This window comes from Zingiber officinale, chromosome 1B (genome assembly GCF_018446385.1).
Source record: "Zingiber officinale cultivar Zhangliang chromosome 1B, Zo_v1.1, whole genome shotgun sequence".
NCBI classification, from domain to species: Eukaryota; Viridiplantae; Streptophyta; class Magnoliopsida; order Zingiberales; family Zingiberaceae; genus Zingiber; species Zingiber officinale.
In genome coordinates, this window is record NC_055986.1 from 139566829 (window position 1) to 139638917 (window position 72089).

Here is a 72089-nt window from a genome sequence, read left to right on the forward strand (position 1 = left end):
GTAACCAATCGAGATTCGCTAAGGTATGCGCTTAACGCTTTTCCTAGAACACTTGAATGGTCATCTTTAGTAGATGCAAATTACATATCTCTAGAGACTTAGAGGTAAGTAATTTAGAAGAATTATTTTCAACTTTTAAAATTCATGAGTCTAGATGTGTAGATCTAAAGAAGGAACCAAAGCAAAACATTGCCTTAAAGGTAAAAATAGACAAACTAGATTTCGAAACATCCCTCGACGATGATGAAATGACATTTATGGTAAAGAAGTTTTAAAAAAATTAAAGTTAATAAATTCAATCAAGTGCAGACCAAAAGAGTGAGATGCTATCATTACAATGAAGAATGACATCTCAAAGACAACTGTCCAAAAATAAAGAACAATAATAAGGATAAAAGACCGACCCAGACAAAGCACACAAACTTAAAGGCGATGTTGGATGAAACATATTATTAGAGTCGGAGATTGATGACCACGCTGGACTTACGCTGATAGCAAGCCACAAAGAAGATGATCGATGAAGTAAGCTCATCCGAAATGAGTATCGAGAGTATCGATGAAGGGGGAGCAATGTTAGAAAGAAGCAGCACTATAGGGGGAGCTTCAGATAACGGGATCGATGAAGTAAGTCAAGTACGATCTCTACCACCTAACCAGTTATATAAATTTATTAAAATATTATCAAAAAATTACTATCAAATAAAAATTATTAAAAGAAAACAAGAGCTAAAAGGAACTTTAGCAAAATCTTATCAACTAGAAGATTTCGATAAAATAAAAAAAAAATGAAAAACTGAAAGGACAAATAGAAAATTTCAAGAATTTTGTATGTTCGAATTTTACTATTTTTAGACATTATCAAGCACTTAATTAGTATTTTAGATATAATAAGAGTCAAATTAAAAAATTATCACCAAAATATGTTTTGAACAAATTTCTAATTAATACAGTAGGCAGAACCTATATTGGGTTCCAAAATCATGCTTAGATTAAAAATCGTTATGCATACTTTATTTTTTTTATTTAATATTTTTCTTGCTTAAAATTGCCTAATGTTTTTAAATAAATTGTTTTCATATAATTTATGTTTAAAATTAATTAGATATTAATTTTCTCGTGAAAGATGATTTCATTTCTTATCATTAGAAAAAAAAATTCAAATTTTTTGGACGTGTGTATTATTTTATATGATTTTTTTTTTAAAAAAATATATTTTGTAATTTAAAATTATTTCACAAAGTTATTTTTGAAAATTTTATTTTTGTGTGATAAAATGTCTTGTTATCTATCAAATAAAATATTTTTAATTTTTTTTTACCATTATTCATTTTTCTATGACTTTTTTATAAAATTAATAATTTTAATATTAAATATTCTCGAAAGTTAAATTTTTAAAATTTATTTTTTTTCTACAAATATACTTGCTCTATTATATTCTTAGAAATCTTTTAAAGATTTTTTGTGCTTAGGAACTATTTTTAAGCCTTCTTTTTTAAAAAAAAATTACATCTTGCTAAAGAAAAGAAATTATTACTGCTTAAATTAATTTCATTTTTTTATGAAAATTTTATTACAACTTTGGATATATCTTTTTAACTGTTATAAAAAATTTTAGAATTTTTGAACAATTAAAATTAATTTTAAAATTATTTTATCCAAAATTACTTTATAAATCGTAAATGTTCAAATTTTTAAAATTTAAAATTCATAATTTTTATGATTGTTAGTAAATTTTCCCTTAGAAACTATTTCAGATTAATTTCAAAGTTATTTCAAAAAATTTGCTTATTTTAATGTGATCAAGGAGGAGAATTAGAGATTAAATCTAGGGGAGGGTACATATTATTTTTGCATTACATGTTATTAATTACAAATTACATACCTATTATTTTACTGTTATTTCATTTTGTATTATCCTAACTTAACTTGGGTTGCTCACATAAAAAAGAGGGAGATTGTAAGTACCTCGTGCTAGTTTTGATGTGATCAATCAAGTCAAGTTAGATACTATTGTGTGTTTGATCCTTATATATATATGTGTAGGAACTTAGGAGCACATGAAGTTGAGCAAAAGAAACAACTAGCGAGAAAGACGACACGGGAGAGAGTCGACGGGCTTGATGCGTCCGAGGGACGAGGTGCTGCGGAAGAGTACTCTGGCGGACGAGAAGGAGGTACGCGGCGTTTTCGAGGGATGAGAAGTCAAAGCGGAAACTTGCTCGAGGAGAAGATAGAAAATGGGTTCGGGTGAGCGCTATTCCGGATGACCGAAATCATCCAAGCGAACGGAAGAGAAATCAAATAGTCGACAAGGAGTTGATTGTCAGGGCACTCGGATCACCCGGAGCAACCTAGGGCGCCTCCTCAACACGCCCTTGTCGAAGACAGTCCGAGCGCTCGGAGCTATTCCAGGTGCCCAAACTAGATACGTTTTATCGACACGAGTCGTTGCAATATGGATAAAGTTTTATCATCACCCAGGCACCTAGAGCCCTTCTAGCCTCCCAAACCATGCCACGTTAGCAAATGGTCAATTTCGACCAGTAGGCTATAAATAGAGCATTGGTTTTCTCCTTTTCATACAACACACTTTGTACTTTGAGTTTCTTTTTGTATTTCATTTCTGAGCGTCATTTTCATGTACGAGGCTTATCCGCTTTCGACATTTTATTCGAAAATGAGATCTTCTTACTGAGCCGACTTTCCTTGGAGTAGCAATCATTTAATTGCCAACCAAGTAAAACTTTACGTGTCTCGTACTTTTTAAATTCTATTATATTTTGATTAAGTATGTAATTATGTTAAGCTCGATTGTTTTAGAAAGGTGTTTGTTGTTTTATTTTGTGCAAGTCAATTCACCTCCTTTTGCCGACCACAAGGGACCTACAGTATTAAAATTATAGTGTTAAAATTATTTGATTTTTTATTTTTGATTTTATATTTGCGTGGTGCTAATAATTATGTGGTTAACATCATATCATAATTGTCGTGCATGGTGTGCATTGCAAATATTCTTAATTGCAGCGGGGATTGCATGCTACAAGTGTTCTTAACGGTGGCGCACTGTGCGCACTACGAATGTTGTTAATAGGAATGTGCAGTGCGCGTTGCGAATGATCTTAACTGTAGCACGTAGTGTGCACTACGAATGATCTTAACCGCAGCGCACACTGCAAATACTTTTAACTGCAGCGTGCGGCACCCGCTGTCAATGTCTTATGACTTTCAACTACTTGTAGTTGTGCAACGTACGATGTGTGCTGCAGATAGCATAATTGTGTGTTGCAAAAAGTTATATTTGTTGTAGTGCAGGATCCGACCGAACCAAGAGTCCAATTAGATGACCGCTCGTAAAGGAGACCGACCGTGTTAGCCCGAGTGTTGATCCCTCCTTGACTTTGACTACCATGTCAGACCTCCTCTTGGACTTTGACCTAACTTCGAGGGTCCCACATCATCTACCATATCAATGAGGAAGGAGATGGAGGTTAAATTGTCTTTGAGGGAGTTAATCTAAATCATTATAAGGGTGATTATATATATGCCCCAGTCACTAGAAAGGATTTTGGTAGGTTTATGTCTTGACTTTTGTCTAGACTAATCAACTACTTTCTCATATAAAATAGCTTCACAACAATATATGAAATCAAATTGACAGGTTAACATGGGAGATGTGTTCATTGGTAGTGAATCTGGTATTGCACGCTGATTTATTTCATTCCCATTCTTTCATTCATGTCTTTTATATCACAATTTAGTTACACACATTTCCAAAGCTAAGAAGATAAGAAAAAAAAACCAAAACTGAAGATCATATCTCCTTCAGGGAGTATGAATTGATCGATACTAGAGGACCGTTAAGGTAACGAATTTATTTTTTTTTTCTAGAGAGTTTGTATCTTTGAAGCAATCAACAAACACAAAAAAATAGTTAGAAAAAGAGAAGTATATAGTGCTCGCATCGGGCGTGCTCCAGCAAGAGCGCCACCAAAACATGCTTTGAGAGGAGAGATTGAAAAGGGGAGGGCAATCGAGGATTAGCATACAAACTGAGAGTAGACGGATGTGAAAAGGGAAAAGGAAAGATCGGTCAGTCGATCAGCTTCGATAGGTGCTGCGTATGGAAAAGTGGACAACTTCATGTGGAAAAGCAAATAAGTGGAAAAGCGTAATTATATTTAACTAATTATATAATAATTATTAATAGATTAATACATATACTTATATTTATTAAAAAAAAAAAGATTTGTTATCTTAATGTCCCCCTAATATCAACCCTAAAAATATGGAGGGAGGTAAATGCAAGTATACATGAGTTAGGTGCATGATAAGATAAATCGCAGATCATTAGTTTCTAAGAATCGACTCCTGATCATTATGTAGGAATGTCATGTGTTCACCTTCTATATTACTCTTTGGAGGCCTACTTATATTTATTAAATATATTATAATAAAGGGTCTGATTTGATATTTTTTTTTAAAAAAATATCATTTAATACTGTGTTCTTATAAGGTGTTTATCGTAATACTATAAATGAGTGTAGTCAAGCACAATAAATTGATTTCTCTTATAGGGGCAGACTCATACAGACGGATGCTCTGGTCCCGTCTAACTTGGTCCACCCCTATATCAGGAATAGTGATTAGAGAAATTCAATGATCCCCACCTGTTTAGCAGGCGGGGACTAATCTCTGTACAAATGGAGACTAATTCTTCCAATCAGTACAATAAATCAAGGCCTGATCCGTTAAAAATGAATCAGATGATCATGTTCCAGACTCATAACAGGGCAAGGGATCATGGCCCCTCCCTCATTTTTTTTTTTCAAAATAATCACTAGTACATCCTTAAAAATAAAATCTTATTTTGAATCCTTTTAACCCAACCTCTTGCCTCAATTTCACAACTGAGAACCTCTTTTTACAGCCGACAACCTCTTCGCTTCTTTTCACGGCCGACAACCTCTTGACTCTTGCCCTCTTCGAAAAAAAAAATAAATTCTTCTCCTCCTCTAACTTGTGATTTTGTAAAGGTATCACATTTTTCCTTATTTTCCTCCCTTTTGGCCTTTCGATTTTGGGCTTTTGGAATATATATCATAATTATTTGTTGTTCTTTATTGTTAATTGTTAGTTTGATGCGGTTGAGTTGTTACTATTTTGATCATAGAAATTTTAAATCTTTTTTTATCGTCTTAGAGGGTTGATGTTTAATATTTGTTAGTATATATATATATATATATATATTAAAAAAAAAATTTATCGTCTTAGAGGGTTGATGTTTAATATTTGTTAGTATATATATATATATATATATATATATATATATATATATTAAACATCAACCCTCTATATTAAAATATTTTTTAAAAAATTTAAATGATTAAGAATCATCGTATTTTAAAAAAAAAGCACTAATCCGTCTGTAAACAAAAGTTATGAAGCTTATGTTAAAAATGTTATGGTCAATTTGTAATTAGAGGAGGTGAATAGTTTATCGTATTTATTGTCTTTTTTTTATGATGATGATATGCAGTGAAATGAAACACGAAATACACTTACAACGTAACACGAAAGATTTATATGGTATTCACCTCAAGATGAGATAAGTAATTCAAGATCCACATATACGAGCACTCTTCACTAAGAAAGAAACTCCTTCTCGTTATTACCGGAGGTGGAGAAACCTCTTACAACACCCACACAAGCATACAACTCAACGCAAGAAGAAAAATACAAAGAATATAAATGAAAAACCTTTTTCTTACTCTCTTGTTGCTTGTAGATGTCTCTTGAACCTTAGAAGTGCAAAACACTTGTCTCCAAGAGCTTTCAAGAACTGACAAAGAGTAGTCGAAGAAGTCATGTGAAGATCGGGAGAATTCTTGCGAAGAAGAAAGTGTGCAACAACTTTATACTTGGGGCTTCTAGGGCTCCTAATCGATTGGGCTTGCTCCCAATCGATTACCATATCAGATCCTAACAATCTCAGCCATCCAAAACCTATAACCTGTGCAACGGTCATATCCCAATCGATCGACTGATTTATTAAGGAAGCTTGAATCGATCGGCCGATCGATTCAGTGCGCATGCACTTGCTTCCTCGCGATAATCCTAGTTCCAATCAATCGATCGATAGATTGGCGGTGCCCAATCAATCGACCGATCGATTGGGGACCCTTCTGTGCCCGCAATAAAAACTCCCAATCGATCGGCTGATCGATTGGGTTGCTTTTTATTGCAGCACTGTGCTCGATCGATCAGCTGATCAGTTGGGTTTGGTTCAATTTGATAACTTGATCAAATTGACCAACTCTAGCTCGCCCAAATCAAGTCTAGGGCTTCCAAACCCAACATCCGGTCAACTGTGACCTGTTGGGACTTCTTGTGCCTAGCAATCGGTCAACCTTGACCCACTTGGACTTACCGTCTCGTGACAAGTGCCCGGTCCTCCATGACCCACTTGGACTTCCTTCCACTAGATGTTTGATTACCCTTGACCCACTTGGACTTTTCATTTGTCAATTTTTTAAGGGTCTTCTCTAATTTATCAAATCTTAACCTTAAGACTTGATTTTCTTTCCATAAGTCTTTAAATTTTGGTTTTTTCATTAAATCCTTGATTTTTTTCTTTTTCTTAGGTTTTAATCTAAAATCCTTAGAGTTATTGCCTAATTTGTTATCTACCTTCCCAACCTTAGGTGAGGTAGTCTTTGCATGATAAACTACATATTTTTCTTTAACTTTATCATGCTTTCTATTTTCATGATAAATAATATTAAAATTATATAAATTAGAACTAGCATATTTTTTTATCATGACTTAAAGGAATATGCTCAATAAATGATACATTGGGTTTGCTCTTGAGAGCTCCCCCTTGACTTGAGCTTCCTCTTTTGAGTTTGGTCGATTTCTTCCCCTTAGGACATTAACTCCGGTAATGTCCTTTTTGATTGAAAGAGAAACACACTATGTGCTCCTTGCTCTTATTTGTCACGGGGGTGATTTCCTTGGGCTTCTCCTTGCCCTTTGGTATCACTTGGCCCTTGTTCTTGGTCAATTTAGGACACTTACTCTCGTAGTGCCCTTTTTCCATACACTCAAAGCATATAATGTGATTTTTATTATTTAAAATTAGAATAGTTATACCTTCTTTGCTTGTAGGGGTGACACATGATCCTCCATTTGATTGCTTGACTTATGGAGGTGGCACCATCTTCTTCTTCATTTGACTCAGAGGTAGAAGCTTCTTCATGCTCTGATGTCAAGGAATGATGCTCCCGCTCGATCCTAGAGGTGGAGGTCTCTTCATCTTCATCTCCTTACACATAAAATAAGGAGTATACTTCTTTGCCTTTGTCTTCATGCTCTCTAGAGAATGGACCTTCTTCTTCTTCTTCCGATGTTGAGCGCCTCTCAATTTCGAATTCTTCTTCCCCTTGGTCTTGATCCAATGAGTCACTCTTTTTGGATTCTTCTTGGTTTGGTGCAGTGGAGGGGACCTCATGGATTTTAGTCAATTTGCTCCATAGCTCCTTGACATCTTCAAATTCTCCAATTTTGTAAATGATTGTGTTTGGCAATAAACTAACCAATAATATGGTTACCTTGTCATTTGCTTCACACTTTGAATTTGCTCCTTGCTCCATTTTCTTTTCTCGAGAATTTTACCTTTTGAATTCTTTTGAGCTTCAAAGCTTTCCATGAGAGCAAACCATTGTTCTATCTCCATCATGAAGAAATTTTTTATTCTTGATTTCCAAGAATCGAAACTTGTCATTATGAATGGTGGAGGCACCCTTGTGTTGTATCCAAGTCCATCTTGGAATTCCATTTAAAGTTAAGCTCTTATGAAGTCTTTGGCTTTGTTGAATTTGCTTCAACTTCTTCTCTCTCTAACTCGTTGCCCTTTCTGGCAATGATTCTAGTGAAGAGCGACCTTACTCTGATACCACTTGTTAGGGTCAATTTGTAGCTAAAGGGGGGGTGAATAACTCGTCGCGCTTCGTTTGCGTGCTTCAGTGGTGTTGATTTGCAGCAGATAGAACTCAAAACAAGACTCACAACGCTAACACTAGGATTTACTTGGTATCCATCTCAAGAAGAGGTGACTAATTCAAGGATCCACACACGATGCACTCTGCACTAAGAAAAACACTCTTTCTCGGTAACTACCGAAGGCGGAGAAGTCTTGTAGAAACTATCAATATAACAAGAAGAAAAGAAGAAGCAAATATAAATAAAATCTTACAAGATTTCCACAAATGAAACCCTAGCTAGCTTCTTCTTATTGTGTGGAACACCTCTTGACCTTGGAAATGCAACAACACTTTGCCCCAAGAAACTTCAAGAACTGACGAGATCACCTGAGAGAATCGTGAGAAGAGGAAGTGGAGAATATCGCGAACGAAGAAGGCTCACCATGGCTTTAAACTGTGTGCTTCCTTCGCAACGGTCATATCCTGATTGATTGGTCAATCGATTGGGGGGATCTTTGAATCGATCGTCTGATCGATTCAAAGCGCCTTTATGCTCTCACTGGAAAGGGCCTGAATCGATCGCCCCGATCGATTCAGTCTTTCTCGCGTCACGCAAGATTTCCAGCCCCCAATAGATCGACCAATCAATTGGAAGTGTCCAATCAATCGGCTGATCGATTGGGGATACTTCTGTTCTCGCGATTCATACTCCCAATCGATCGGTTGATCGATTGGGATGTTATTTATCGCATCACTCTCCCAATCGATTAACTGATCGATTGAGCTTCAGTTCGATCGATCGATTGATCGATTAACTACCCTTGACTTGCTTAACTCAAGCTTAAGGGTTCCCAAATCCAACATCCGGTTAATCTGACCTGTTGGAACTCCTCGTGCCTAGCATCCGGTCAACCTTGACCTGCTGCAACTTCTTCACCAAGTGTTCGGTCAATCGTTTGACTTACTTAGACTTTTCTCCTCGTGTCAAGTGACCAGCCTACCTTGACCCACTTGGACTTACCGTCTCGTGCCAAGTGTCCGGTCCTCCACTACCCATTTGGACTTCCTTCCACCAGATGCCCGGTCATCCTTGACCCATCTGGATTTCCTTGTGCCAAGTATCTGGTCACACCTTTGACCTACTTGGACTTCCCAACACCAGGTGTCCGGTCAACCTTGACTCACCTGGATTTTCACGTGTATGGCTTCACTCACCAGGTCTTCCCATCTACCTGACTTCACTCACTGCCTAGCTTTACTCACTAGGATTTTCACCAAGCTTCACTCACTAGGATTTTCACCTAGCTTCACTCACCAGGATTCTCCCACTGCCCGACTTCACTCACCCGGACTTTCACCTGTCTGGCTTCACTCACAAGGACTTTCACCTAACTTCACTCACTAGTATTTTCACCTGGTTTCACTCACTAGGATTTTCCCACTGTCCGGCTTCACTTATCGAGACTTTCACCACCAAGTGTCCGGTTAACACTGATCCACTTTAATTTTTACTTCTGCCAATCTTCCTGTTGAACTTGTCTTTGCCTAACCTCCAGTTAGGACTTTTTGATTGGGGACTTTTTTGTGCTCGCGATAAAAACTCTCAATCGACTGACTGATCGATTGAGCTACTTTTTTATCACAGCACTATGCCCGATCGATCAGCTGATCGATTGGGCTTGATTTAATTTGATCACTTGATCAAATTGATCAACCCTTTTTTATCACAGCACTATGCCCGATCAATCCTTTGACTTACTCAGACTTTTCTCCTCGTGTCAAGTGACCGGCCAACCTTGACCCACTTGGACTTACCGTCTCGTGCCAAGTGTCCGGTCCTCCACGACCCATTTGGACTTCCTTCCACCAGATGCCTGGTCATCCTTGACCCATCTGGATTTTCTTGTGCCAAGTATCTGGTCACACCTTTGACCTACTTGGACTTCCCAACACCAGGTGTCCGATCAACCTTGACTCACCTGGATTTTCACGTGTATGCTTCACTCACCAGGTCTTCCCATCTACCTGACTTCACTCACTGCCTAGCTTTACTCACTAGGATTTTCACCAAGCTTCACTCACTAGGATTTTCACCTAGCTTCACTCACCAGGATTCTCCCACTGCCCGACTTCACTCACTCGGACTTTCACCTGTCTGGCTTCACTCACAAGGACTTTCACCTAACTTCACTCACTAGTATTTTCACCTGGTTTCACCCACTAGGATTTTCCCACTGTCCGGCTTCACTTATTAAGACTTTCATCACCAAGTGTCCGGTTAACACTGATCCACTTGAATTTTTTACTTCTGCCAATCTTCCTGTTGAACTTGTCTTTGCCTAACCTCCAGTTAGGACTTTTCGATTGGGGACTTTTTTGTGCTCGCGATAAAAACTCTCAATCGACCGACTGATCGATTGAGCTACTTTTTTATCACAGCACTATGCTCGATCGATCAGCTGATCGATTGGGCTTGGTTTAATTTGATCACTTGATCAAATTGATCAACCCTTTTTTATCACAGCACTATGCCCGATCAATCCTTTGACTTACTTAGACTTTTCTCCTCGTGTCAAGTGACCGGCCAACCTTGACCCACTTGGACTTACCGTCTCGTGCCAAGTGTCCGGTCCTCCACGACCCATTTGGACTTCCTTCCACCAGATGCCTGGTCATCCTTGACCCATCTGGATTTTCTTATGCCAAGTATCTGGTCACACCTTTGACCTACTTGGACTTCCCAACACCAGGTGTCCGATCAACCTTGACTCACCTGGATTTTCACGTGTATGCTTCACTCACCAGGTCTTCCCATCTACCTGACTTCACTCACTGCCTAGCTTTACTCACTAGGATTTTCACCAAGCTTCACTCACTAGGATTTTCACCTAGCTTCACTCACCAGGATTCTCCCACTGCCCGACTTCACTCACTCGGACTTTCACCTGTCTGGCTTCACTCACAAGGACTTTCACCTAACTTCACTCACTAGTATTTTCACCTGGTTTCACTCACTAGGATTTTCCCACTGTCCGGCTTCACTTATCGAGACTTTCATCACCAAGTGTCCGGTTAATACTGATCCACTTGAATTTTTACTTCTGCCAATCTTCCTGTTGAACTTGTCTTTGCCTAACCTCCAGTTAGGACTTTTCGATTGGGGACTTTTTTGTGCTCGCGATAAAAACTCTCAATTGACCGACTGATCGATTGAGCTACTTTTTTATCACAGCACTATGCCCGATCGATCAGCTGATCGATTGGGCTTGGTTTAATTTGATCACTTGATCAAATTGATCAACCCTAGCTCGCCCGAATCAAGTCTAGGGCTCTCAAACCCAACATCCGGTCAACTATGACTTGTTGGGACTTCTCGTGCCTAGCATCCGATCAATCTTGACCTGCTCAGACTTCTTCACCAAGTGTCCGGTCAAACTATTGACCCACTTGGACTTTTCTTCTCGTGCCAAGTGACCGGTCAACCTTGACCCACTTAGACTTACTGTCTCATGCCAAGTGTTCGGTCCTCTATGACCGACTTAGACTTCCGTCCACCAGATGTCCTGTCACCCTTGACCCATCTGGATTTCCATGTGCCAAGTATCTGATCACTCATTTGACCTACTTGGACTTCCCAACACCAGGTGTCCGGTCAATCTTGATCCACCTGGATTTCCATGTGCCTGACTTCACTCACCAAGTTTTTTTATCTGCCTAACTTCACTCATTAGGACTTTCCATCTGTCCGTCTTCACTCACCAGGACTTTCACCTGCCTGACTTCACTCACTTAGACTTTCACCTAGCTTCACTCACTAGGATTTTCACCTGGCTTCACTCATCAGGATTTTTCCACTGCCTAGTTTCACTCACTAGAGTTTTTACCTGGCTTCACTCACCAAGATTTCCTATCTGCCTGACTTCACTCATAAGGACTTTTATCTGTCTTGCTTTATTGATCAGGACTTTCATCTAACTTCACTCACTAGAATTTTCATGTGGCTTAACTCACCAGGATTTTTCCACTACTCGGCTTCACTCACCGGGACTTTCATCACTAAGTATCCGGTCAACATTGACCCACTTGAATTTTCACTTCTGCCAACCTTCCTATTGGACTTCCCTTCGCTTAACCTCTAATTAGGACTTTCTCAGTCAAGTATGCAGTCAACCTTGACCTACTTGACTTTTTTTCACATCAAACTGGTAAACCGTTGACCAGATGAGAATTACATCAATAATCTTCCTAATCGAATGATTATATTTACAATATTTAAATATTATCAAATATCGAAACTCAAATATCAAGTCACAAATTTACGTCAACTCAAAGTTGATTAACTTAATCTCTTTAACATAGGGATATTGTACTACTAAAAAAAAGCCTGAAGAGTTTTTTTGATAAATCTTATATTATATTCGTTCAGACGTAATTGATCTTCTATTATATTTATAATGAAAATTTAAATTATGAATTATGAATTATCAACCCAATATCCATGCAAGCGTTGGAAGAAATCTCATCTAAGAGATCCATGCCAATATTTTAACTCTTCTGTTTCTCTTTTAATTAATATAAATTATATTTTATGATTTTATATAAATTATGCTCCTCTAAATAAAATTTTTAGATCCGTCCTTCCTCTCTTGTAATCAGCTTGGTTGATTTGACCAGAGCTTCATCTTGAGTCGGACTAGGACCCACCCCATCAGCCTATTGTCTCCGGTGAGAAGGAATAAATTGGTTTATGACGTGAAAAATAACAGAAAATATAGTTTCTAAAAACAAAATCGACCATGGGTTTAGGAAAAGGAAAGGAATTTACGTACGCGGGCGTGGGGACCTATTGCTATTGGGTCATATTGCAATTGCCCTAGCTGTTGCATCCTCACCCGTCTTTCTCCCGTGGCGTCCACACACGCAAAGCCGGGGCCGGTTCCGAATTCCCTACCACTGCCTTCCTGTCTCTGCTCTCCCTCTCTTTCTCAGGTTCGTCTCCGCCTCTTCTCGTCTTTGTATTATCTCTGCCTCGATCTCTGTAGTCGCCTTCTCCTTGGGTCTTCAAAGTTTATTGTGGAAGAAGAAGAGCTTAAGGAGTCTAATTTGTACGTTGCTTATTGAATTTTGAGCCTGAATTTCCAGAAGGCTGCATCTTGATCACTCAGTACACTCCTGCTTTGGTTTCGCTCTTCATCTCTTCTTATTTAACCTGGATCTGTATCTCTGATTGATATTCTAATTGGATCTCCGGAGCTTTAGATAGAAGGCAGAAGCACCGGTTAAAGAACTCTTCTTTTTCTGCACATCTTGTTCATTGTCTTTTCTTCTTAATAAGTCCATCAAATTGCTTTTGTGTGTGTGTGTGTGTGTGTGTGTGTATGTGTGAGTGAGTGGCGGTGGTGGTGTTGAATTTTCCATGTTTTTTTTTATTTCACTTAGTTTCCATCACGTAAAATGGAAATGTAGGATAATCTAGAACGCACTAGTCAAAAAGTGCTGCTAGGAATTCTGGATGAATATGTCTTTCTTATGACAATTTTTTTTTTAAAAATAAAAATCATCGTCCCTTTTTGTATAACAAGTTACCAATGGCGCACTATTTTTTGTATCTCGTAATCTACTCCTTTGATTTGGAAAGAAATTGGAAGAAGATGAGGAGATAGACAATATTGGTTTCCTCTGATTAGAAATAGAGGGGGGAATCTATGCACAGGGAGGAAACAGATGAAAGAGTAAATGATTTAGTCTTTTCAAGCTTAAAGGTAAAGAAAAATCCTCTAAATGGAGCTAAGAGAAGTGGACTTCAGGGCAAAGGTTTCAAAACATACATGAATTATGGTTGTGTTACAATCTAGTGCCTGAACTTCTTTTTTGATCCAATCATATTTGTGAACTTTATACATATCAATTTGGACATTCCATCAACTTAAATCAGTAGAATATGACAAGAAACTGTCTAGGACACCCAAATAATTTTTGTTAATCAGTAAAATAAATTTCTAAATTTATTTTTCTAAATGGATCCTTCCCTGGGACCCCGCATAGGGGGAGCTTCGTGCACCGGGCTGCCTTTTTTTTTTAGTAAAATAAATTTCTAAACATATTTTGAAAATTTCCCCTTTCCTCCCATCTCCTCTTTCTTCCATGCTGTTTCTTCATCTCGTCACAATGACTGTAGGCTGGAGGCAGCTCCATCCACGTTATGGGCAACAGTAACAGTATAGTGCATCCTCTAGGATAGGTACAATATTGGTGGCAAGGAGGAGATACTTTCATGCACGTGACTGCATTAAAAATAGTTGTACTTGATTGCAACATGCCCCTATTTCACATACTATTTGAAATTTGTATCCTTAGCTTTATAAAGAAAGTACCACTAGTCTCGAACCAGGACCTGGGATTCAACAGTCCTACCTATTATGCATTATCCTTGCTGTAATTAGACCATTCTGTTTTGTAAACATGCACTTAATTATCTTATACTACGCCAATGTTGTATTTGTCGTGTGGATAGTAAATTTTGGACTCTCTCTAACACTCTCATTGGGAAGCAACTGTCGTTCTTTGAGGAATTATAAGGTGGGTTCTAAAAATTAGGCTTTGTTCTATTAAGAAAAATGTTTTCTTGCACATTGTAGGCTTTCTTGTGAAGATCGGGATGGACCATGCTTTCTAGATGATACATGCTAACTTATTTGTAATTTTTGTTCTGCCATGTTCTCATTGAAGGAAAGTAAACATAATATGGTGGTTAGATTCTGAAAATATTTATCTGAATTGAAGGTCAAAAAACTGCGGCTATGAAATTGTAGTGTGGTGATCAAGCAAACATCCATATAGTTTCAATCTAATGTTTCAAGAACACATTAAAAGTGAAGTAATTCAAAGAAATTATAGGGCATATGTTAACTATAATCTCTAATGATTAACTTATGATCTTCTTACTGAATGACTGAGAGGTCCTTGGGTTATTTTCATTTGTTTCAAGCTTGGAAAATATGACCTATACAGTTCATCTCAAGAGGGATTGCTGTGGGTATATATAAGATCAAGTGAAGTGCATGCCAAGGATTTTTTTTTTAATAGTTAATTAGGGCCTCTGTGATTGATCAATGTGAATGAATGGATTTTTCTTTTACCCTTTAGTCAGCATCTTTTCTTCTTTAGTTTTTCTATTCAACAAAGTCCGTGGCTCATTATAGTTGAAAACATGGAAGAGAAAGGAAAAAATATTTATCAAAATAGAGCATAAGCTTGGTTTAATTGATAATTGAAAGAGGCAAAAACAAAGAAAAGGGGGAAGGAAGACAAATGAGGAAGAAAAGAAAGGATTAGTATGAATTATCTCTTCTTTTTTGTTTGTTTGTTTGGGTGTGTTAGAGAGAAAAGAAATGTTGTTAAATAACTTGAAGAGAAAAGAAATTAGTATCCATACTTCTATTTAAATGTTTGTAGTATTAGTACCTAGGTCTTAGCTTTAGATAAACAAAGTCATGAACTTGTAAATGCCATCAAAAAGGTGTTCAGGTGTGCACCTGGGCAGTAAAGTCAAGGACCAATCAGGAGCCTCAAATCTTGTTAAGGGGACAACTTTCAACTGAGTGTTGCCTAACTGAGTGCCTGATTATGACAAATTTATAACTTCTTCTACCTATTCCATGGCACATGTTTCCATTTTTCCAATCTAATTTGGCCTTCTATCTTAGTAGATCTCAGTTTGTGCTGCTTTATGTCTTGAAAGTGATCACCTTGTTGCAGTGGATTTGGGACTTGCATCATTGGTGGAGTTTATATTAACCTCATCCTTCATTTATTTCATACTGGACCTGCAATCCAGAAGCCATTGAAATAGAGGTGTGCTTGCAGTAAACGTTGGAGAGATCATTGTATTATGGGAAGCAGTGAAGCTGATGCATCTGCCAAAACTCCAAGAACATCTGTAGCTCAGGTACTCTGCAATCCTCGTATCATCAATTCAATCATTATGGTTTTAGTTTTTATACTTTATTTTAGTTTGTTTTCTTGGAAAACCAAATTCTCTCTTGAGTGTTCTTATTTAGGAGCAAACCCCTGCCACTAGCTCCACCCCAGCTGTAACTGTTTACCCAGACTGGTCGAGCTTTCAGGTGGTATACCTTATTTCTGTCAATCAACTCTTTCACCAATTTTGTCATGAAGGTTCTTACTTGTAGATAATGCATATGCTTGGGGAGGCTCATCAAGTTGTCACTTCTTCTGACAGGCATATTCACCAATTCCACCTCATGGGTTCTTTCATTCTCCTGTGGCATCTAGTCCTCAGCCCCATCCTTACATGTGGGGACCTCAGGTGTTTCTTGTTATTCAAATAATTCAAAGGATTCTTTTGAATTTTTTTTGTTTAAATAATTTGAAGAATTATTTTGAATGTTTTTGGACATATCAGAAGAAAAAACTTAGTGAGGCACAACCACTTATATTTGTCATTGTAGTTTGCAATCATTATGGGAGCCCAGAAAACATAGAATTTTGATGTAGTCACAATATTGCACGGATTGTATAAGTTTCTTACATTGTAATATTCCAGAGACTAACCAGGTGAGTGATACAGTAAGAATTAAATTCTCATGACAAATTCACACTGCTTGGATTTACTTATCCAGTAGTGAGGTCAATATACAAGCTATGCAAAATCACACAGGAATAATCATATATGGATACATTTCTTGAAAAATGCTTTTATTGATATAAAGTGAAATTTTTGGTCTACTATTCTTGTGGGTTTTGGTTATATATTGAAGCTTCATTAATCTCTCTACTTATATTTTTACTATTTATATTCTTTGTAATTTAGCAGCATATGATTTAACTCATTGTAGCTTCTAGTTCATTATGTTGGATCTATATTTTTCGATCTTGCCATGAAACCTTCATTTTTTAATCATTTTTATCTGCAGCACCTTATGCCACCATATGGGGCTCCACCAGCTCCATATGTGATGTATCCTCCTGGAGGGTTGTATCCTCATCCATCTATGCCTCCTGTATGTTTTTCAAATTTTATCTTGGATTATCTTACACAAATGCTTTATATTCACAAATGTACCTTGTGCCACTTTTAATTGTGCAAATGTTGAACAGGGGGCACACCCTTTCAGCCCCTATGCAATAACTTCCCCAAACAGCAATGTTGAGGCTTCTGTGAGTTGCCACTCTCATACAACCTTATTTTATTTTCTTTAATTATATATGTGGGCTTTTAATACCACTTATATATCTTATCTCTAGGGAGCCATTGCTGGTGTGGAAGTAGATGGTAAGTCATCTGAAGGTATGGAAAGAAGTCCCCTAAAAAGATCCAAAGGAAGTTTAGGTAGTTTGAATATGATTACAGGAAAGAACAACAGTGAGCCAGGTAAAACATCAGGGCAACCAACCAATGGAACATTTTCTCAAAGGTATTTGAAAATTGAGATTGACTATTTTGAGTTATTTACTATGTTAAGAGCAACAACTTAGTGTAATATTGTCTATTGGCTAAATGTACATGGTTTTGTAGTGGGGAAAGTGGAAGTGATAGTTCAAGTGAAGGGAGTGATGCAAATTCTCAAAATGTAAGAATTTCTGTCATATTTTTCTGTGGATTTTATTTTATCTCTTATACTTATCATCTGAGGATAATGGAGAGAGCCGTTGCAATAGGCCTTTATAACTTATATTATGATCCTTTATCCATTGTTTTCCATTATGTGAATGGTTGGTTTTATATTTTCATTTCTACTATGCTTTACATTAAATTTGTGGTGGAAATAAAATTGTATTCAATATTTTTAATATTGCAATGATTATATGAAAGTTGTAACATAGCACAAAAGGAAATATCTAAAAGAAATATATCACAATAAATCTAGAAAAATTGGAGAGAAATGTGGAAATTAGGCAAATTTGGCAAGACTCAAAGCAAATTAGTCAGAAAATATCTTCTAGTATCTTTCCATTCACGGAAGTGGTCTGAATCACAATATCAGCTAGAATTGGCTTAATAATGTTGGGATTTGGTCAATCAAATTCAGATATTTCTATGGAATGCACTTTGAAATGCTTGCATGCCAAATGAAACAATGAAGAATGAGAGAGTTGAGGATGGACCAGGAATGGAGGGAGGACAAGAGAACTAAACCTAGGTCATGCAATTCTAATGCCTACCTTCTGAAAGTGTTGCCCAATGATCCACTTTTTAACTTCACTATCCCTTGAAGCCTATTGCTGTATGGAGTTGCATCTACATTTTTGATGGTCAGGTACAACAATAAACAAGACAGCTAAGTTTTGGCAATGTGAAATTAATGAGTTAATTGACAACTCTAGCCTATAGTTATGGCATTTCAAAGGTTCCTGTCCAAACATTAAAATATAACAAATATTGCCGTTAAGAATCTTATGTAAAAGCCATCAGATATTTTTAACTTCGCTGTAGTGTGCTTACTTGGCAATTGCCATTAGCATGTCAAAACTATTGGTGATTCAGCATATCACATAACAAGTTGTCAACATCCAACTAAAGATGCAATGCAACTAGAACTAGCATAAATTGTGAATATCCCAAACCCATTGCCTTAACGTGTGTATCAACAAAGGAACTCAATGTTTTGCTGTGTGGAAAAACCTAGGAAAATAACAGGTGGGCTCATCTTTCCTTTGGTTTCCTTCATTGGGAGACCAAACACGAGTGCAAGCCTAATTCACCAATGAGTGGTGAACTCCACGAAAGGAACTCAATGTTTCATTGCATGGTGAACTCAATGAGACTCCATGAGAGGTCCTTTCTAAGAGCCTTTATAATTCACCAATGAGTGCATGATCCCCAGATAGGAACTCAAAATTTCATTTTGTGGTGTTACCACTTGATCTAAGTTATCACCCAAATCTAATCTGCCAAGCCATGGAGCAAACAGTCTCCCCAATCACCATGTCCATTACTCAATCTCATTGAGTTAATAAGCTCCACGAGCTCCATGTAATCTCTGTGCACTTGATGCACATATCAGAACACAGAAAAAACTTAAATTGTATTGTCAGCGCATTACAATCAAATCATGTGATTAAGCCCAACCATAAAGGAAGTATTGTTTCCTCAACCATCTCCCCTTTTTGATAATTAGCAATCCTAAGTTAGAGACTACTATAAGAAGAAGTAACTTAGAAGTGTGAATCTCAACGCTTCCCTCTATTGGAATAACAGCCCTGAGTTAAGCTACCTTTGTGGTGACACTTTATTTTCCAATTTCAGGAAAATTTACTAACTTGTACCTCAACATCTTACCCTTAAAACTTACACGCAAACAAGAATTGTGTCATTACTTGCATAAGGCGTAGTTTGGGACATAATACTATGGTAAGATAATTTGAATGTGTGTATAGGCCATCCGGCATTGGAAAGATGATGGCTGCTTTTGTTACTTATTTACGCAAATCGTGTTATCTTCAAAGTGAGTCAAACCTTAACAGATTGGATGAAAGTGATTCTGCTAATGGTTGCATAGCTTGATATTGGTATTGGAGATCAGTCACATCTCTATTTGTGTCGGAGCAACTGACTATGGGCAACTCTGTCGATTCAAAGCAGTTGACTATGGGATGAAGGGAATTGGGCCAATCCAGTGGGCTATGTAGGGTGCTAACACACAATTTCTTTGTTTGACATTTTTATTTACCCCTCCAAATTGTAAATTTATGATTGCTTGCCAGCGTTGCTTAGGTTACCTATTAGAAGCTTTGAACCTCAAAGATCTCAAAATGGATCTTGTTGAAGTTGCATATAGATTACACATAAAGGTTGATGTGCTCTTAATTTAGTTTGCAATTATGCTCAATAAACTAGTGCTTATTTTTGCTTGTGGCTTAATGGTGTGGCCTATTTATTTTCCTTGAATATGGTCTAAGCTAATATTTGAGGATCTTGTCTTTATAAGATTACAGCTTCAAAGAGATTAGTATTTGAATTTGAAAAAAATGAGATTGTGTTCGTTTTTGTAGTTTCTCCAACTTAATAGCATGCAAATTACATGATAATTTCTCTTGGCATAATTAAACAATTTCTTGTCTCTTTCTGGATTGGTTTTATTAACAATTATATTACACCTCTATGATGTATGTATGTGAGGCATTTTTATTACAATTATATTATTGGTTCTCTGATTTCTGTGTTCTCTCGCCCATATCATCTGATATGTTGTGAAATTTAATGTATGCCTAACTCTGATGTCAGATGGTACCTGAAACTACTATTTAAAGATAAAGCAAGAAGGCTTTACATTTATGAATAATTAGGTTTATGCATGAGCTAGGATAAGATAACATCTCTTGATGCGTCAATTAGGTGAATGAATGTGCCTATCATTGGTGGTGGAAGGAACTATAGAGGGGCATCTAAAAGGATGGCTAAAGAACCTATAACAACTCAAGTTTGATTGGTGATAACAATGCCCTCATAAAATTGTAAATGTTAGAATAAACTAATGTAAAATTTTTTCTGCAGTTACACACTTGCCATTTGCTAATCAATTGTAGCATTTATCATATATAAGATGTTTAAAGAATGATGCAATAGATGCTACAAGTTAATAGTAATAATAGTTAATTAGCATGAGCTAGGATAAAATAATATCTCTTGATGTGTCAATTAGGTGAATGGATGTGACTATCACTGGTGGTGGAAGGAACAATAGAGGGGCATCTAAAAGGACTGCTAAAGAAACTATAAAGAACTCATTCGAGTGATATTGCCCATCTAAAAGGACTGTTAAAGAACCTATAAGTCAAGTTTGATTGGTGATATTGGCCTCATAAAATTGTAAATGTTGGAATAAACTAATGTAAATTTTTTTTCTGCAGTTGCACACTTGCCATTTGCTTATCGACTGTAGTTTTTATCATGCATAAGATGTTTGAAGAGTGATGCGTTAGATGCTATAAGTTATGGTAATAATAGAATCCATTGAGACCTTTTGCTAACTATTGTAGCTGCGACACATTTCATCCTTAGAATAATGTTGATGATAAATATCAATCCTCTGTGAACAAATAATTTTCTTGTTCAAATTATGCTAATTAAATTGTGGTTTGCTGTTGCTGTTCCATCAACCACCAAATTCTTGACATGTTTACAGAGTTGATATAGAAATAGTAGTAATTTTTTTTCCATCTTCTAGTTTATCTTGAGTAAAAGTAGTTATTTGAATTTTAAATGAGTTTGAGTTTCTGTTCTGTCTTGACTTAATAGCTTAGGGCATTTATTTGATGATGTCTCACAGGATTCACACACAAAGACAGCTCGTGGACATGAATCTCATGGTGGTGTGTAAATACAAATATATGTAGTTATTATGTTTATGTTCCTTAGCTTTAATATTTTTGCACTATAACAGGGGTTTCCCAGAGCGGCAATTTTGCTGGTGGATCTCAAAATGGTGTGTCCCAAACACCATCACAGGCGATGTTGAGTCATCCAATGGCTATGGTGCCTTTGCCTGCAACACCACCTGGATCAATAACTGGTCCTACCACAAACTTGAATATAGGGATAGACTATTGGAGCACTCCAAGCTCATCACCTATTCCAATGCATGGAAAAATTCCTGCAACTGCAGTTGGAGGGGCTGTAGTTCCTGGTGCTCCATCAGATCTTTGGTTGCAGGTTTCCATTACTACTCCTTTTGAAGTTGTTCTGCAAATTCTTGGTTTAGGCTATTTTGTTTCATTAGTATTTGTGTCTTCTCACGTGCCATGATTGTGTTTAGCTCATTATCTGATCGTTACAAATTGCATGGATTAGTTGGTAGGAAAAAATTTTCAGCTCAAGTGCTTATTGTAAAAGAACAAACTTGGACAAATTCATTGTCCTTATGAGTCTTCTTTCTTCATTTTCACATCTATTCATAACATTTTCAGTTAGAATGGCACTTCTTGAAGGTTGAAACACTACCCTTGTAATCATTAGGAAGGCACATCAATTGCCTTCGGGGCTTGGTGTGGTGGTAAGAGGCAGGGTGCATTTCCCAAGTAACTAGGGCTCAATTCCCACGCAGGGCACACTTACGACGATTGAACTATAGTGAAACCGGAGCATCACATCAGGAACCACCAAACTTCCTGGATTTACTTGTTGGTGGAATGTGGGGCTGGACTGTCTACCTCAGGATTAATCGGGTCATAAGATATGGATACCTAATATTAAAAATAAATAAGAAAAGGAAGGCACATCAATTGACTTGATTAGGAGGATAATTTATGGTATAGTAGATGCTAACAGGACACTATCTATCCACTGACTTGATTAGGAGTATTACTTCCGCTACAGGAGATGCTTGCAGAAGGGACATTTCCTTTAGCTAGGTACACAACTCTTGCAATCCTTAGGAAGGCACATAAAGTGACTTGATTTGGAGGATAATTTCCTCTAGTAGATGCCAACAGAAGGGACACTGTACATCAACTGGCTTGATTTGGAGGATAATTTCCATTATATCCATTATATTAGAAGCTAACAGGAGAGACGTTCTGTAGCTAGGTTGGAATTGGTAACAAGATGATCACCAAGCTGAGATTAGTCTACATAATGGACATTGATACTATATTTTGAGAGACACAAATCCATACTTTTTTTTTGGGAAAGGTAAAAGGGAGGCACCTAAGTGGTTCACCCTGCTAGACATATTAAGTGCTCGAGTTCAAAATGCAACCAACAACTATAAGAAAACATCCACAGAAATCAAAATGCTGGCACCAGGCTACTAGAGGATCAAGATTACATCAGTTTTATGAGGAGTATGAGGAGCTATATATAGACTCTAGTTAGAATTGCTGCCTATGTAGGGTCTCAAAGATAAAAGGATCCTTGTGCTGGTCTAACTGGACACACCCAAAGTTGTAGGAGGTAATCCATGAATCTACCAAAGAAACTATCCAGACTCTAGATTGAAAATGGCTTCACTTACTGCCCATACCATATAAATCCATGCTGGACATAAGGTGTTGGAGACTGAAGTGAATACTTGCCATAGTAGATGCTTCCATATGCCAATCAAGAGGAACCTTTATAGCTGTCTGTGATGGAAAGGTTGATAGTAATAGCTGTGAATCCATGCTTTGAAAATGAACAGTGATAAAAGAGAGTATTTAATTCCTCTTCCTCTGCGCAAAATACTGCAATGTGGCTCCAAATGCCAAATGTTTTTCCTTCCAAGAAGCTCTTTGGCATTCATCCTCTCATGCAAGACCAACCACGCCAACATTTGATGCTTTGGGGGAGAAAAAGGGGAACCATATCAAATTAAGTACTGGTCAAGCACTCATCTGTATGATAGCAGTGAGTAAGCTGAGATTACTTGGGAAAACCTGCTTGGAGTCTATCTCTATGTAGTGAAAGAATGAGGACTGCTGTAGATTTGTTATACTATGTGATATAATTCCTGCAGGGAAAAGAAGTTGGTCAACATTAAGACAATCCCAGAAGTGGGCAAGACAATCTTGGTGTCCATTTTCTTGAAAGAACAAGCTGTGAATAGCTCAAGAATTATAGTATGCAACTTAAGTCCCTGTACCACCGGCTGCATCAATTGAGATGTTGCTAGCAGCAATGCCACACCCTTTAATATGCAAAAAGCTGAGAATTTCACTTACATCTAAAATGCCTTGATGACCATTTATGGTTGGGTTCCACATAGGCCAATTTTGCTTATAGAAATAAAAATGCCTGATCACACCGATTGACATTTAGATGTGTTTTGTTTCTATCACCACATACACATTAATTGTCATTTGTGCAATCCAAGAAATCAAATGTCGTTCCGTGCCGCCCGGCACGAACGGTTTTTACCGTTCCGCCGAGCGACCGAAACTGGCACAGGAGACGGGGACGTCTCGAGGAGTCGCGGACGCCTCCGGCGGCACAGGAGGAGACGCGGGATGTCTCTGTCGGCGCTGGAGAAGTCGCGAGACGCCTCCGGCGGTCTCGCGAAGCCTTCGACATCGAAGGCAAGTGTCGAGCGAAGTCTTCTGCGGCGCCGAAGGCGTCGCCGGACCACCCTTCCGGGGCCGCCGGACGCGTCCGGCGACGCTTCCGGCGCTGCCGGAGGCCCCCCGCGGCAATCGCGGTGAGCGATCGTGGGTTCGCTATCGCGATCGTGGGTTCGCTATCGCGATCGTGGGTTCGCGATCGCTTTTTTTTTTTCTGATAAATAATTATTTTATTTAATTAATTTAAACAATTCCTAAGGACCGATGATATTTCGAACAGGCTTTTATAAACCCTAATTAAAATATCCTAATAAAAAATATAAAAAATATATTTAAAATTAAAATAAATTCAATAAATTTGATTAATTAATATTCTGATTTTTTAATGTTTTAAATTTCATTTAAAATTTCTACTATATTTTTTTAATATTTTGTATTATTTTAAATTTCATGTAAATTTTTTTAAAAATTCTTTAAAATTCTAATTTTTTTTTAAAAATCTAATAAATAATATTTATATTCTGATATTTTTTTTATTATTTTATATTTTTTTACTTGATATTTTTTACTATTAAAAATATATATTATTTAATAAATAAATAAATAAATAGTTAATTTATATAATTATTATTATATATAAAGTAATATCTTATATTAATTTTTATACTTATTACTATAGATAGATCCATTTAATTCGAATTATTGATCTATCAATTTTATTTAAATAAAACTATTTTTAATTATTTTTTCTAACAATGTTAAATTGTTCAATAATTGAAAATTTATATAAAATCAATATACAACTTATTTTTATATATAGACCATAATTATATTTATCTTATAATTATTATATATAAATAAAAAAAATACCGAAACTATATCGGCACGATACGATACCAAAACCGTATCGTTCCAGTCTGAAACCGAAACCTCGGCACGGGTCGAAATTTTAAACCTTGGTGCAATCTTAAATTTAATATTCTGAGCCCCCTGCTGCACATCATCAAATTTTTACACCATATGAAAAAATTTATTTCTTACCCTAAAAATGCCTGATATTTTCCAAAAATATGAAAAAATATTGTAAAAAATGTTGGGAAATGAAACATCAGAAAGTAGAAGCAGGAACTTAATAATGACAACTTGAGTTTAGAAATAGTCCACTGTTCCTTGCCACAGGAACAGTGGACTATTTCTAAACTCAAGTAGTCATTATTAAGATTCCATACTTTTCTATTGGTCAGCGTTAGGCATTATCCAGTGAAGTGGGGCTTTATCTAACAATACTTGCTCTCATAATCTAACAACTAGAGTTAACTCTGGTGTTCTTGATATTTCTGCTAACATTCAGTTTGATATTTTCAGGATGAGAGAGAACTTAAAAGGCAGAAAAGAAAGCAATCAAACAGGGAATCTGCTCGTAGGTCCAGACTACGCAAGCAGGTATTTTATTTGAAATTAATTTTCTTATGTATTGAATAATTATTTGACCATATGAAAGTGTAGTTACATTGGTAGCTAATGATCACAGGCAGAATATGAAGAGCTGGCAGTACGAGCTGAGGCTTTGAGAGAGGAAAACGCCAACTTGAGGGCAGAGCTGACAAGGATCAAGAAGGAATATGAACAACTTGTTTCTCAAAACGCAGTGCTTAAGGCGACGAGACTAATCTTCTTCCCATACTTCATTAGCATCTACAAATGCTTACCCCATGCAATCTGTGGCAATTACTGATCGTTAAACTAAATCTTTCAGGAAAAGCTCAGCGAGCCAGAGCAAGGTACAGATGATCCAAGTGCTGATAGAAAGGAGCAAGGTTCTGTAGACGAGAACTCCAGAATGAACTTGGATTCTGATACACAAGCAGCAAAAAGGGACCAAGGGCAGATGGACGTCTAGCCTGGCCGGTGCACAGATCAGAGCCTAACCCTGAGCGACCTGTATTCATACCCGATTAGTCTGTAACTGAAGTTTACAGTTTTTTCTCAGCTGACTGGTCATTAGATAGACTGATGTCAAAATCAACCACCTTAGGTCTGGTTTGCCTATAATTATGTTCTCACTATTTAAGCTGATATAGGGTGGGTGCATAAACCCGGCTTCCTTTTATGCTGAAGCATGGCTTGCTCAATTGCCTCTTAATTTGTATGTCTAACTCTCAATTGAATGTATTGACAGCAACGATTATTGCTAATCCAGTTATGTTGACTCTTTCTTCGCAGTAGAATCTGCATAAGTTTTCGTTTGCCAAAGTGATGATAAACCTTATCCTAAAAGGTTCTCTAATTGTTTGTCTAAAGTTCAACCACGATCTAAATGATTTAAGGACTCATCTTTTATTCCTAAAGTAATCTTACTGTCTAAACTCTAAAGTAAGCTTACTTGTATACTTATGTTTGCAGAAACCAAGGAAAAAAAAATCCCTGCGAGGTGTTTCAATTGTACATGATATAATTATTTATTTTAGCTGAACTGCGTTGGTCCCCGTGTCCTACTTAGAAAACGACAAAGATGTGAACAATCAAGTACATGCAAATCTCTCTCAAAACTTGTAGTTCGTTGAAGGATTTTTTTTTTTTGCGCCCTAAAATCATTCCGAAACGAATCCTTTAGCTCCCTCCGTCGATGGTCGTCGGCAGCCCTAGCTCCATTTCCTCTTGAAGTCGATGGTAGCCAGCAACAAGAAAACTCCGTCCCCTCCCTCCGTCGATGATCGACAACACCTCCAGCTCTGTCCCCTCCCGAAATCGACGACAGCAGCTCTTGCTCGGTACCTTTTTCCTCCCCCTTCCCTTCTCCAGGCACAGTCAGCTAGCTGCGTCCTTGGGCCAACCGTCCTTGCCCAAATGTGTCCTTGGCCAGCTGTCCTTGGCTAACCGCGGCTGGCTAGCTGGCCACGGTCCGTTGGCAGGCCCTGTCCTTAGCCAATAGAGGCATCCAATTTCCTTCATCGATATTCATTGACATATCATTGTTGTTCTCTATGCCTGTGCTGGATCTTTGTTGTTCTTGATTACACTACTACTACGCAAGTTCTACAATGTCAGATCATACATAATTTCTTACTTGCTTTGGTAGCAATTCTAATAGTTTGAAACTTTAGTTCTGTCTTCAGTAATCAGTCATTTAGCCCTTGGCACTTAAAACTTTTATTCTTAAGTTTTATTTGCATGAAGTTAAACTTATGATAATTGTCATTTTCTTTTCATTTGCACTACTTTATTAATAACTTGGGCTTTCTTACTATTCCTCAATATACTGGAAAAATATCTTATTTTCTAACTATACTGAAACCTATGATAATTGTCATAATTGCATCAATAAGATGTAATAGTTCTGTTATTTATTTTTTAAAAAATAAAATAATAACATTAATACCCTAGCTCATTCCATAATTTTTGAATTATGTATTTCTTGGCTGTTTTTTTGTTCAAGATCAAGGTAATTATCATAGAGTTGTTGTTGATTGAATCTACGAGTTATCATAGGTTGAATTTTGATACAAATGAAGACAGTAGAATGGATGAGTTTGATGTTATTGATGAGGATATAGACTTTATCATATTATTGATGAGTTCGGACTCATCTATCATAGAAGAATTGATACCAAAAATAGGTATGAAATTTAAGACAAAAGAGGATGCCTATGAATTTTATTTGAAATATGCTAAACAAGTTGGATTTTGCATAAGGAGTAAAAGCCACAATGATAAATCGGGTAAATTAGTTGACATAGTTTTTTGTTGTAGTGCGCAAGGTCAAAAGGGAAAGGACAAACGAGATGTTTATGTGAAATCAAGTCGTCCTAAAACAATGTTTGATTGTGAGGCTAACATGAAAGTTAGTTGTCGAAAAAATGGCAACTTGAGTGTGGAATAATTTGTTAATGAGCATAATTATTATCTTTCAAGTCCAAACAAAACTCACCTCTACAGATGTCATAAAAATATATCTTCTTCTGCTGCGATACAGATTGAGATGACAAATAATGTGGGAATCCCCCAAAAAACATCTCATGATCTTATGGTGAGACAAGTAGGTGTGAGGGAGAATTCATGCTTTATTTCTAAAGATTACAAAAACTACTTGCGATCCAAAAGAATAACAGGAGGTGTATTGGAATATTTGTAGAAAATATAGTTTGATGATCATAATTTTTTTATGCTATTCAAGTTGATGAAGATGATTTAACAACTAATATTTTTTTGGTATGATGCTAAGATGAGAGCTGATTATGGCAATTTTGGAGATGCTTGCTTTGCCCCAACCTACAGAAAGAACAATGAAGGTCATCCAATTGCATTGCTTGTAGGTGTTAATTATCATAAGTAATCCATAATTTTGGTGTAGCTTTATTATTTGATGAAATCTCTTTGACGTTTGAGTGGTTGTTTGTTACATTTACCAAAGCTATATGTGAGAAAAAACCAATAACTATTCTTATAGATCAAGATGCACCATGACAAAGACTTTAGCTTTTAGATGACTTGAAACACATCATCATTTGTGTATTTGGCATATTTATCAAAATGGTGCAATACATTTGAATAGAGTTTTTTTTTCTGAGTTTAAAGAGTTTACTACAGATTTTGCTTCATGTATATATGATTTTGATGAAGAGGAAGATTTTATTTCGCATAAAGGAAAAATAAGCTTTAGTATATGGATGACAAATATTTTGTGCGGATATGACTACAACTAAAGAAGTGAGAGCATGAATAGTATTGTGAAAATGTACTTCACTTATCGACACAAGTTTTTAGACTTTTCAATCACTTCCAAAGCCTGCTTGATGATTGTCGATATGAGGAGTTAAAAGCTAAGTTTAGATCAAATACAAGTGTTCCATGTTTATTGTATCCAATTGAAATTTTAAAGAATGCAAGTTATATTTATACTCTTGAGACATACAAGTATTTTGAACAAGAGTGGTACAAATCTCATGATTCTAGTATAGAAATTCGTGAGGATGTTGGATCACATACAAAATACAAAGTTACTTCTCACAAAAAGAGTTACCATCATATAGTTACACTTGATTTATTGGGTGAAAAAAATTGAGTGTAGTAGTAGAAAATATGATTTTGCTGGGATTTTGTGTTCTCATAATTTAAAAATATTTACGATGAAAAATATCATGAAGATTATAAGTGAGTATATATTGAAAAGGTGGACACGAAAAGCAAAAGGTGGATACTTTGGATGTCACGCCCCGGAGGAGTCTCTGTCCGAAGAAATTTCGGCAGCATCTCCCCTGTACGGCGGACAATCTGAAACTTTTCTACAAACACTATATACCTCAGTCACATGCGGCTGGAATAATAACAATAAAAGGAAACAAACACCATGCAGTTAAAATCAAATTCAGCCTCTGGCTGACACAACCACGCAGTTAAAAATAAAGCAGCCCAATCGGCTGTACCAAAACCAAAACACAAAACTGCTAGCCGGCTAGACTTACACAACCAATAACATAAATACAAAATACCACATAACAACGTCAACACTCCAAAAATAAAACCAGAGTACAGAGCTAAACAAACCGATACATAAAACAAACAAAAACATACGTGAAACCAATAAGTCTTCTGATGTGACGTGGGGACCAGCAGACAGGATGCTCCAAGCGACACCATAAATAACCTGGTACCTGAAAAAGATAGTGTCAACGGGGGTGAGTTCAACAACTCAGCGAATACCAATGGACATGAATAGTAAGATATATCTAACAGCAACAAACATGGAATACAGCTTCCTAATCATATATAGGAATATGCAAAACCGAAAGGTAATCGAGGAAGCAGTACTCACCAGAACTCCTATCCGGACAAAAGGTCGACAAACCGAAGTGTCAATAATCACGCAGTCAAAAGTATGTATCGAACCAAAATGCAAAGAACAAACGTGAAACACAATCATAAAATATAAATGCATCAATGCGTATGATGCTAATGGTCCTGGTCACCCCGACGCGGTCGATCATCTCACACACAAATGGTGAGACCAAGTGGGGGCGGTGACAACCGTGCACTCTGTCGTCACTACTCCCGATGAGTGACCGAGTGGACGGGATGTTGTCGGCTGTCCCGTGACCCCAAATCATAAATGGGGAGCTCAATGCTCTCAACTCCCGATAGGTATCTGCCGGCTACCACGCTGAGTCACCGACCAACGGAGCCAACAGAGTCCACCGTCTGCCCACGCTGCTACACTAAATGCCGGCGGAGCCAAGAATCTCAGCCGGCTACCACGCTGAGTCCTCAGACCAACGGAGCCAAACAGCAAAACCGCCACACACCTGCCTGATATACCACTAATCCATGGGTGGTGGTGTGTGCAGTACATGTAACTGGCGATGTGCTCAACCATAGTAGAGCCGACAATCGCGCAGCATGCAATCATGATGCATGACACTAAGTCATAAACTGATCAACATAACTATATCCATATGTATAAAATGAGTACGGTAAAATCGATGGTCACATACCAAGATCTAGAGTACACAGGTCAGATAGAATATCAAAAACCTACGTCCTGAACATAATAAGTATGGAATGTCCCGATCAGCATAAGGAAAAATCCATATATACATAATATGGGTACCACAGTATCAGTAAGCCAAATCCACGGATCTAGGGTATACAAGTCCTCTAAGGTATAACAACCTAGACCCAAATCATATCCCTCTTCCATAGTATATGAACCAACAATATACACAGATCAAAGAATCAGGGTCTAAACACCCGAATCATATATGATATACAAATAGAGGTACGCAAATCTGATATGGCACAAAAACCTAAGTATCAGATAATCTAGATACACAGGCCAGAAACAACAATCCAAATCCTAGTCCTAACCTCAGTAAGCATGGTATGTCACTCTAGAAACTAAGATACTCATGGTAACAAGATAATCATGGCAAAAAATCACGAGATGTAAGCACGAATACATCACAGGTGACAAACCTAACATGCTATGGATATCAAACAGTGACATACCAAAGGCAAACATGTTCATTGCATGTAGTTATAAAATACTATGCATATCCAAATGACGATATCATAAAAGATAAGTCAAGAGGTACCCGCTTCCAATAGGAAGGTCCAAATCCAGTCCAAATCCGACGTCTCGTCTCAAACCAAAGTCCTGTATAAATCAATGTGTATATTTTATTTAGCTAAATTCAAATAAGTAGCTAAATAAAATCTCTAACACTGAATTAGGGCAAAAACTCTAGTCAACACATAAATATAAACCTAATTCACACTTGACAGCTAATTACAACCTCCAATTCAAAACTTCACATAATCATGTAATTAGATCATACCTAAATCAATCCATTATCCACTACAACATGTAGCCAAACTCCTTCAACATACCTCAAACTCACAACCATAAACAAGGTGGGTCGCTGGAAATCCACCTCACTGCTCTAAATCTTCTATCGGCAACCACCTAAGGAACAACAAAACATCCTTTCAGCTTAGAATCAGTCCAACAACTGAATTGCAACAAGAAGACTTCCGATACCCGAACCTTACCTCAATATACAACCGAGCTTTTGCTGCTGGAACAAGGGGATGCTAGATGGGTTGCTACCAAAACCATGAACTCCCCCACAGTATACCATTCCTGTTGAAATCTTCCCCTACGGCTCAATATAAGGTGATATCAAAATGGAGATCACGAATGCAACAACAACCTAATCATCTTACCTTGCTGTCACACTGCCGAACCACTTCTACTCTGAGGAGGAGGCAAGGTTCGGAGCTAGGGCACGGGAGGCGCGACCACAGTGTGGGAGAAGATGTGGAAGCAGTAGCGAGAGGGAAGGCGATCGGCTCTGGGTTCCTGTAGCCGGTGATCAGCAAAGGCTCGGCCTTCCTCTCCGCGAGCGATTCAACAGAAGAAGGTAGATGAGATGGGTGAAGAAAGAACCGGCAGTAGCAAGCTAGGGCACGGGATACTTGCCGGCGACCGGCGCTCGGGAGAGGAAGAGAAGGAGAGGCCGGCGGTAGACTCCTGTGGCCGGCGGTGCCTCAGAAAGAAAGAAAGAAAGAGGCGATCGGAGTTGGCTTGGGAGAAGACAACCGCAAGGGCGCGGCGCAGGTTCGGCGAAGATCGGGAAAAAAAAAACGGGAAAAAGAAATAAAAGAAAAGGAAAAGGAAAAGGAATTAAAAAGGAAAATAAAACATTTCCTCAGTTAAATGGGTAGCCTAAACAGGCTTTCCCTGACCCCGTTTTTATCCCCGTAAACTTGTCCATACGGTCTCCGAAAAATTCCCAGAAAATTTCTAAAAATTTCGGAAAATTCCCTTATCATTATTCACCATTTTTTTCGGTATTTTACATTCTCCCCCACTAATAAAAATTTGGTCCCCAAATTTCGTTATCTACCATCAGCAAATACTAACAACAGGTAAAGAGTATAAATGCTGAACAGTAAATTAAATCACATACCTCATGTGAAAAGATGGGGTTTCGAGCTCGAATCGTATCCTCGAGCTCTCAAGTAGCCTCCTCATCCGAATGATGCTGTCATCCGACTTTAACCAGCCGGATAGTCTTGTTCCGCAACTGACGCTCTTTCCGGTCAAAAATCCGTACCGGAACCTCCTCATAAGTGACGTCAGGCTGAACGGAAACTAATATATCTGTCAGCACAGTACATCGGTCGGGTACGTATCTTCTCAGCATAGATACGTGGAATACATAGTACACGCCTACCAAAGACGGTGGCAGTGCTAGCCAGTAAGCTACCGCTCAAATCCTCTCCAAGATCTGGAAAGATCCAATGTATCGCGGAGCTGGCTTACCTCTGAGGTCAATCTCTTCACCCCTTTCGTGGGTGAAACTTGCAGAAATACATGGTCGCAAATGGAGAACTCTAAAGGTCTCCGACTCCGATCAGCATAACTCTTCTGGCAGTCCTGTGCCTCTGACACTCTCCGTCTGATAGTACGGACCAACTCTGCCTTAAGTTGAGCTTTATGAGGTCCCAACAACTGGGCCTCCCCAACCACATCCGATCGGTGTCCGACAAGACCTACCACATACAACGCCTCAAACGGTGCCACCTGGACAGGCAAATATAAGCTGTTATTGTAGGCGAACTCTACCAATGGCAAGTGGTCCTCCCAACTGCCTCCAAAATCCAATACACATGACCTCAACAAGTCCTCTAAAGTCTGAATGGTCCGCTCCGACTGTCCATCTGTCTGCGGATGGAAAACTGTACTGTAACAGAGCTCAGTGCCTAAAGGTTGCTGTAGGCTCTGCCAGAAACGAGACGTGAAACAGGGACCTCTATCCGAAATAATAGTCAACGGGACACCATGTGATCTGATGATCTCCCGACAAAACAGATCTACCAATCGATCCAGGAAATCGGTCCTCCGATTAGCTAAAAAGTGCGCGGATTTGGTTAATTGATCAACGATTACCCAAATCGCGTCATGGTCTTGTCATGTCCTCGGCAAACTCACCACAAAGTCATTAGTAACATGTTCCCATTTCCACTCAGGAATAGGAATCCGCTGAAGTAATCATGTAGGTCTCTGATGCTCGGCCTTCACTTGCTGACAGACAAGACATCTAGCTACAATATACGCGATGTCTTTCTTCATACTGTTCCACCAATAGGAACACCTCAAATCTCGATACATGCGGGTCTTGCCTAGATGGATCGCAAATCGAGAACGATGAGCCTCCTGAAATAGCTCCGACAAAACCGGGTAAGACTGAGGTACGTATAATCTGCCTCGGAAGTATATAATACCCGCTTCATCTCTGGGAAACTTAGTCTGCTGCCCGGAAGCTATCCAGCTGCCAATGGACCGTAAATACTGATCTCCAACCTTGAATAAATGCATCAGTGTAGAGGAAATCCGTCCTCTCCAAAAGGTAAAACCAAAAATCAGAGCCGACGCCAATCTCCGCCTCAGCTCCTAAAAGCTGGTCTCGTAGTCCTCGAACCACGTAAACTTCACGCATTTCCTAGTCAAGCGTGTCATTGGCATAGCAATGCATGGAAAAACCCCCAACGAATCGTCTGTCATATCGATCCAACCAAGGAAGTTGCGAGTCTCCTGTATAGACTGCAACTACTCCCAACGATAACAACCTCTATCTCCTGTGGAACCACGGTATACTCCAATTGGTGACCGTGTGTCTCAAACATCTCACAGAAGACAACCAAAATACGCACTACTGATCTTCACATATAGATGTTCCATCGAAACATCTCTAGAACTATGCAAAGGTGATACACGTGTCTCACCTCGGATCTGTAATAAATCACAACATCGTCAACAAAGACAATGGGCACAGATCCAAACATCCTGGGAATACTAAAATCATCGAGTCTATGATAACATCTAGGGCTCCGTAAGCTCTAATGGTAAAAGCAAGACACATCATGTCTGTATCACAGACATTCCTAACCATAAGATCCTCAACAATAAACAGATCTAATCACCAACGATATATAATCACCAAAGAATAGAACCTCCAGTGTGAGAGCAATGCTCTATCACACGAAATACCACATAGTGGGAGCAATGCTCTACCACAAGAAATCCTCCATATGTGGGAACAACGCTCCACCACAAATAATCCAAAATATGTATCCACAATAAATATGGGAGCAATGCTCCGCTACAAACAATCCGCAATATGTAGGAGCAACGCTCCACTACAAAACAATCCCTAAATATGTGGGAATCCAGAATATGTGGAAGCTACGCTCTACCACGAACGATCCATAACATAGGGGAGCTACGCTCTACCACAACAATACATAAGTGCCCAAGCACCTAACTATCTAGCTAGAGACTGCACAAGATATCTCTACCACAGATCAATGTGGTTAGCCTAGGGTATAACCACCCAGTAAGCAAATCAAATCCATAGTCAACTCTATCATTCTCCTAGTGGGTCGGTCACCCACTAATGGAAGAATTAGTTGACAGGGTAAAACAACCAATATCATAATGTAGACATTTAACATTCTACTTTTAACATAGGTAGAATCATCATGATACTACCAACAATGCACCTGGCACACGTGCACACTCAACATAGGTATGATCGACATACACAACATAGGTATGATCGACATAATCATCCAATTAATACACACCAAACACACTCATAGCACAGGTATAAATCAGTGTAATACCTCCAACATTACCTACCGAACTCGTGTGTATATATCAACATAGATATAATCGACAATACACTTCAAACAACCTCACATGGTATATATACACCTATGCCAAAAGTTTAATCAACGTAATACTTCCAAACATGACATTCACACTCATGCGCACATACCACGACACAGATTTAAATCGATAAGATACCTCCAATATGTCAATCAAGCACGTACAACTAACTAAATAGCTATAATCCACAAGGAACCTACAATAACCACATCAAGATGGAAATACTCACCCTATCTGCAAATGAACTATCCATCATAGAACTCCTTCAACTCATAACAATCATATCTACACACCACATAAATATGCATAATCAACATATTTTAAATCCAATCTACCACACAAACCCTACGCCACCTTCTAAGTTATCCAATTAGGTACATGCAGTCTAAAATTAAAGTACCCATACTGACCAAATCATCAATAGTATATGGCTAATTCAATCCTTTCCCACGTCAGTATAAGCTAAGTACTCGATGTGCTCAAGATATCGAACTAAGCACGAATAACCCAAGATTCAAACATCTAAAAGTAAAGTAGGTCAATCCCCTACTGATCGGATCAACAAAACTAATCGGTCATCTACTAGCATCTAAGGTAAATCGATCACGACTACCTAAATCAACATGTGTAAATCAGTTTTCTATTGACCGATCTAACCAGAGTACATTAATCATCTACCGACGAAAACTAATTAAAGTATATCTGTATTCTACTGGATGGGTCATCTAGAATATAAAATTACTAGTCACTACCTAGCTAATAATAGCATAGGCTGGTATGTGCCTCAATCTGCTAACCAACTAGTAATAATAGAAACTAAAACTACTGGTGTATGATATGAAAAATCGCTAGAAACTGTAATCCCTCAATCTCTATTAAGGTCAATCAAGATCAGTGGCTAACCCATCACATATAATATATGCTACAACAACCAGACAGGTACTAGTAAATAATGCTAATACAGATCATAAACTGTAATAGTGAACATGGCATATACTAACAAAAAGGTAGGACAACAATATACCAACATACCTCCTATAGCTCGGAGATGTCCTGCTGCTGCCAGGTCCCAAAATCCGAAAAGTCACATCGAGAAGACCAAAATACAAAATCCGAAACACCGGAAAAATAAGACACGTAAGTCGATCTCTGATACCAAATAAATTGATATCAGATAAATCTCGAAAATCCAGAACACATAGCAAGTATCGTATACCTGCTCTGATACCACTAAATTGTCACGCCCCGGAGGAGTCTCTGTCCGAAGAAATTTCGGCAGCATCTCCCCTGTACGGCGGACAATCTGAAACTTTTCTACAAACACTATATACCTCAGCCACATGCGACTGGAATAATAACACTCTGGGACACAACCACGCAGTTAAATATAAATCATAGCCCACTCGGCTGGAACAAAACCAAAACACAAAGACTGCTAGCCGGCTAGACTTACACAACCAATAACATAAATACAAAATACCACATAACAACGTCAACACTCCAAAAATAAAACCAGAGTACAGAGCTAAACAAACCGATACATAAAACAAACAAAAACATACGTGAAACCGATAAGTCTTCTGATGTGACGTAGGGACCAGCAGACAGGATGCTCCAAGCGACACCATAAATAACCTGGTACGAAAAAGATAGTGTCACCGGGGTGAGTTCAACAACTCAAATAACCAATGGACATGAATAGTAAGATATATCTAATGAAGAATAAACACGAAATCTGACTTCTAATCATATATAGGAATACGCAAAACCGAAAGGTAATCGAGGAAGTCAGACTCACCAGAACTCCTATCCGCATAAAAAGGTCCCGAAGTGTCAATAATCACGCAGGTCAAAAGTATGTATCCAACCAAATGCAGATGCAGCAAACACAATCATAAAATATAAATGCATCAATGCGTATGATGTTAATGATGCGTCCTGGTCACCCCAGCCATCTCACACAATGGTGAGACCGAGTGGCTGGGACAACCGTGCACTCTGTCGTCACTACTCATGATGAGTGACCGGGTGGATGCTATCGGAGTACTCCTGCCCTGTGACCCCAAATCATAAATGGGGAGCTCAATGCTCAACTCGACTCCGTGCCACGACGGGAGGTATCTCTGGCCACCACGCAGTCACCCGACCAACGGAGCCAAACAGAGTCCACCGTCTATACCACGCTGCTACACTAAATGCCGGAGCCAAACAGAACGGAACAGATGCCGGCTACCACGCTGAGTCCTCGGACCAGCCAAAAAGCAGAACCGCCACACACTTGCACGATATACCACTAATCCATGGGTGGTGGTGTGTGCGATACAATCTGGCGATGTGCTCAACCATAGTAGAGCCGATAATCGCACAGCAATCATGATGCATGACACTAAGTCATAAACCGATCAACATAACTATATCCATATGTATAAAATGAGTACGGTAAAATCGATGGTCACATACAAGATCTAGAGTACACAGTCGATAGAATATCAAAACCTATGTCCCGAACATAATAAGTATGGAATGTCCCGATCAATAAGGAAAATCCATATATACATAATATGGGTACCACAAGATCAGTAAGCCAAATCCACGGATCTAGGGTATACAAGTCCTCTGGTATAACAACCTAGACCCAAATCATATCCTCTTCCATAGTATATGAACCAACAATATACACAGATCAAAGAATCAGGGTCTAAACACCCGAATCATATATGATATACAAATAGAGGTACACAAACCTGATATGGCACAAAAACCTAAGTATCAGATAATCTAGATACACAGGCCAGAAACAACAATCCAAATCCTAGTCCTAACCTCAGTAAGCATGGTATGTCACTCTAGAAACTAAGATACTCATGGTAACAAGATAATCATGGCAACAAATCACGAGATATAAGCACGGATACATCACAGGTGACAAACCTAACATGCTATGGATATCAAACAGTGACATACCAAAGGCAAACATGTTCATTGCATGTAGTTATAAAATACTATGCATATCCAATGACAATATCATAAAAGATAAGTCAAGAGGTACCCGCCTCCAATAGGAAGGTCCAATCCGAAATATCCCTCGTCGCGTCTCGAACCAAAGTCCTGTAAATCAATGTGTATATTTTATTTAGCTAAATTCAAATAAGTAGCTAAATAAAATCTCTAACACTGAATTAGGGCAAAAACTCTAGTCAACACATAAATATAAACCTAATTCACACTTGACAGCTAATTACAACCTCCAATTCAAAACTTCACATAATCATGTAATTAGATCATACCTAAATCAATCCATTATCCACTACAACATGTAGCCAAACTCCTACAACATACCTCAAACTCACAACCATAAACAAGGTGGGCCGCTGGAAATCCACCTCACTGCTCTAAAGCTTCTATCGGCAACCACCTAAGGAACAACAAAACATCCTTTCAGCTTAGAATCAGTCCAACAACTGAATTGCAACAAGAAGACTTCCGATACCCGAACCTTACCTCAATATACAACCGAGCTTTTGCTGCTGGAACAAGGGGATGCTAGATGGGTTGCTACCAAAACCATGAACTCCCCCACAGTATACCATTCCTGTTGAAATCTTCCCCTACGGCTCAATATAAGGTGATATCAAAATGGAGATCACGAATGCAACAACAACCTAATCATCTTACCTTGCTGTCACACTGCCGAACCACTTCTACTCTGAGGAGGAGGCAAGGTTCGGAGCTAGGGCACGGGAGGCGCGACCACAGTGTGGGAGAAGATGTGGAAGCAGTAGCGAGAGGGAAGGCGATCGGCTCTGGGTTCCTGTAGCCGGTGATCAGCAAAGGCTCGGCCTTCCTCTCCGCGAGCGATTCAACAGAAGAAGGTAGATGAGATGGGTGAAGAAAGAACCGGCAGTAGCAAGCTAGGGCACGGGATACTTGCCGGCGACCGGCGCTCGGGAGAGGAAGAGAAGGAGAGGCCGGCGGTAGACTCCTGTGGCCGGCGGTGTCTCGGAAAGAAAGAAAGAAAGAGGCGATTGGAGTTGGCTTGGGAGAAGACAACCGCAAGGGCGCGGCGCAGGTTCGGCGAGGATCGGGAAAAAAAAAACGGGAAAAAGAAATAAAAGAAAAGGAAAAGGAATTAAAAAGGAAAATAAAACATTTCCTCAGTTAAATGGGTAGCCTAAACAGGCTTTCCCTGACCCCGTTTTTATCCCCGTAAACTTGTCCATACGGTCTCCGAAAAATTCCCAGAAAATTTCTAAAAATTTCGGAAAATTCCCTTATCATTATTCACCATTTTTTTCGGTATTTTACATTGGAGTTATTGATTCAATTGCAAACAAAGGTAGTTTGAATCCAAAAATTTGCAACAATTACCCGATATAAAGAATTGAGTGGGTTGTATGTTCAATTGGTTATCAAGGCAGCGGAGAGGGAAGACACTTACAAAGTTGTTAAAGATGGTTTGTTGAGTATGTTTAAAATGGTGGATGAGAGGTTAGAAGTTAATGAACCAACTGTCCAACACGCAATTGAAAGAGAGTTCGAAATTGACGAAAGGAACTCTCTTGGAGTCAAAGGAATTAAAAAAAACAAGAAAATAGTTTCAAGATAAGATTTCAAAGAAAAGGAAAGCAACGAGGAAAATCAACCAAACTTCAACAATTGTTAAGGTTTCGCCCCCATTATTAATAAAGTGTTGTTTATTTTTCTCATTACATTTGAGAATGCATATAAAATTAAATCATTCTATTTTTTTGTATAACAAGCTATAGAAGAGCATTATGAAAGTATATCCAGCATGCCTAGTGTAGAATGTTAACAGATGATCAATTAAGTTAAGTACTATTTTAGTATGTTAAACTAAAATAATTATGTCATCACTATCTAAAACTATATTTTATTGTTTTAGCCTACAAATCATAGCTGTGTTGAAGGTTTGAGTATGACTGAAACTCAATTTTCACCATTTTTGTCAATACAACTGTCTCAGGTTCACTTTGATATTGGTTATTTTCAGACAAATAATCAGGAAGGATGATAAGAAACTAACCCTTCTGATGAACAATTTATTAAACATGTAAAGATTTCATGTCTGTGCTTGACTTAGTGATGTTGAGTTTTTGTTGGGGTACTTGTTAACTTGTTTCAGTAGTGGATTCATTCAGACTTGTAAAACATAAAAGTTAAACACGATTTTATTTCTATTTTTGCAAGATAAAGTTCAAGAGCAGTATAATCTGAAGAGTAATGACAGTTTTGTTCTTGGTGCAAATGTTACTATACTGTTGAAACGATTGCTCTGTTAACCATTTTCCATATCTTGTTTGCACTTTTATCAATCATATAGATTATTCTCAGAAAACATTATAGTGTTTCATGTTTCTGAAACCAAATATATCACAATGCTGAAACGACATTTTTGATTAATTTTTTGCATTAAGCCTTTTGATTTATTTTTATGTTTATTGGAGTACTGTTTTAGAATAAGTAAATATGTTTGTTCTCTGTATCTACTATTGTTTAATTTGTTTGGCTTATTTTGTTGCATTGAGTATGCCTACACCCTTAAGGTGGACGAGAAGAGTGATATTTACATATCGGAGTTGTTCTTCTAGAACTGGTTACCAGAAGAAAGTCTATTGGTTAATTAGGAGATGAAGTGGATATTGTGCAATGGGTTAAGAAGATCACATGCTCTGACAAGGAAGATGGGTAGAGAATTTTATTTTTTGTAACTCAATTGTAGGAAATTGTGCAATGCTTTCTATGTAGCTAGAATTTTGTTTTTTGTAATTATGGATGATGTCACTAAATTGTTGGATCTTACAATCTTATGATAGCTGACACATTGACACAATTTGTTGGATCCTGCTAAATTACAGGATAATGTTGTTAAATTCTCAGAAAAATTGTTTTTTGTGATTGATAGAGCAAGGCTGAGGAAGGTTGTTATGTGCTTTCTTAAAGAGGATGATTTATCGACAGAAGCTTAGCAACTACAAAACTAAAGTATCTCTACTATCAAAATGCTAAGTTGTAGGATCTTACGATAGGTTTTAAAAGTCGCACAATTGATGGAGCAAGGCCAACAAATACAACAGTATGATACAAGTCATTACATTTTGTTACATGAAACATTTCCATAAAGTTCATAATCCAGAGACATGATTAACTTTTCTTAAATTAAAAGTTCTGTACATTTGTATATGATGCATCAATGAGACATAAATACATCTATCTAAAATTGAATATAAAATTTAGTGACAAAGTAGATATTATTGGACTCAGGTGCCGCTGACAAGAGGTGGTGAATTGCCTGAAATAGGAGTTAGTGAAATTATCTTGCTTGGAACTTAGCAAGGATATAAGTTAGTTAAGCATGTATTAACATTAAAAGAAATAACAACTAAAAAAAATAGTAAGTAAGAAGGATATAATTTTTACTTGGTTACAACCTAAATGATTGTTAATCCAAGGTAGTTGTAAAGCTCCACTAAAAAGGAATCTTCTTTATTGAAGACAGAAAAGTCTCTTACACTCTTTAATAACTCAAAAATTGATAAAGAACCGAATACAGAAGTTGTTGATTATTTCTTAGATCTAAGAGACTTTTACAGTATTCATTGATTTTCGTTGCTCGGAGGCACCTCCAAGAGGATAGAGCTTATCCTCTAGTGATAAGACTTTATCCTCTCTCAATGGCTACTAGAGGTGCCTCCAACTAGCTTGAGGGTACCTCTCATGAAGGAGCAAGGGTGCCTTCCATGAAGTGGCACGAGGGCGCCCTCCATCTTCCCTGAGGGCACATTCTATCAGTCAGCTTGAACAGTTAACCTTCAAAAAAGATAAACTTTTCCTTGTTCTTTCTTTTGGGTGATGCTCCGGCCGTCCGGAGTTGAGTTCACCCGAACCCAACTCCGGCCTTCTCCTCAAGTAGACTTCCTCCTTGGCTTCTGGTCCCTTAGACCGGAAAGATGCATTCGACCTTATTGATTCCAGTTGGCACTTGAAATCATGAGGGTATTACAAAATGACAAACTTTGTTGTCAATATATGGTTTGCAAAGATGTTTTTTTTTGGAACTTGCAAGTTGTTCATAGTGTTGGTCTCTTGCTACCGGCAAGAGGGGTTGAATTTCCTAAAAATAAAAATGCAAATCTTTCTCGATCTTTTAGCTTTATTATAACGTAAAAAAAACAACTAATTAAAAAGGAGAAGGAAGAGGCAGGTTTTTTATTTAGTTTGGATTTAGGGGATTGCTCATCCAAAACATTGAAAGCTCACTATCAAATTTCCTTCTGACGGAGAAGTCTCTTACAACAATTAAAACACAAGGTTACGAAGCTAAATAGAATGCAAATTGTTTACAAGTGTTTTAATAAAGCTATAAGATTGGGAAAGGTTTGCATTTTTAATTTCTAGGCAATTCACCCTCTCTTGCCGGCAGCAAGGGACCAACAAGTGGTATCAAAGTGAGGGCGCCTTAGAAGGACTAACTGCTGACCGAAGCAAATAAGACGATGGTTAGAGCAAGCATCTACCCGCCTAAGTTCAAGGGGGAGTTAGTGAACTGGAAAAAGAAGATGAAGGTGTTTTTCAAAATAGATTTTGATTTATTATTAATAATGAAGTTTGGTTTTGTAGCACCAAAGGACAAAGAAGAATATCAATGGACTAAAAAGGAGCAAGCTGAGTTCATGGCAAACAACAAGGTAGAATTTCATCTGCTGAGCATTTTACCATCACAAGAAGTCAACCGGATCGAAACATACGAGTCAGTCAAGGAGCTCTGGGAGAAATTCCTGGGACTAAATGAAGGGACCTCAGAGGCAAAACTCATGAGACGGGATATGCTTTGAACCAGTCAGCAACCTCCGGTTAGAAGAAGGCAAAACTGTCGCACACCTTCACTCAAGAATCAAAGAACTTATCACCGGATTCATGAATTTCGGAGAAAAGGTAACCAATCGAGATTTACTAAGGTGTGCGCTTAACTCTTTTCCTAGGACTCCTGAATGGTCAATCTTAGTAGATGCATATCACATCTCTAAAGATCTTGAAGTAAGTACATTAGAGGAATTATTTTCTACACTTGAAGTGCATGCAACTAGATGTGTAGATCTGAAGAAGGAGCTCAAGCACAACATTGCTTTAAGAGCAAAAATGGACGAATCAGAATCCGAAATATCTCTCTCGATGATGAAATGACTTTTATGGTAAGAAAGTTAAAAAAGTTTATTAAAACTAATAAGTTTAATCAAGTGTAGGGTAAAAGAAGGAAAAGAAAAATAAGATGCTACCACTGCAATGAAGAAGGGCATGTCAAAGACAACTACCCAAAACTGAAGAACAAAGATAAGTGTTGGTTGCTACTCGGAAAACCTAGAGGTTCCACTGTACCAAAATTTTGTACAAAGGTCTGAACCTTTTCCTAGCTACCATGTGTTCTTTTAAATTAAATTTTGGATCGCCTGCGGAACTTAACACGTTTGATCCAAAACTTAATCTATTTGTTCTTTTAGGTTTAGACTTGGATCTTCTGCGGAACTTAACACGTTCGATCCAAATCACCTTAAGTTATTAATTCCATTAAATATTAATTTCCATAATTGGTTCCCAGTACTGACGTGGCGAGGCATATGACCTTCTTGGATATGGGAGCAACCACCACCGACTAGACAAAACCTTTTATGGAAAGCTAATATTTAATTTCCTAAAATAACTTTAGGTTAACCGAAAGGAACAATCAAATCACAAGGAAAAATAAAACAAAAGAACACAACATCGAAAAATATATTCGAAATACTAGAATCGTAAGCCTCTTGTATTTGATATTATTTCCAAAAATAACTAGTATGATGCGGAAAGAAAAATTACTAGTTATACCTTTTAGAAAGACCTCTTGATCTTCTACCGTATTCCTCTTCTAACCTCGGACGTTGTGTGGGCAACGATCTTCTGAGATGAGAAACCACCAATGAACCTTCTTCTCCTCCTAGCTAGGTTCGGCCAACACAAGAGAGCTTCACCAAGGAAGAAGAAAAACACCAACCAAACTCCAAGGGATGCAAGCTTTCTCTCCTCCTTCTTCTTCTTCTCCAAGTAGTATCCGGCCACCACAAGAGCTCCAAGCAAGAGGGATGTTTCGGCCACCACAAAGAGGAAGAGAGGGAGAGGATGTTGGCCGGCCACACCAAGGAATAAGAGAGGAAGGAAAAATAATAGAGGTTGTACACAATGAAGGCACCCCCACCCTTCTTTTATATTCCTTAGCCTTGGTAAATTAGGAAATTTAATTACAATAAAATTTCCTTAATTTCGTTGACATGATTTAATTGAGAAAAATAAAATAAAATAAAATTTCCCAATTAAACTCTTAATGGCCGGCCACATCATAGAGAGACAAATTAGACAAGTTTCAATCAACAAATTAAAACTTCCTAATTTGTTTCCGGAAATTTTAAAAATAAAATTTCTCTTCAAAAATCTCTTCATGGTTGATAAAAAGAAATTTCTATAATTTTAATTTTTCAACATGTGAATAATTTTTAAAGAGAAAATAAAATATCTTTCCAATCTACAAATAAGGAAAGAGATCTAATCTCTTTCTTTAATCTTTTGTAGATCCTTTTAAGAGAGATATTTTAATTTTAATTCTCTTTAAATTATATCTTCCACATAATAAAAATTAAAATTAAAATTCTTTTTAAATTTAATTATGGTCGGCCCCCTCTAGCTTGGGTTCAAGCTAGGGCCGGCCACCCTAAACTATGCTTAGGCCGGCCCTAGCTTGATTCCAAGCTAGCTTGGCCGGCCCCCTTTAGGTGGGTATAGAAGGTGTGTATAGGTGGGTATAGTACTTTATAAATAAGAGGCTACGATAGGGACCGAGAGGAGGAATTGGTTTTGGTCTCCCGATAAAATTAAGCATCCCGTGTTCGCCCCGAACACACAACTTAATTTTATCAATAATAATTCATTCCACTAGAGAACTATTATTGAACTACCGCACCAATTCTAAATTACATTTTTGGGATCCTTCTTATTATGAGTGTGTTAGTCTCCCTGTGTTTAAGATATCGAATGTCCACTAATTAAGTGAGTTTACTGACAACTCATCTAATTAATATCTTAGTCCAAGAGTAGTACCACTCAACCTTATCGTCATGTCGGACTAAGTCCACCTGCAGGGTTTAACATGACAATCCTTATGAGCTCCTCTTGGGGACATTATCTGTTGGTTGCTACTCGGAAAATCTAGAGGTTCCACCGTACAAAAATTTTGTACAAAGGTCTGAACCTTTTCCTAGCTACCATGTGTTCTTTTAAATTAAATTTTGGATCGCCTGCGGAACTTAACACGTTTGATCCAAAACTTAATCTATTCGTTCTTTTAGGTTTTGACTTGGGTCTCCTGCGGAACTTAACACGTTCGACCCAAATCACCTTAAGTTATTAATTCCATTAAATATTAATTTCCATAATTGGTTCCCAGTACTGACGTGGCGAGGCACACGGCCTTCTTGGATATGAGAGCAATCACCACCGACTAGACAAAACCTTTTATGGAAAGCTAATATTTAATTTCCTAAAATAACTTTAGGTTAACCGAAAGGAACAATCAAATCACAAGGAAAAATAAAACAAAAGAACACAACATCGAAAAATATATTCGAAATACTAGAATCGTAAGCCTCTTGTATTTGATATTATTTCCAAAAATAACTAGTATGATGCGGAAAGAAAAATTACTAGTTATACCTTTTAGAAAGACCTCTTGATCTTCTACCGTATTCCTCTTCTAACCTCGGACGTTGTGTGGGCAACGATCTTCTGAGATGAGAAACCACCAATGAACCTTCTTCTCCTCCTAGCTAGGTTCGGCCAACACAAGAGAGCTTCACCAAGGAAGAAGAAAAACACCAACCAAACTCCAAGGGATGCAAGCTTTCTCTCCTCCTTCTTCTTCTTCTCCAAGTAGTATCCGGCCACCACAAGAGCTCCAAGCAAGAGGGATGTTTCGGCCACCACAAAGAGGAAGAGAAGAAAAGAGGTTGGCCGACCACAACACCAAGGAAAAGAGGAAGAGAAATAATAGAAGTTGTGTCTCATGAAGGCATCCACTCCCCTTCTTTTATATTCCTTAGCCTTGGTAATTTAGGACATTTAATTACAATAAAATTTTCTTAATTTTCCTTGACATGAATTAATTAAGAAAAATTAAACAAAATTTCTTAAAACAACATGTCTTGGCCGGCCACATCAAAGAGAAGCAAATTGGACAAGTTTCAATCAACAAATTAAAACTTCCTAATTTGTTTCCAGAAATTTTAAAATAAAATTTCTCTTCAATAATCCCTTCATAGTTAATAAAAAGAAATTTCTATAATTTTAATTTTTCAACATGTGAATAATTTTTAGAGAGAAAATAAAATATTTCTCCAATCTACAAATAAGGAAAGAGATTTAATCTCTTTCTTTAATCTTTTGTAGATCCTTTTCAAAAGAGATATTTTAATTTTAATTCTCTTTAATAAATTATATCTTCCACATAATAAAAATTTAAATTTAAATTCTTTTTAATTTAATTATGGCCGGCCCCTCTAGCTTAGGTTCAAGCTAGGGTCGGCCACCCTAAACCATGCTTAGGCCGGCCCTAGAAGGTGGGTATAGTACTCTATAAATAAGAGGCTACGATAGGGACCGAGAGGAGAAATTGATTTTGGTCTCCCGATAAAATTAAGCATCCCGTGTTCACCCCGAACACACAACTTAATTTTATCAATAATAATGCATTCCACTAGAGAACTATTATTGAACTACCACACCAATCCCAAATTACATTTTTGGGCTCCTTCTTATTATGAGTGTGTTAGTCTCCCTGTGTTTAAGATATCAAATGTCCACTAATTAAGTGAGTTACTGACAACTCATTTAATTAATATCTTAGTCCAAGAGTAGTATCACTCAACCTTATCGTCATGTCGGACTAAGTCCACCTGCAAGGTTTAACATGACAATCCTTATGAGCTCCTCTTGGGGACATTATCAACCTAGTATCTCTAGGACACAGTTTCCTTCTATAATAAACAACACACACTATAAGTGATATCATTTCCCAACTTATCGGGTTTATTGATTCATCGAACTAAATCTCACCCATTGATAAATTAAAGAAATAAATATCAAATATATGTGCTTGTTATTATATTAGGATTAAGAGCACACACTTCCATAATAACTGAGGTATTTGTTCCTTTATAAAGTCAGTATAAAAGAAACAACCTCAAATGGTCCTACTCAATACACTCTAAGTGTACTAATGTAATTATATAGTCAAGATAAACAAATTCCTAATTACACTACGACCTTCCAATGGTTTGTTCCTTTCCATTTTCGTCGTGAGCTACTGTTTATAATTTATAAGGTACTGATAACATCATCTTCTATATGTGACACCACATACTATGTTATCTACAATATAAATTAATTGAACAACTACAAACAAATGTAGATAAATTGACCAAATGTGATTCTTTATTTATCATAAATGTTTACAAAAAACTTAGGCTTTCAGTATACACTCCAACATTATCAACCTAGTATCTCTAGGACACAGTTTCCTTCTATAATCAACAACACACACTATAAGTGATATCATTTCCCAACTTATTGAGCTTATTGATTTATCGAACTAAATCTTACCCATTGATAAATTAAAGAAATAAATATTAAATATATGTGCTTGTTATTATATTAGGATTAAGAGCACACACTTCCATAATAACTGAGATATTTGTTCCTTTATAAAGTCAGTATAAAGGAAACAACCTCAAATGGTCCTACTCAATACGCTCTAAGTGTACTAGTGTAATTATATAGTCAAGATAAACTAATTCCTAATTACACTACGACCTTCTAATGGTTTGTTCCTTTCCATTTTGGTCGTGAGCTACTGTTTATAATTTATAAGGTACTGATAACATCATCTTCTGTATGTAGCATCACATACTATGTTATCTACAATATAAATTAATTGAACAACTACAACTAAATGTAGACAATTTGACCAAATGTGATTCTTTATTCAAAAAAAATTTTACAAAAGCTTAGGCTTTCAGTATACACTCCAACAATAAGGACAAGGAAAAAGACAAAAGAATGACTCAGAAGAAGCACAAGAATCTAAAAGCGACATGAGACGAAACATCGTCATCAGATTCGGATGTCATAGCTTATGTCGGACTTGCATTGATGGCAAGTCACCAAGAAGACGACGGAGTAAGTTCATCGGAGACGAGTATTGAGAGCATCGATGAAGGGGGAGCAGCGTTAGAAGAAAGTAGCTCTACAGAAGGAGCATCAGAAATAGACAAGGTAAGTTAGGTACGGTCACTGCCTCCTGACCAGTTATTTAAGTTTATAAAAATGTTGTCAAAATTTTTTGGTAAATTAGAAATTGAAATTAGAAAATTTAAATAGGAAAATGAGAAATTAAAATTAGCCTTAGCAACATCCTGTCGATTAGAAGATTTTAACAAGATAAAAATTTAAAATTAAAAATAGAAATAGAAAATTTGAAGAATTATGCACATGTTCAACACATAGTTTTGATTGTCTAACAAGCATGTTATTGCCTTATTGGTCATTACAAGAATCCAATTTCCTTGGATGCAAACTAATGAAATTATAACTTGGTGATGACTTTGCAAATTGGATCACTATCAAACAAGTTCCTGAAAATTCATCCATCCTATAGTAATTAGGCCAAATATTCCCTTTGTCGGTTGTTATAAAAGTCAATTCATGGAGAAGTCAAAGAAGTACTATATGCAAGCAATACTAAGAATTTCACATTTAGATATCTTATCGACAAACGTCATAAGTCTCAATTATTTCACTATGTATTCCTACATGTCCGCTCAAATTTTAGTAAAAATTATGTTTAGGAGTGTAGAGAGTTCATGCTAAGGTGTTAGTCATCTCGCCTAGGGTTCAGGAACTCTTGAAGATGAAATACACAAAAGGGTAGAGAAATATTATCTCTGCCTCTCGAAAGTTATCTTCTACAATTTTCACTAAGTAATATCATGATCTTCCAAGTGATAAGCAGCTAACGTCATATTTTCTATATCATGGTGGGTCATATATTTGAATGTACCTTTTAGGTTATCTAACTGAGTACGAGTGGTCCATATTCAAAATCCCAATGGTATAGGATACATCAATCCTTAATTTACTATGATAGTATGAGTATAAGCTCCTTGTCAATTACCCAAATAGTAGTGGTAAGAATGGTATGGTTGTGGTAATTCCTAAGTCTATACTCCTTGATCTCCATTAGGTTAGTGACAGGTCGGACCCCTACTTTCCAACTGGATATCAGTTAGTGTTACAGATGAATCTATATTCTCTGTATTAGGTTCAGGTCATGAAGTGTTAACTTGTCACTTTCATGGTCATCCTCAACCATGATTACGAGTGTACGAACTCACAAAGTGTCATCATGCTAAATCAAATTGGTGAGAATGCAATGGACATTCAACTAGTCTAACAGTAATCTAAACATAATAGTGAATCCAAAAGATATAACAACACTAGAGGTATACCTTACTTCCTATAGCTTGGAGATGCCCTCTCACTGTCTGACCCCAAAACTAAAAAGATGCATTGAGAAAGCCAACCGAGAAATCCAAAACACAAAAAATAAGCCTCACAACTTGTGGCTCTAATACCAATAAAATTGTCACGCCTCGGAGATATACTTGTTTGATAGAGCGAATGGTACCCCCTAGTCACAATATACGATACCACATGATATGAGCCCACAACACATGCCTAAAAACACAACGAAAGATATAAAACATAGCCACAAAACAAATAGAGGGATTTACACAATCCACTCACAACATGAAAATAAAAAATAACTGTGTGCTGGCACAGTTTAACACAACAAATATCAAAACTAAATAAAAGTACATGACAAGACTACAATCCACGAATAGGACCAAGTACAAATACAAAGAAATAAAACATAACGTGGAAAACATGATCTTGAGTGTGATGTGGGATTGGCAACTAGGATCTTTGAGCGTCACAACACATCCTCTACCTACTAACCTAGAAATAAAGGGAAAACAAGGGGCAGTGAGTACAAAATACTCAGTGGGAATAAGACAGATAGTGCATGATCAATATAGTGTAAGGAGATCAAAGGAAATATAGTCTCAAATAAAATACTTACTACAAAAGTAAGAGTGTCAATAAAATCAACTGCTAACAAAAATATACCCAACTACACAACCCTCTGCTAACTTGCTCAATTAGGTCCTCCAGCGCCTTATCACACTAGGCATCCCACTAGAATTTTGTGGCTCAATGAAGTATCTTGAAGAATGATAAACTTCAATCAGATGACCTTGAGATGAATCGGGATAAAATCGTGATCCATCCTGTCAAGCGTTGTGCTGCCTTCAAATTATGTATCGGGGTCATATCTTGGAGGGCCTTTACCTTGCTCAGGTTGACCACAATTCCCCATTCAGTCATGATGTAGTCGAGGAACGTCCACTCTTAGCCCCGAATAAACATTTGTTGGGGTTGCGCTTGATCCTATACTTCCACAGGGTCTAGCATGTCTCCTTTATATCTGCACATAAATCAGTAGCTCGGAGGGACTTGATTAGTATATCATCTACATATACTTCCATGTTTTCGCCGATCTACTTTCAGAATACCTTGTTTATAAGCCCCTAGTATGTTGCTTCCGCATTCTTTAGTTCGAACGGTATGACATTATAACAGTATTTTCCTTTAGCAGTGATAAAGCTAACCTTTTTTTATCGTTTCTTGCCAAGGGGATCTGATGATAGCCTTGATATGCATCCAACATGGATATCATCTCGTAATTAGCTGTTGAGTCGACCACCTGATCAATGCACGGTAAAGGATAATAGTTTTTTGGACACGCCTTGCTTAAATCTTTGAAGTTCACACAGACCCACCATTTATTACCGGGCTTCGACAGAAACACCACATTTGCTAAATAGCTCAGGAATTGAACTTCATGAATATGCCCTACTTTAAGCAGCTTATCCACCTCTACTCGAACAATTTGATTCTGCTCGGCTCTGAAGTCTCTTTTCCTTTGCTTAACCAGTTGAGCATCTGGGCGAATGTGAAGCGCGTGCTCCACACTGTCAGTGAGATACGCGTGAGTTCCTAGGATGTCCAAGTGAAGACATCGTTGTTACGTGTCAAACAAGCAACCAACTCTGCTTTGTTCTTCAAGCTCAAATCGGTTGCTACTTGAGTGATAGCCTCCGGTCGATGAGATGGATTTGTAGTTCTTCTTTTTCTTCATAAACTAGGGTCAAGGAGCTTCTTGAATGGAGTTAACCTCTACTTGCTGAGTTTTTCGAGAGGCGCGAGCTTCAATTTTCACCACTTCTATGTAGCACTTCCGAGCTACCAACTGATCTCCTTTGACCACACCGACCGAGTTATCTACTGAAAATTTAATCTTCTGGCAAAATGTGAAGATGAATGCTCAAAATTCATTTAGCGCTAGCCAGTCAAATATTACATTATAAGCCGAAGGTGCATCCACCATAATGAAGTTTGAGCGATGGGTCCTCATGAGTGCCTCCTCCCCAAGAGAGATAGTCAATTGGACTTGTCCGATCGGTTGTACTTTATTTCTCGTAAACCCATAGAGAGAAGTTGTCATTCACTGGAGCTCACTTTTATCCCTCTAAAGTTGCTCGAACACCTTTTGAAAATGATATTGATGAATATTGTACTTGGCGATCATAACTTTAATAATTAATACATCATCATAGGGTATTTCCACCCCTCTAAGTCTTTGGGACCAAAACCGATCTCTGGTCCTTGGGCTTTCTCTTGGCTACACCTGACCGCATGAGTCTCCAGTCAGTGTGCGTGTGATTTTTTGGCCTAATTAGAATCACCATCGGTTGGGCTGCCCGCTATGATATCAATGTCATCTCAAGCGACATTGCTATAATTTTTTCCTCCCGGGTGGGTCGACACGGCTGTTCTACAGCAGCCCGAGCCTACGCTCGATTATTTCTTTGTTGAGTACTTTGTTGATTCTGATGAGCCCTCGCAGGGCTCCGGCCTAGGGTCTGTTCGGTCAATGATGACTTTGACAATTGGGAGATGCGGATCGTTGGCGAAATCCATGATTAGCCAGTCGGCATTGCTCTTGATTAAAATGGTAGCAATCTTCTATATTATGGATTCCTGAGCGGTGTAGGTACAAAACATAGGAGTCCATTGTTGGGGTTTGGGGAAGCATGCCCACTCAAGCTCTACAAGTTGAACCGCTTGTGGTCTTGGCTCACGATGTTGTGGCTGTTGTTCCAGTCGACAACCCCTAGGCGGTAAAGTAGAGGGAGGCACTCGACACTCGGGAGCAGTGGCAAGAGCAGAAGGAGCTGCCTCCTTCTTCCAAGCGAATTGAGCGACGTTGATATATTTGGTGGCTTGTCTAAACAAATGATCGAAATCCCTCGGAGGTTTCTTAATGAGGGATTAGTAGAACTCGCTATCTGTGAACCCTTGAGAAAAGACACTCATTAGAATCTACGGGGTCACTGAGGCGATATCTATAACTACTTGGTTAAATTTCTTGATGTATGCCTTTAATGGCTCCTTGGGCCCTTACTTGAGAGAAAAAAAGACTTAATATCGTCTTATGATAACGAGGGATGCTGGTAGAGTGATGCAGAAAAGCCTTGCGAAAGTCTTTGAAATAGCATATGGACTTGGTCGGGAATCAGTTGAACCACCTCTACGCCTAGCTGGACAAAGTCATGAGAAACACTCGGAACTTGATCTCGTCCATGTACTAATGGAGTATAGCCGCGTTTTCAAATTTGAGTAAGTGGTCTTCTGGGTCGGTCACCCCTCTGTATTCTTCGATTGAGAGAGGTCGAAAATGAGCCGACAGTTTATCCTCTAATTTTTTATGAAAAGGTAAATATATATCATCAAAATGTACAAACATACAAAAGTGATCATGGAACCCCTTATGTCATATCTGACGAAATATCAGATCTGGAAGGGTAAACATGGTCATGTACATGTGCTCACTCGTGTACCATCTATCCCTATCTCCTCTACACATACTGGCTGCAAGCTCATCCTCAGTTCTAGATACTGAAGCTGAGGTATCATCCAGCACTACCTGCTATTTCTATCCATGCTACTTATGTGTCTGCATACTCATCAGTGTCCACACTATGTCCTGTGTCTCCTGCAAGCAGATACCCCACACTTCCTCCATGCCTCTCACATCTCCTATATGTCTCTGAGTCTCCAACGACTCCAAGCCGTCTTGATCCATCTCCTTCTATGTCATGGGCCAAGGCTCCATGAAGTCACTTTGAGCAAGTGACTAGCTATTTATTGATTTGGCACACCTTTACCATGAGCAATTTGTTGTGGGCTAGATAGGTCTTTATGGTGGACCTATGCACCCTCTTGGACTTTTTGGCAAAACCCCAGCCATTAACGGATTTGATATTGTCCTTCCCACGAGCGGTTTGCTGCAGGCTAGATGGGCTTTTATGGTGGGCATATTCACCCTCTTGGGCTTATTGGCAAAGTCCTAACCATAAATAGATTTGACATGTCTTTACTGCTAGTCATTTGCTATGCACTAGATAGATCTTTCTAAGGTGGATCTATACACCTATACATCACTCTCATCCCCTACATGCCCTCCCACATACAGTTCTCATGCACTACTACATGACTCCTGATAGATCAGATGCGAGCGATAGAGGGGGGGGGGGGGGGGGGAATATCTCTTCTTTTAAAACTTTTCTTTTACTTTTTAAATCAGAATCGTGCAGCGGAAATAAAAAAAGAGACAAAGTTGTTTACTTCGTTCGGAGCCTAGCTCGACTCCTATTCGAAGGCCCGCGGTTCTCGACCGCACCGATGGGCAAAGCACTAAAACCCTTCTTTTCGAAATCTTCGAAAAGAAGTAGATCGTACAAATACAATGGAATAAGATAGTAACACTCCTACTATCTTATTTTAATTTAAGTGCAATATGAAAATAAATATACCGACAATCGTATGTGTAGGATGTAGCTTGGTCGGTACTTCCGGACGGAGTGACTTGCTGAGCTGTTGAAGATGTGTAGCACAATCCGTACGCGAAGAAGAGCTTTTTAGATGATCAGAAGAGTTGTTGTGGCCTCAGACTTCGAGCCTCATTTTATAGGTGTAATGGAGGTTTAGTCGACCGATCCCTTTGTTCGGTCGACTGAACCAGCTCCCATCCTTTCCTGGCTGGAGTCTGACGCTGGCTCGATCTCTGACATTAACTGATCTTTAATTGTTCGGTCGACCGATCTCATTTTTCGGTCGACCGATCAGCTTCCTTCCCTGTTTGTCGTGATTTGCCGAGATCAACATTCAATGCACCATTAATGATGATTGGTTCGGTCGACCGATTTGCTTCTTTTCCTTTAGCTGTTGATCGGTGCTGATGAATTCGCTGTGTTGAGTCATCATAGTTCGGTCGACCGATCCTCTGGTTCAGTCGATTGATCAAGCTTTGACTGGACTGAACTCTGTTTTGGTTTGAACTGATACCTACTTTGAGTTAACCTGGTTCGGTCGACCGATCCTTATGTTCGGTCGACTGATCGGGGTCGAACCTGTAAAATAGTGTTAGGCAATAATCCTGCAAAACAAAGATTAGCACAGTAATATAAAATGCATGAGTAATAATATAAGACAGTAGAATTGTCTTGATCTCAACTTAGAAACCTACCCGGTTTCTTCAGTTGGATCAGTGACCTTAGATTGTTCCCTTCAGGAACTCGACCTCACTGTCACTCCTCCAGTTGCTTACCTCAACTTACCTGCCAAACATGGTCCTCTAGACCTGTTTGGACTTCTGCCTGCTCAGTGTTTGATCCCCTGATCCACTAAGACTTTTTCTGTAATATTATATTAACAAACAGCAATAATAATACAGAAAACAATGGTAAACCTAAACCTAGATTTACCAGATCCGCTGGTCCGGTCGACCGCGCGCGGTCGACTAGAAACCATCCGATCAACCTTGCTTGGAGTTCACTCCTCAAAGACTTCTCGTTACCTAAGGTTATCACCCCTTAGGGTTTTCTCAACATGACTTCACTCACTAGGACCTAAGGTTACCACCCCTTAGGGTTTTCTCAACCTGGCTTCACTCACCAGGACCTAAGGTTACTACCCCCTAAGGTTTTCTCAACCTAGCTTCACTCACCAGGACCTAAGGTTACCACCCCCTAGGATTTTCTCCACTTGGCTTCACTCACCAAGACTCATTATTCGGCTACCCAGGGATCAAGTCCTCCAGACCTATCCACCTGGCTTCCATGATATACCGAGATTTCTCCCCTTACCTAACCTATAACTAGGACTTCCCTTGATAAAGCTCCATGCTTAAACATACTTAAGCCTACTTAAACATATGTGTCTGATATTAAAACTTTAGAGGTCGATTGCACCAACAACTCCATCCGCTGTGGTCTCTCCTCATATACATCACCCTCATCCCATAAGGTAACTCACATGTAGTCCTCACGCCTTACTGCATGACTCCATCCGCTGTAGTGTCACCTTGCTGCTCTCCTCATCTCACACTCAGATTGTAGCACCATATGTGAGCTCTAACTATGGCATTTGTGTTCTCCTGTAAGTGTCCAGCATCCCATCAGCATCTTGCTCTAATAGGCATCAACGTATCCCTCCAACCAACAAATAGAGGGTGTCTTTGTGTCCAAGCCATCTGTCGGTGGATGTATTCGAAAGGAGGTATCCGCCACCATGGTGGTGTTGTGATGTGCTGATGCCCGTGATCCTCCATGCGTAGTCTCAGACACTACTAGCTCTTGATCAGATACTCAAACTCTTTTTTTCTTTTTTTTTACCCAAGGCGGTACTTTGGCTTGATAGACTATCAACTAGAGTCGCGCCCCAGTTTAGTATATGTAACAGGAGTATATGCATGCCCGACAGACCTCAGTGGTTGATACCAAAATTGGCCAAGGTGGCTAGGAGGGTGGAGGCCTCTCCTTAAAACTCTAATGCAGATGCAGTATGAACCTAACTACTCCCTAGTAGGTCTATCGGTATCCTATCTATATGTGTGATAACTATGTCCTTAAAATGCATGCTCTCGTTAAGTGTTCTAAGGAGTTACACTCTAGTGGTACAAAATGCATGCTCTCTCTATGCTAATCTATGTGAATGCTATAATGTATGCCCCCATATGGGGTCGTGTATGCATGCATAATATGAATGAAGTATCAATGATGCCCAAGTACTTGATCTACTAGTACTTTTGAAGACCAACTTACCATCAAATCATTTTCCCTCGAGCATGCGGTTCCTTGCCATCCATACATGATGTATCATCGCTGACATGGCAAGGTGGTGGGATCTGGCTAAGTTAGATGTCCCCTGGTACTGCCGCCTGAAGATACAACATGCATCGATAGGTGGTCATCTGAGGGCGCATCTGTAACCATCCTCTAACACGTCCCCACAACTGCTAGATCGGCTGACAGATGAAAAAGACATAATCCACCATCTCCTCATCATATCTACAAAAGGTGCAGAGTCTGCCCTCCAAGTAATCCCGCCCAACTCACACTGATAGCCTCCCATGTGTCAAAAGTCACACCGTGAAGGCATGGCTTGGTTAGATGTCCTTCTGCCATACTATGGCAGCCCAGGTCATCCTATCTCTGGTGACTCTAAAATGGTCATATGTTCTCCTGACACTGCCCCGCCCCCTCATGCCACTGAACCAAGATTAAAGTGTCTACCCCACTGTCTCTAGGATGCCTGTTGCACCAAGGATACTGTCTCTGATGTGTACCAACTGCTTAATCAGTGGGAAGTCTGTATGCCTGCTCTACCACCCCACCCATATATGCCCACCTTCTATAAGTATGTGTGATGTACCTAGCATATCCATAATATATCTTGCTTATTCTGTACGTGCCATAGAACCTTAGCCAAAAGCGCCAGGTTCTATGTCCGCAAGTCTCTCAAGCTAAGACCACCTTCCTGCTTAGGCCTCACTAACTATGACCATGCAATGGGGGGCCTCCTAGTTGTCCACATGAAGGCTCTACAGATGTTGTAGATGCGGTCTATAACTCCCTGAGGTAGGAGTAGAACTGACATCTAGTAGCACTTCACTCCTTATAGGACTAATGATATAAGCTGGGCTTTCCCAGCATAAGATAATGTGGATTTTGGCCACGAACTGATCCTACGAGTAGGTGAGTCCAAGAGTGTACTGTAGTCTGAGATCATTAATTTATGGGAAGCTATGGGAATTCCTAACTATCTGAAGAGAATCTCCCCTATTTGAAATCCTGTGATGGTGAGTAACTGATCTCGTGTGTGGGAATCTATTCCTGCCATGTAAATGTTGAACTTAGCTAAGTTGGTTGTAAGACTAATCATCTGGCAAACTATGATAAGTACTCAACTAGCTATGTGAATGAAGGGGCATCCCCTGGAAAGTAATAATAGGTTATCTTCATACACCAAATATATTATCCTCAGATGCTCACATTTGGGGTGAAAGTGGAAATCAGACCTGATAGTGCATCATGCTAGTGATCGGAATAGATACTCCGTGCATAGTCCAAAGAGGGTAAGGGGAGAGAGGATCCCCCTATATAAGTCCTCTACCACCTCTGAAAAACTCATTCATGATGTCGTTAATCACTACAGAGAAAGAGGTGATGGTAGTGCATTCTCTGATCCATACGATATAAATGGATGGGAGCTGTAATGCTACTAAGATGTCCTGCAAGAAACCCCAGTGCACTGAAACAAAAGTCTTTTGCAGATCCACTTTCAATGTACATCTCAGTGAGATTCATTTCTTGGTATAGTTCATGAGTAGTTCTATGTCAAGTGGATATTATCTGTAATAATACGACCTTTAATAAAGGCGGTCTGAGTAGGATGTAGGATATGATTTAAGACCTCTGCCAGTCTGCTAGACAGGAGTTTGGAGATCACCTTGTAGAATACCGAGCAGTAGAAAATGGGTATGTAATCTTGTACCTTGCTTGCATTAGCTATTTTTGGTACTAAGACAATCAGAGTGTGATTCCATGATTTTAGGAGTTGCCCAGTAGTGAAGAACTCTAGCACAGCAGAGGTGAAATCCCCCTTTACTGTATCCCATGTCTGCTTAAAAAATTTAGAGTTGTATCCATCTAGGCCCGATGCCTTTAGGTCTTCTATACTGAAAAGAGCACTCTTAACGCCCTCTGTAGTTGGAATCCTTGCCAATTGAGCTTGATGATCCATCGACAATACTCTCCGAAACTACATACACTCAGCCTGAAATAAAGCACGTACTACCTAAGTTCCTAGCTGCTCTTAATAGTGCCTAACAAATGCTTAAGCAACTTCTTGAAGACTGGTGGTAGACACCTCATCTTCATTTTTTAATAGCCACTATTTCTCTCCTTTTTTTTTGTTTCTTTTGACTAATGAGTTTCAGAGGGTGTTTCTATCAACTTACTTCAAATATGCATGCTTTTTCCTTTATTAGCAGAAGAGGTACTCGGCTGTGCTAGGAGATTAGCAGCTTTCCTGGCTTCTTTATATTACTCATTTATAAATCCTTGAGTTAAAACTCTCTCATGTACTTCCTCTAGGTGTATCTGTGCCCTCTTTGCTCTTTCTTAAATATGTTGATAGCTTTCCTTATTGAGTTGCCTTAGTGGTTTCTTAAGGAATAGGAGTTTTTACTTTATTTTGAATTGGCATGCACCTTCTCTTATCATTAAATCTGCAAATGTCTAATTCTTTTGTACTAGCAGGTCAAAATCATGATGTGTGGTCCACATGTTGTAGAATTTGAAAGGCTTGGCTTATGGTCTTTGAGGCTCTAAGATAGATATAATACAAGAGGCATGATTTAAGAAAACCCCTGGCGGTCTGAATTCTGCTACACTGCTCTTATCTTGCTCTAACTAAGTTTTGTTCACCATTGCTCTATCTAACTTGCATACTACTCGCCCTTTGTCCATGTGAACTTGCATCCAATAGCATGTTGATCCTCCATCCCAGCCATGATCACAAACTTTAGGAAATCTACTGTGGCGTATGATGTGACATCCATTCCTCCACACTTATAGTAGGAAAGTCCCCCATAATGGGAGAACAACATGCTCGCCCACTCGGGGGAGCTACTGGTCACTGGAGTTTTTCCTTTACGGTGGTCCCGAGCGGGTGCATTTTCAGAGGGTGATCCTTGAGGCTGCTTTGCTTGTCCCATATCATCAAGGGGTGTCTGGAACAATGCCCAGTGATATGCTATCGATGATGGGGGCACAACCGGGAGGCTAGTCAGATGCACAAGTACTTGCAAGAAGACAGTCTGGGGAGGCTGGATCAGCTATAACTCGGTCGGGTCTTCCACTCGAGTGCCTCACTCGGCCTGACGGTTGGTCACAAACACAATAGGCTCATTCGGAAGATGGCCTTCGATCACTGCTTGTTGCTGCTGCACCATTCTAAACGCTTGGGTGGCTACCAACAATTCTAAATCTTCCTGCAACAGTGTCATGGTGGTGAGTCATCCAGTCTCGTTCATCCTCACGTTTCAAATGTAGGCGAAGTTTCCACAGACGGTGCATAATATGGTCCTATCTGAAATCGGTGCAGACGAAAGGCTGGATACATGACTCAGATGTTGATGAAATAAAGACTCCTCGCTGCATGCCCAAAGATAACTTCGAAGCAGTCCTATGTATCAAGAGGAGCGTTAGTGACCGAGCCAAAGAAGGAGTCCCCAACATAAGCCCTCCGACGCTAAAGTCAGTGATCGATAGAAGATGATGAACCGTAATATGAATGGTGGAAATTGCGTAGTCTCGCGTAATGCGAGCATACCTGTGCCTATAAATGGAGACCCATTTTTATAGTGTTATTGTTTTCTATACACGAATCTCAAAGTATTTCTAGAAAAGGACAGGCCATAAAGATGTTTTGACACTTTTTCAAAAATTGATCCACAATCTTTGCGTGTGACAGAGAGAAAGCTTTTGATATACAGCTCGCATATAGAATATTCGTTGTCATTCATGGCACAAAATGTCAAAAAGAAATATGTGGTTGTTAGGTTAGGGGACCCACAACTTGCTTACCTAGCATACTAACAAAGTTTTTCCTATGATCCGGTCGTCAATCGCTATGCCGATAGGGCATATAGAATGTCGTCAAGGGCTCATCCTTGATCTGGCTTATCGATTTCAACAACAGAGTTCAATCAGACTGGATGCCCCTTTTGTCCGATTGGACCGTAGTTCTGATCGGCTACACTACTCCACCGACTTACTCAGTTGTGCTATTTTAAAGAAATTTTGGCTTGGCGAGTACTGACTCGTCTTGAGATCTTCATCTATATTGAGAGGCCTGGCGTCCGACCAGTCCGCTGGTCCAGTCCGATAATCTCTTGGCCGAATGGTCCGACCGACCCATTGGGTCGGTCAGATAACTTCTTGACCGTGAAGATTGACTACGCTGATTTCAAGGGTTACCCTTTCTTGACTTTGATCGTCTTATCAGTCGATCTTTTAGACTTTAACTTAACTTGAAGGCCCCTATCGTAATCATCATATCAAAATATATATATATATATATTAGATGAACAAAATATAAATAAATTTTTATCAAACTAAAAATATATATATATATATATATATATATATATTAGATGAACAAAATATAAATAAATTTTTATCAAACTAAAAATCAAACTTACTAATGTTTCATTTATAATCCTACCTGGATTACATCCTTCCAATGTCGCAATCTATCATCATATATAGCTCTCTAGTGCATGCATGCGTATACAATATGTGGCAAATAAAAAATCGTAGAATTCAAGAATCTTATAAGGTTGCACTTTGATTTATTTATTTTGGGTCGTCAGAATTATCATGTCCAGTGAATTGTGATGGATGCATGGAATTATCTACAAGATCCAATATTCCAATGGATTTTCCTATTTGGAGCACATTGTTCATGGTTGGCTCAGCCGTCCTCTTATCCACAAATAATATCAGTCATTATGTGGCTTCACTGTACCTGCTCAATAGGGTTGCCAGATCATGTTCCCTTTGACAGACATCACTATCCATTTTCTGGGTGCTTAACTGGGGACCACGGGTGACCTCTAAATTATAACACATGTGTATAAGCCATGAGTTTTGGCACCAACAACAACGTGAACATCATTTGGTTGGTTCGTGTATACACATCCTGGAAAAAAAGGAATATTTATAGCATAAAACAAAACCTGATGCATCAAGAGGATTAAAAACATGTGTATATACCATTTTAAAATCGTGAAGTCGATGATGATCTAGAGCTGATGAATTGACTTGTCATTTCCCATTCCTCCACTCCATAATTAGGATAAATTTGCAGTAACTAGCCGACTACCAAAAGCCAAAGGAATTATTTGTGTCCCTAATTCTTCCCTCCATGTATATCTAGGCTACCATCACAATTCTATCATTTATCGGAAGTATGGAGACCGAAAGCCAAAGGAATAACGGTGATGACCTGAATCAGGAGGTACAGTTGGGTTGGCTGGATCCGGAGAGGATGTTCACCTGCAGCTTCTGCCGGCGTAAGTTCTTCAGCTCTCAGGCGTTAGGTGGGCATCAGAACGCGCATAAGCAGGAGCGGAAGCACAGCAAGTCGAGAAGGGAGGTAGCAGAAGTCATGCATGCGCAGTCTCCTCAGCCATCGGCTTTTGTGGGCTCGCCGGAGCTCAGTGACGAGCTGGACTTGACTCTGAAACTATAAGAAGCTATGTAAACTCATGTTTGCTTTGTGTCCGTTCGGGCAAAACCTTCAAAAAGCCATATTTTGCATTGCACCTTGAATAATCAAATGTGATCTTTGCTTGTACATGTACATCACAAGTTTGCTATGTTTTAGTTTTGTCCAAATCTTTCTTCTGAAGTATAAATTTTGATCGCCTTGCCGGTTTATTTACCCTTTTTTCAAGCTGTTTATATGAATAGGTCAAAAAACATGTTCAACGAGTAATAGTCACGAACAAGTTATGGCTCTCGAATTTTCTAAAAAAACATTCACTTATTTAATTAGTTTTTAAGCCACCAAATTGGGTCGACCCATTTCTAAATAGCTGGAGTAACCTAATATTGCCGATATTTTAATTAAAAGAAGGAGAAACATGGTGCATCCAACCAAATATTTTAAATTTTCTCGAGGAACAAATTAATTTTTTCATGAATGATAAGCTTGCTCACGTACACGGCACTCAATGCAATTTGCACTTTCTTGAGTATTCAAACCAGACAAAGCATTGCTGTAGAAGATTTTTTGAAGTTTCGACGACAAATTCAAGCAAATATGTAAAATTAAATGCATAAGTTAATCCATACATCCAAATTTGCGTACAAATAAAAATACACAGGATTTAAAGTTCATTTGATAAAGGTATTGGAGGGAGATGAGAGATCCCTTGGAAACGACATTTCTCATGTGGGGAGGGAGTATCCTCTACCTGCAGCAGAAGAGATGAAATCAATGTGTTAAACTTCTTTGCAAAATGAGCCAACTGTTTGATTTCACTGAAGTCATGTTCTAGTAAAGAACGGAAGCTAACCTAGTTGAAAACAAATAACCAGACATCAAATACCATCTATTAACTAATAGCAAGAATCTCACCTAAAGGCAATGATCATAAATGGAGGCAAAAAAATGATTAAGCATACCGATATGCATAATACTATCATGACTCATGGTAGCCGCTAATTTAGTTCCTGATATATATCAATGTCAAATCTACTGAAGTAGCAAACAAGTCATGCTACACTTCATGTATGGTTAAACATACTATCAAAATCTACTAGCAAGATGATCTCATGTTAATGATGCCAAAACTGCAGAACGAGCAGCAGTTTATTGCTCATAGATTTTTTTTTTTAAAAAAAAAGCTAGTTGTTTTATAAAACACCCACAGTTTCTTGCTCATCATTTTATAAAAAAAAAAATATATAGCTAGTTGGCATAAAAAATCCACAGTTTCTAGTTCCAAGTTTGTTCATAATTTATTGCAAGTCAGTATAGAACATCCACTAAATATCACTTGATACACCTTGAGAAAAAGGTCGTGGCATATATGATGGCAATTGAAACAGCCAAACATCTCCTGCCTTCTATCCCCTTATGAGTTCTTTAGAGTAACTGGCACATAAATCGAAGGGCAGATCCTCTGGTCCACAAAAAAGTGGAACATGGGATGGACCACTTGTAATTGCGGCCGAATTATGGCCCTGATCCGACAACAATTGATTGTGATTCCTCCCTGGGTTCACCGTCCCCCCAAGTTATAGTTTACATGGGGACAAGTAGCTAGAGGCCGTCCGAAGGCTGCCGGCAGTGGGCAAGTCGCCAAGCAACCTGGTGCCGAGCGGGAATAACCTCCGGTCACCCATCCCGACCCAAACTATAACCTAGGGGGCGTTAAACCCAAAGAGGGATCGCAACCAATTGCGGCTGGATCACGGTCACGATCCGGCCGCAATTACAAGTGGTGCATCCCCTCGTCCACTTTTTTTGTAGACCAAGAGATCTGGGCTCCCTAAATCAAGACTAAGCTAATGAATATATTTCACTGGGGAAGCAGCTATCTGAGACCGACTTCATGCCAAGAAGGATAGTTTTTTTAGGTGAGTTGCCCTTGTTAGTTCTTTTGGGGGAGAGGATTCAACAACAAACACTGGTTCAGGACGGTATACAAACAAAGCTGATAAAGTGAAGGATGGTTGCCTACCGAACTGGTTGAAACAGACCATTTATGCATTGCCTTCTCGTCTCAGCACAAACCCATTCCCTCTCCTAAAGGGATAACAGGCCATCTTCATATTAATGAATCTACTACTGAATTCATAATCCAAACCTACTCCGGTTAAGGTCCACTGCATGGTAGTCATGCAGAAACACTATATCCGTATGAACTGAGCCAAAATCCCAACTATTAATTCTAAAGTCTGTACAACCAAAATAAAAAAATAAGGAGAAATAAATAGATTTATCTAGTTAACAAAAGAATGGTTAAGATTTTAGAATTGTGGTGAGTTTGGCTATTGTATTATTTATGAATCATAATAGACTAATTATTTGTTTAGTTACACAACGAACTCCAATATCAATTACTCCCTTATGGTGCTCATTCCTTATACCACTCCAAGAAATATGTACCCCTACACAATTACATTCTCCAAAATAGTTGGATGGGCTAAATGGACCTAGTAGGATGGTTAAATTAGGTGGTACAGGAAAGATGAACTTGAGTGAACTGAGTGAGCTAGATGGGTCAAATGGTTAACCAGACTTGGCAAAATGACAAGTCAGGCCGGGAAAGGTGTAAAATACCGGAAATAGGCGAATATTAATAAGGGAATTTTCCGGAATTTTTGGAAATTTTTCGGGAATTTTTCGGAGCTCGTATGGACGTGTTAACGGGGACAAGAACGGGGTCCGGAAAAGCCTATTTAGGCTACCCGATTTAAGCGAGGAAAAGATTATATTTATATATCCTTTTCCTTCTTATTTCTTTTCCCTTACTTTTGTCGCCGAACCCGAGCCGTCCCCGCACCCCTTCCTTCTTCTCCCCGACGCCGCCGCGCGGCTTCTCCTTCGGAGCCCTAACCGCCGAGCCGTTTTCCTTCTCCCTCCCTCGCGTATAAGCCTCGGCCATTATCTCTTCTTCCTTCCCGAGCGCGCACAACCTCTTCTTCTTCTTCTCCTCTGCCGACGCCGACTCTCTTCTGTTGTGCCCTAACGAGCCGCGAGCCATACTGCCGCTCTTCCTCGCCGCACACCGGGACCCCCTTCCTCCTCCCTGTCCAAGTGCCGGCCACCGCGACACCCATCTCCGGCCTGTGCCCTAGACTCAGCCCCCGACGCCACTGCCGGCACCGGTTTCTCAGCGTCGGCCGCCGTCGCCGTGCCCTAGCACCGCCGCCGACACATCCCCTCACCTCTTGCCGCCGGCCACAGACCGAGCAGTGCCGACCATCACTGGAGACTGCTTGTTTCCGTGCCCTAACACTGCCTTGCTGCCCTCTTTTGTGCTCTGGATCAGCAATCGGCCACTGCAGCCTCCCTTGTGCGCTGTTTGGTTGATCGCAGCCTAGCTCCTTGCCCTAAATCTGCCGAGCCCTAATTTGTTCTTCACTGCCGTGCCCTAGGTTTTCCCCTTGCTGGTGAGTGAGGTAAGCAGCTTACCTTTGTTGTTTCTTTGTATTTGATCACTGGTTGGATGCAGAAATAACTCACAGATGTGGTTGATTGATATCTAGGTTTGGTGTCAGCGGGATTAAGCTGTTGTTGGAGCTGAGGAATCTGATCATTATTCGTACACTTAGGTGAGCATGTTTAGTGAATTTGGTTGGGTTCCTATGGAGGATGTTCCATGCTGTATAATTTTGTATAGGGTATTAGGTTATATCTGGGTTAGATTTAATTTTGGGGTAGGCAATTGGTTATGTTAATTAGGGTTTTCCCTAATTTAGTCTCGTGGATTTTATTTAGCTATTTAAATTCTTATGAATTTTAGCTAAATAAAAATATATATATATTGATTGGTACAAGACATTGATTCGAGACGGTGTCTCGACGAGGGATCAATTTCGGATTGGACCTTTTCTATTGGAGGCGGGTACTTTTGACTTTTGTTGTCTTTGATATGCTTAGTAATGAAATTAACATGTTTCATTAATTATGTTTCTTATCTATTCCGGTTAATCACTACCCAAATCTTGGTACATGTTTGATTGATTGATTTGTTTTACATCCCATGTATACTTTACCTGTCTATACATGCTTATAGGGGGTAGTGATATGCCATGCTTGACCATGTTCAGGACCTAGGTTTTATACCTTCTGTATACCTTTGGATTGTTTTGGATTCGTTGACCTATGATGCACTTTTCTATATATATGGATTAGGTCAGGATGTTTATATGGTTATTGCCATGCATCATTTGCATGATTGCATGCTGTGCGATAGTCCGCTCCATTATTGCTGAGCACATCGCCAGTTACATGGATCTGCACACACCACCACTCATGGGTTAGTGGTCGATTCAGGCAGAGTGTGTTGCAGCAGGGACTCTGTTAGGCACCGTTGGTCCGCTCATGGGTAGTGTGACACAACGTGTTATCCGGCAGGATTCCTCCCGTCATCGTGTACCGGGAGTTAGAGCATTGTGCTCCCCATCTATGATTTGGGGTAGGAGGATAGGTGTACTCGACAAGATCCGTCCACTCGGTCACTCATCGGGAGTAGTGACGACAGAGTGTCACAGCCCTACCCACTCGGCCTCATTTTGTATGAGATGATCGACTAGCGTCGGGGTGACCAGGGCGCATCATTGGCATATGCATGATCATTTATTGTTTGTGTTTGTGGTTCTGCATTTATGCTGCGTATTGTTTGGATACCTATGTTTGACATACCATGATTCCTATACCACTCGGACTGTTTGACCTTATACTCGGGACCTGTTAGTTTCTCTTCTGTTTACTTCAGATGCATTTTTATCTTTCTTATCAGGAGACTGTACGCATGATTAGTGCTAGGTGTTGTTTCTTTACTTTGCATATCAATTGTACCTGCTGAGTGTTGGACTCACCCCGCCTCCATTGTTGTTATTTTCAGGTTGATGCTGTCAGGAGGGAGTTCCAGTCGCTAGTCCCCACTGCACGTAGTGCTACTCCTCTGCTGGTTTTTGAGTTGTTGTTTCATTCTAGCTTTTCGCTATCAGACTTTGTGTTAGTTTTATTTTGGACTTACATATGGATATTGTATGGAATCTTTCCGTTGGATGGACTTTTAGTATGATTTGGATTTACTCTACTACATGCCTGCCTGGACGGCAGAAGAGGTAAGAAAAATCGGATTTGGGCTTTACGAGTGTAGTTGAGTAGGGTTGATTTCGAGTCAGAGTATTACTATGTTGTTTATTTTTATTAACTGCGTGGTTGTGACAGCCAGAGGCTGAATACATATATAAACTGCGTGGTGATTGATTTTATTATTCCAGCCGCCTGTGGCTGAGTATTTAGTGCTTGTAGAAAATTTTTGATTGTCCGCCGTACAGGGGAGATGCTGCCGAAATTTTCTCGGACAGGGACTCCTCTGGGGCGTGACAATTTAGTGGTATCAGAGCACAGTTTTACGATCTTTTGTTTCGTATTTTGGATTTTTGAGATTTATCTGATACCAATTTATTTGGTATCAGAGCGGGTTATGATACCTGCTTTTGGTGTTCTGGAGATTTATCGGATACCGGTTGTTGGTATTCTGGATATTTGGGTTAGCCAGGTTTGCGAGTCAAACTGGGCATTATCGGATTTTCGATATGGTTATGTTTCGGATTTCCGTTTCGGATTTATTTGGATTTCCGGCGATATGTACGTTCGGAATTTTGAGGTTAAATTGGGGACTGGACAGCGACGGAACATCTCCAGACAGCAAATAGGTATGTTGTTATTTTATAGTTGTTATATTGGTAGTAATATCTGTAATTTAATTTAACAGATATGAGACGATCCACACGTATTCCTGCGAGACGTGGTGCTGGACGAACACGTGCGAGGACCACAGGATCTCTGGATATGCCAGATGCCCGTCAGTCAGGGACAGACTCAGGATGCAGCGGGAGCATCGGGCTCTCAAATCCCGATAGCTCCTGTAGAGATACCTATTTTGGCCACACCGACGGTATCCACGCCTACCCTGTTTACAGTACCATCAGGTGTACCATTGGCGTACCCGACATTTGCTCCGGAGCAGCCTACGACGTACTCGGCACCACCGCCACCTGGACCTAAAGTGTACCCGACACCAGTGGCACCTGTGCCCCCAGTGCCTACAGTAGCAGCAGCTGCTCCACATACGGTACCTTTTCCCACCGTACCTCCAGTTGCCACCACTTTTGTTCCCCAGACAGTACCACCGACGGCGTCCCGACACGATATTGTCATTGCCGAGCTAGGATTCCAGACCGGCCGAGTCGATGAAGACTCGTTTCACTCTTTTCATGGAGATCTCGATCCGAGTATGGCTCTGTCGTGGATAGAGACTATGGAGCAGACTTTCTTATACGGCTTGCTCGAGTGGGAGAAAGCTGGTTGCCTATCATTTACGGGATGAAGCAAATGCACGGTGGATTACTCGGCGTTATTATTGGTGAGCGCGTCGCATGGACCAGTTCGAGAGGCTTTTGAGCCGTTTCTTTCCATCTGTCGGATGGCTCGTAAGCGAGTTTTATGAGTCCGAGGCGAATAATCGCCGATGTGAGTATATCTGAATTCCTCCGGTTGCACAGTTTTGTCGAGTTAGTTGCGGAGGACAGAACTCGCGTAATGCAGTTTTCTACAGGATTGGATGGTTATCTGCGTATACAGCTTGCGGATTAGGGATTACATCTTACTCGATGCATTGAATCGAGCTTTGATGATAGAGTTAGCTCGGCGACGGCGTATCCGAGCAGGAAAAAGCATACGGTCGGACATCGAGCGAGTCCAGCAGACACAGCCGAGTAGTCGCAGCGGTCGGTCGAGTACTTGGGCGTCGTGAGCCTCAAATCGTGGCGGTCTTCTTGAGGCGTTCCGGTTTCTCGTGACCGCGAACCACCTTCGGTGATACTCATTGTTTGATGTGGATCCAGAGATCACCTCACCCCAGCTTGCTCTTTGGGACGATCGGTTTGCTTTTATTGCAACCTGGCACCAAAGCCGAGATTGTCGGTGAAGGCTCGGCCTGCAACGGAGGTCGGTCGAGGGATCTAGTCGGCCAGGCATACCGAGGAGGCGAAGCCCAATCTTCAGCGTCGGAGGCGGCTCCTCCGCGGCATTTGGCATGCTTGGGCAGGAGTACTCCAGTGCTTCAGTAGCACCCCAGTTTTGCTCCGGGACCTTATTATCACTCGAGGCGTGTCAGACTCGATCTCGGCCCGGTACATATCGATCACCATCCTCTCGGTCTTATCCGCACATAGTCCGGCGCCTCGATGTGAGTTTACGCCCGCGGCGATCGGCGATGTTACCACCTCCTCCGCCGAGGCCGGTCGTATTCATGCGATTACGGAGAGGATGCTCGGCGGGCAGCGGATCCGTTTTCCGCGATACGATTTCTATTTATGCATTCTCCGCTGATATTTGATTGATCTTGGTAGTTCGCATTCTTTTATATCCGTACTTTTATGCGGGAGATTGGTAGATTACCCTCTTTGTTAGGTTGCGGCGATTGATTGTCTCCCTACCGTCCGGTGATACTTTAGACGTCCCGGAGATCGAGGTTGCCGTTAGACTTTGGCAACATGATACTTACGGTAGATCTTCTAGTATTGGAGATGGTCGAGTTTGATGTCATTCTTGGCATGGATTGGTTGTCGATGTATCATGCTACCGTTGATTGCCAGACGGTGGTCACCTTCGGCCTTCGAACCAACCCTCGTGGAGTTTCACCGCATCGAGAGGACGGCATCTCGATTATTTCGGCGATTGCGCAGGCTGTCTCACTACTGTTATGGTTTTGTTGTCGTTGATCGATCGAGGGCGGTAGTAGTTCGCTCTCAAGCGTTCTGTTGTCGGAGTACCCGGATGTATTTCGGAGGGCGCGGTTTGCCTCGAAGGCGGTGGAGTTCGCTATTGAGTTGATTCCGGGAACCGACATCAAAGTTCCGTATCGTATGACACGAAAAGAGTTGAACGAGTGAAGGTTCAACTCCAGGAGACAGGAGATTCATTCGCCCTAGTGTTTCACCGTGGGGTTCTCCAGTATTTGTCAAGAAGAAAGACGGCACCGTGAGGTTATGTATTGACTACGGGCAGCTGAAGTGACCGTCGAAATAAATATCCATTACCACGGATTGAGGATTTGTTTGATCACCGGTACATCGTGTATTCTAAGATTGATGCGATCCGGATATCATCGGTGTCGAGATTCGGATATTCAAGATGACTTTCCGTACGGTCGGTCATTATGAGTTTTGGTAATGCCATTTGGGCTTACCAATGCCAGTGGTGTTTATGGACTTGATGAACCGTATTTTCGGAGTATCTGGATCGGTTTGTTATCGTTTTCATTGATGACATATTGGTCTACTCTCGTTCAGGAGGATCGCACGATATCTTCACACGATCTTGGAGATTCTTGACGACATCATTTGTCTGCAGTTCGCAAGTGTGCATTCAGCTATCCTCGATCGGTTTTAGGGACACGTGGTTTCTAGCGGTATTTGATTGATCCTCGAAGATCGAGGTCACCGGTTGGGAGCGACAAAGTCGATTCAGAGATTCGCGATTTTCTAGGATTGGCGGATATTACCGCGCGTTTTGTCGAGGACTTCTCGCGTATTGCTATGCCGTTGACACGTCTTACGGAAAGGCGTGAAGTTCGTATAGTCCGAGGATTGCGAGACCGGCTTCTGAAGCGGAGATTAGTGTCGGCTCCGGTTTTGGTTTTACCTTCGGAGATGATGGTTTGTACTTTACACCGACGTCTCTGAGCTGCGGCTGGCAGCACGGCCGAGTAGTCTCTTATGCTTCTCGTCATGAAGGAGCATGAGAAGAATTACCGATTCATGACACAGAGTTAGCTGCCATCATCTTTACTTGAAGCTATGGCGACATCATTTATATGGTATCACATTTGAGATTCTCATGATCATAAGAGTCTCGAATATATTTTCACCCGAAGGAGCTTAATCTTGACGGAGGAGATGGATGGAGTTCTGAAGGACTACGATTGTACCATTAGCTACCACAGGAAAGCTAATGTGGTTGCCGACTCAGGAAGTCCGGAAGGACTTTGGCTTGCCGGACTTGATCGCGGACTTGATTGAGTTTCTCGAGTTAGATCTTGAGGCGAGGACCGGCAGGCGGTATTCTTGTTACCATGGTTGCTCGATCGTCGATCGAGACGAGGATCAGAGGCAGTGCTAGTGATCAGCATTTGCGGTTTATTAGCGATCGAGATAGCTTCGGCAGCAGACCAATTTACGAGACGAGGAGGGTATCATATACTTCCGAGGTAGATTACCTCCTCCGGTCTTACAGGAGCTACTTGAGGCACACCGTTCTCGATTTGCGATCCATCCAGCTGGAACCCGTATGTATCGAGACTTGAGGCGTTTCTATTGGTGGAACAGCATGAAGAAAGACATCGCGGAGTTCGTAGCTAGGTGTCTTGTTTGTCGCCGGTGAAGGAGCACCAGAGACCTGCAGGTTACTTCACGGATTGCTATTCACGAGTGGAAGTGGGATCACATTACCATGGACTTTGTGGTAGGGTTGCGAGGACACATGGCGCGATTTGGATAATCGTTGATCGATTAACCAAATCCGCGCACTAGCGATTCGGAGGACTGATCCCTAGATCGATTAGCAGATTTGTATTGTCGAGATTATCGGACTACATGGTGTTCGTTGAGTATCATTTCGGATAGAGATCCACGGTTTACGTCTCGTTTACGCGAGTCTGCAGCGCCTTGGGCACACTCCGTTTGATCTGACTTTCCATCCCAGACGGATGGGCGGTCGAGGCGGACCATTCAGACTTTAGAGGACTGTTGAGATCATGTGTAATGGATTTGGAGGCGATTGGGAGGACCATCTGCCGTTGGTAGAGTTTGCCTACAACAACAGCTTCCATTCGGCTATTCAGATGGCACCGTTTGAGACGTTGTATGGTAGACCTTGTCGGACACCCGTCCTTTGGGATGAGGTTGGAGAGGCCCAGTTGTTGGGACCTCATAGAGTTCAGC

The 72089-nt window shown here is 39.6% G+C and overlaps 2 protein-coding genes and 1 long non-coding RNA gene across 13 annotated transcripts in view; 2 read left to right on the top strand and 1 right to left on the bottom strand.

The window, feature by feature from the left end:
* Positions 1 to 12825: 12825 nt before the first annotated feature.
* LOC121982058 (bZIP transcription factor 1-D-like) lies at positions 12826 to 26200 on the top strand. 11 transcript variants are annotated; one of them, XM_042534993.1, is made up of 14 exons: positions 12844 to 12968; positions 15738 to 15760; positions 15846 to 15927; positions 16040 to 16105; positions 16222 to 16308; positions 16916 to 17002; positions 17100 to 17159; positions 17247 to 17416; positions 17518 to 17572; positions 21272 to 21314; positions 21386 to 21654; positions 25341 to 25418; positions 25507 to 25632; positions 25732 to 26200. In XM_042534993.1, the coding sequence occupies exons 3-14, from the start codon at positions 15871 to 15873 to the stop codon at positions 25873 to 25875; spliced, it is 1242 nt and encodes a 413-aa protein (XP_042390927.1). In that variant the 5' UTR covers positions 12844 to 12968; positions 15738 to 15760; positions 15846 to 15870; the 3' UTR covers positions 25876 to 26200. The 11 variants fall into 11 exon arrangements, with proteins under 11 accessions (XP_042390941.1, XP_042390935.1, XP_042390910.1 ...); XM_042534968.1 differs by having other exon boundaries at positions 12858 to 12968; positions 15689 to 15760; XM_042534984.1 differs by lacking the exon at positions 12844 to 12968 and adding an exon at positions 12994 to 13143.
* Positions 26201 to 26514: 314 nt separating this feature from the next.
* On the top strand, positions 26515 to 40899 carry LOC121982105. Its single transcript, XR_006112004.1, has 2 exons — positions 26515 to 26746; positions 40770 to 40899. It is a non-coding gene; the product is annotated as an uncharacterized LOC121982105 (long non-coding RNA).
* Positions 40900 to 62566: 21667 nt separating this feature from the next.
* The window catches only part of LOC121982112 (26S proteasome regulatory subunit 4 homolog), a 19844-nt gene continuing 10321 nt past the window's right edge, over positions 62567 to 72089 (bottom strand). The window contains exon 7 of the mRNA XM_042535024.1: positions 62567 to 62812. The gene's annotated coding sequence lies outside the window, so the exon portion shown is untranslated. The remainder of the gene's footprint in view (positions 62813 to 72089) is intronic.

Coding starts and splice junctions, on each gene's coding strand:
- LOC121982058 (XM_042534927.1), top strand. CDS start 15,645: ATGTTTCCATTTTTCCAATCTAATTTGGCCTTCTATCTTAGTAGATCT. Junction 15,761..15,845: donor ATTTGGGACTTGCATCATTG/GTGGAGTTTATA, acceptor GTGTGCTTGCAG/TAAACGTTGGAGAGATCATT. Junction 21,655..25,340: donor CATCAGATCTTTGGTTGCAG/GTTTCCATTACT, acceptor TGATATTTTCAG/GATGAGAGAGAACTTAAAAG.